This window comes from Coffea arabica, chromosome 11e, assembly GCF_036785885.1.
Source record: "Coffea arabica cultivar ET-39 chromosome 11e, Coffea Arabica ET-39 HiFi, whole genome shotgun sequence".
Taxonomy (NCBI): Eukaryota; Viridiplantae; Streptophyta; class Magnoliopsida; order Gentianales; family Rubiaceae; genus Coffea; species Coffea arabica.
In genome coordinates this window covers 52,992,867-53,064,955 of record NC_092331.1, presented here as the reverse complement: position 1 = coordinate 53,064,955, position 72,089 = coordinate 52,992,867, and the positions used below count along the sequence as shown (strand labels likewise).

The following is a 72,089-nucleotide window of genomic DNA, read 5'->3' as shown; positions in this document are numbered from 1 at the left end:
CACTAAACTCTATTAGAGAAAGAATGGCTGCTGCAACCTGTGAAATTTGTTATGCCAGGGATCATTCGACCGGTATGTGCCCCGAATATCAAGATAATCCGAGTGTCCCACTCAATAATTATGGAGATTTTTCACCATGGTCTCAAACGTGGTATAACCCTAATCCAAACGGGTATGATCGAGGATGGTGGGATAACTCCAGCTATAATTATACAACAGGGCCAATGAATTTTCAGCAGCCAATGAATTTTCAGCAGTATGAGTCTCAAGAACCGTCATCCATGTCAGGTATGTCTCTTGAAGAAATAGTTGAATTAATAGCTACTAACACATATCAAATTCAACAGGAGGTACATCAACTTCAACAGGAGGCACAAAGGATGAGTAAAGAGATGAAAGAAGCAAGGCTTGAATGGGCATTTAAAACGAGCAAATTGATTTCTCCAGTTTATGAAGAATTGCCCTCACCGACTATTATCGACCATGAGGAAGATGAGAGTGCAATTATTCTGACACATGACATGGTACTGCAAGAGTCTCAAGAAGAAGAATCTAAAGATGTAGTTGAAAAGAAAGTTGAAGAGCAAGAATTGAGACCCCAACATCAAATGGTTCAAATGAATGAATCCAGTGAACAATCTCCAAATGCGGTGACATCTTCTCCACTCCTTAATCAATATTTTCCTGACTCCTATTCTTCAATTCTTGTTATTGAAATTGATTTTATTATACCAAAAAATTTGAAATTTCATGACAGGAACAAGTCAAAAGTCACGATGGCAAAATATCTCAAACCAATAAGTGCTTGTGATGGAGGAGTGAATGAAGATTTAAGGTCATTACTTGGTTGTTTGGCGCCATCTACTAGTCCATGGAAGACTGTAGCTCGTGTGCTAAAAAATTACTGTACTTACGAGGGCTATCAAGATTCCATAGAGGATGAAGCACTGAAGCGAGCTACGCGATTTTATCCTCCATGAATAAACAGGACAATGTCTAGCCAAAGACATTAAAGAAAGGCGCTACTTGGGAGGCAACCCAAGACTATTTGTTTCAGTTTTTATACATTTTTGAAGTTTTAGTTAAGTGTTAGTGTCAATTAATAGGTTGATGGTTGGTGACAGGAAATTGGCAGTTAGACGTGCCCACGCCAGGTGGTCACGCCTGAGGGAAAGGAATTTTCGTTCATGATCTGCAGACTCTATAGCAGTTAAGCGTGCCCACGCCAGGTGGTCACGCTAAAGGATCTAAAATTTTCGACGGGTGGTCAAAATGACTAGGGGAAGTTAGGCGTGCCCCACGCCTAGACCAGAGGTTCCTTATTCTAAAAAAAAAAAAAAAAAAAAAAACCCATTTTAATTTCTTTTTCTTCTTTTCTTCTTTCTTTTCTTTCTTCTTTCTTCCTTCTTCCCCGCTGCCCCTGCTTTCCCCTTTTCTCTTGTTCCTTCAACCAGAGCCGCCGCCTGCCCGAGCTTCGCGACAGCCGCGCCACCAGCACGCCGCACTCCAGCTCTGCGCACATCGCCGCCGTTGCTGTCTGCCACGAGCGCCTCCACCGTCGCCTCCAGGCCTCCACCAACCCACGCCGCGCGCCGCTAGTCCTCTCTCTTCCATCGCACAAACCACGCCGCCCGTGAGCCAAGCCCAAGCCCAGCGCCACCACAGCCCCCTGCGCGTGGCACCAGATCTCACTCCCCTCCGGCCGCCGCCGACAGCGCGCAGCCCAACCCAGCCGCGCCTCGCACCACCAAGCTCCCCTAATCTCTCCTCCACTCTGCCTAAGCGCCGCTCCTCCCTCACGAGCTCTCAGCCGCGCCTCCCTCCAGCTCCAGCTTCACCTCGTGTGCCACCAGCTCTTCGCACGCCGCCTCCTTGCTCCGCACAGCTCGTCCAGCCCACGGCGCACCACCACCGCCACTCCAGCTTTCCTCCGGTTCTGTCCGCTGTCCTCCGCCGCCACTGCTGTCGGCTATCTCCACCAGCGGTCAACCTCCTACTTCCTCCCTCGCGCGCAGCTTTCGCCCACAACCAGACCACCTCACGGTCCACTTCGCTGAGGAGCCGCACTGCCGCTTTCCGACGCTCCTCCATTGCTACGTCATCACCTGTCAAAATTGACAGGTGGAGGTATTGTAATTTCTTCCCCGATTAGCATAAATTTCTGGAATTTGTGTTTGGGTTTCTGATGAATAGAAGAAGGTGTTGTTTTGGGCAATTTCTAGGGTAAAATTTTGGACGAAATTGGGTTTAACTGCTGCCATACGTGGGGATATTTTTCTGATATTTATTGAGTTGCTGCTATTTGATTTAAATCCTCCCTGCGTGTACACCAGTGGTACTGGTTGCATTGTTGCTTACAGTTTCTTGATCCTTAGTGCTTAAATTGTTTTTCGAATCCTGAACGGTGGTTGCTGGAATTGCCAATTTCTGTGGTCAATTGCTAATTTTAGCAGGTTGAATTGGGTATTTAACTGTCCAATTGGAGACAGTTGTCACGGTTTTGGGTCCATTTGTGTTTAAATTGTATAATTTGTGTCGAGTTGTGGGTAATTTGCTGCGGCTGTTGGTTAAATTAAGAGGTGCCTGTTACGCTTAAATTTATTCTGAATTTGACTACATTTGGACCACAGGGGCTCATTGATTGCATTTGTTATTAGTGTTGAGGTATTCGTATAACCTGTGGGTGATTGAATTGTGCCTATTGTTCATTGGGTTGGTTTTAAACAAAAAAAAAATTTGTTATTAATTTGAAATTCCTATTTCCATTATCTGTTGGCAATTGTAGTCCCTTGTGATTAGAGTGACATCTAGAGATCATGGTAAGGCCAAGATCCGCTTCTAGGTTTAGGACACCTAGACACTCGCAGCCTCCTCCTACCCCAGGGGCTAACGACTGGGTCCAACTCCGAATGCAAGTTGCATAACATGGTGCAGAATTTGGCAGCACTCCGCCCGACCCACTCCTGTTTTGACAATTTCAGGGAAGTACCGTTACCCTTCTCCTTCCTTTTGCTGTTAGTTTATCACATTGAGGGCAATGTGTGAATTAGGTGTGGGGGGGGTCAGTTTGGGGTGCTAGTATTTTTGTTTTTAGTTTCTAAAGGCTGTTCCTTTATTTTTAGTTTGATATTTATCTCCCTTTTCGTTTATTTTCTTTTCTTTTTTCTAGTGGTCAGCTCTTCTATGACTACCAAGTTTTGATGCTGGATTGTTGCCTCTAATTATGCTATTGCCAAGTTTTATTAATAAAAAGGTATCAAGTTGATGTGGTTGAGTTCAGGGACATCTCTCTGGTGAATATCAGTAATTGCTTGACTCTTCTAATTTTTGGTTAACTTTTCTAGGCATAGGGAATGATTGTTGGCATTTTTCATGTGAATTGGTCCAGTTATTAATTTTAATTCTCCATGTTTGGAAATTTGAGGCTGGCTGCTATTATTTTTTGTGTTATTTTTAGTTTTCGTGCTATATGGTTGTAAATAAGAGTTAACTGTACTCCGCTAGTTGTTACTACTGAGTAACCGGGGATCTTCACCTAAAGTGTCGATTCTCGCGTCAAAAGGTAGTAGTTACTATGAGTGCGTGGTCCTATAGCGATTGGAGCTGAGTAACCGGGCTCCTCCATCTATCAAATGTTGGAGTTCGCGTCAAAAGGCTCTAAGGGCTATAGACTAAGTCTTTTGTTACTCAAAAAAAAAAAAAAAAAAGAATGAAAATAAAGATTGTGTTAGTATGTGAATAAGTCAACTTTCCGGTTTGTGATCTTAATGTCGAGATTTTGGTTAGTAGTTGGGCCATTTGCTGATAAATGTGAGTAACCATTCCTTTTTCTTAGATTAGTTTGTTTTAAATTAGAGGAGTTTATAGTTCAGAAGCTAACTGGGGTGATGTTTCTTGAACCCTGATCACTGATGCTTGATAGATGTTTTCCTTGGTATCTTGGCAATAGGGTAGATGGAGCAATACCCATTTTCAAATTTTGGTGTTATTTGTCGTCCCATGCTTGAGGGCAAGCATGATTTAGGTGTGGGGAGAATTGATAGGGTGTTAATTGTTAGTAATTTTATTATTAATTTTCCCTTGTCCCTACCAAATATTGTTTTAAATTGTTAATATATACTTATATTTGGTATTTGGACCTATCTACAGGAAGTTGAACTGACAAATGCTAATAAGGAGATTTTACTGAGAAAAATTCTCCACACATTAGAGCCTCCAGCGGATTTACAAGTTGGGCCCACATGGTGCTGCAAGAGAACAAAAATTTCGGTTGCTGATGGGAGTCTTTGATGAGCAATAGAAAACAAAAGGAGAGAATTCGGCAGAGCTACTTTTGTAACTTGGGACTCTTGTTTTCGGTGGGGACCACGAGAGGAGAAAAGGCTTTTCTTCATTTGGCCTTTAAGAGAAGTAACGTACAGAGATGGGAAACAAGAAGCAATTCGGCAGGACCCACCTTGTGGACTTGGTTTCTCTCAATTCGGCAGAGTTCCCTTCTTGGACTTTGACTCTAAATTTCGGCGGGGACCACGGAGAAAAAGCATTAGGGATTAGTCATTTTGGCTTTAAAAAGGAAGAAACGTACAGGCGGCTGGAAGGAATAGTTTTAGCGTAGTTTTGTTTTGTTTTCTTTCTTGGCTCTTTTGATGGCCTGGACCTCAGTGAAATTACTTGAAGATTTTCTCATGAGGCGTGGCTAAGTTTGTCTAGTCAAGAACAACGAAGGATTTGGTTCTACTAAATTTGTGAGATCGAATTAGTTTTTATTTATTTCCATTATTCACTGGTATTTGTCTATCTTCTGCTTTATGTTCATATGGTTGTTTTATTATTCGATTATCCAGGGCCCGGATTCTAGATTAATTCAATAACCTGAAGCCAATTAGGGTAGTTAAATCCGTAATTGTTTAATTATTCTAAACTGGTGGCAACTGGCATGATTGGATTTGTGTCAGGGAGATAGACAGGCTAACTTAAAGAGACCCTCGTAGCGTGTTGATTGGTTAGAATTAGGCTCTTCTAATTATTCATGCAATTAGGGAATTAAACTTCTATGGTCGTACCTAGGGTTGTTTCCTGATTAGAGAAATAGTCAACGGTCGTACCTTGGCTATCGACAAATTGAGGAAGAGTTGGTTGTTTATCGCGTGTATGACAACTATAACTAATTTATCAGATAGTAACTGGAATAATCCTTGCATCTGTGATCGAATTAAGTGAACCATCTCCGAAGTTGTCTCTTGGCTAGAGTTCGTCCATTATTATTTTTATTGTGATAATTAGTTATTTGAGTTGTAGTTATTTTATTTTATTTTAATTTATTCCAAGTAATTTAGTTACTCTCATTTTCAAAATCCCCCCATACTTCGGACTCTAAAAGAAATAAATTATCCCCAGTCCCTGTGGATTCGACCCTGCTTATCACTATCTATAGAAATTATATTTTATTTAAGCAGGTATTTATTATTGCACAGGTTTGACACCCTGTCAATTTTTGGCGCCGTTGCCGGGGACTGGTGCCAGATTAATTTGTTTCTTTTTGAGTTCATCTTGTTTTTATTTTTATTTATTTTTTTTCTCTTATTTTTTTATTATATAGTTTATGGCTTCTAACACTCCGTATTTTGGTGATTTACTGGATTTTGTTTCCGAGGAAGGCAATGAGACTGATCTTTTTTCTAAGTTTGCATATTTAGAGGCACTAAACTCTATTAGAGAAAGAATGGCTGCTGCAACCTGTGAAATTTGTTATGCCAGGGATCATTCGACCGGTATGTGCCCCGAATATCAAGATAATCCGAGTGTCCCACTCAATAATTATGGAGATTTTTCACCATGGTCTCAAACGTGGTATAACCCTAATCCAAACGGGTATGATCGAGGATGGTGGGATAACTCCAGCTATAATTATACAACAGGGCCAATGAATTTTCAGCAGCCAATGAATTTTCAGCAGTATGAGTCTCAAGAACCGTCATCCATGTCAGGTATGTCTCTTGAAGAAATAGTTGAATTAATAGCTACTAACACATATCAAATTCAACAGGAGGTACATCAACTTCAACAGGAGGCACAAAGGATGAGTAAAGAGATGAAAGAAGCAAGGCTTGAATGGGCATTTAAAACGAGCAAATTGATTTCTCCAGTTTATGAAGAATTGCCCTCACCGACTATTATCGACCATGAGGAAGATGAGAGTGCAATTATTCTGACACATGACATGGTACTGCAAGAGTCTCAAGAAGAAGAATCTAAAGATGTAGTTGAAAAGAAAGTTGAAGAGCAAGAATTGAGACCCCAACATCAAATGGTTCAAATGAATGAATCCAGTGAACAATCTCCAAATGCGGTGACATCTTCTCCACTCCTTAATCAATATTTTCCTGACTCCTATTCTTCAATTCTTGTTATTGAAATTGATTTTATTATACCAAAAAATTTGAAATTTCATGACAGGAACAAGTCAAAAGTCACGATGGCAAAATATCTCAAACCAATAAGTGCTTGTGATGGAGGAGTGAATGAAGATTTAAGGTCATTACTTGGTTGTTTGGCGCCATCTACTAGTCCATGGAAGACTGTAGCTCGTGTGCTAAAAAATTACTGTACTTACGAGGGCTATCAAGATTCCATAGAGGATGAAGCACTGAAGCGAGCTACGCGATTTTATCCTCCATGAATAAACAGGACAATGTCTAGCCAAAGACATTAAAGAAAGGCGCTACTTGGGAGGCAACCCAAGACTATTTGTTTCAGTTTTTATACATTTTTGAAGTTTTAGTTAAGTGTTAGTGTCAATTAATAGGTTGATGGTTGGTGACAGGAAATTGGCAGTTAGACGTGCCCACGCCAGGTGGTCACGCCTGAGGGAAAGGAATTTTCGTTCATGATCTGCAGACTCTATAGCAGTTAAGCGTGCCCACGCCAGGTGGTCACGCTAAAGGATCTAAAATTTTCGACGGGTGGTCAAAATGACTAGGGGAAGTTAGGCGTGCCCCACGCCTAGACCAGAGGTTCCTTATTCTAAAAAAAAAAAAAAAAAAACCCATTTTAATTTCTTTTTCTTCTTTTCTTCTTTCTTTTCTTTCTTCTTTCTTCCTTCTTCCCCGCTGCCCCTGCTTTCCCCTTTTCTCTTGTTCCTTCAACCAGAGCCGCCGCCTGCCCGAGCTTCGCGACAGCCGCGCCACCAGCACGCCGCACTCCAGCTCTGCGCACATCGCCGCCGTTGCTGTCTGCCACGAGCGCCTCCACCGTCGCCTCCAGGCCTCCACCAACCCACGCCGCGCGCCGCTAGTCCTCTCTCTTCCATCGCACAAACCACGCCGCCCGTGAGCCAAGCCCAAGCCCAGCGCCACCACAGCCCCCTGCGCGTGGCACCAGATCTCACTCCCCTCCGGCCGCCGCCGACAGCGCGCAGCCCAACCCAGCCGCGCCTCGCACCACCAAGCTCCCCTAATCTCTCCTCCACTCTGCCTAAGCGCCGCTCCTCCCTCACGAGCTCTCAGCCGCGCCTCCCTCCAGCTCCAGCTTCACCTCGTGTGCCACCAGCTCTTCGCACGCCGCCTCCTTGCTCCGCACAGCTCGTCCAGCCCACGGCGCACCACCACCGCCACTCCAGCTTTCCTCCGGTTCTGTCCGCTGTCCTCCGCCGCCACTGCTGTCGGCTATCTCCACCAGCGGTCAACCTCCTACTTCCTCCCTCGCGCGCAGCTTTCGCCCACAACCAGACCACCTCACGGTCCACTTCGCTGAGGAGCCGCACTGCCGCTTTCCGACGCTCCTCCATTGCTACGTCATCACCTGTCAAAATTGACAGGTGGAGGTATTGTAATTTCTTCCCCGATTAGCATAAATTTCTGGAATTTGTGTTTGGGTTTCTGATGAATAGAAGAAGGTGTTGTTTTGGGCAATTTCTAGGGTAAAATTTTGGACGAAATTGGGTTTAACTGCTGCCATACGTGGGGATATTTTTCTGATATTTATTGAGTTGCTGCTATTTGATTTAAATCCTCCCTGCGTGTACACCAGTGGTACTGGTTGCATTGTTGCTTACAGTTTCTTGATCCTTAGTGCTTAAATTGTTTTTCGAATCCTGAACGGTGGTTGCTGGAATTGCCAATTTCTGTGGTCAATTGCTAATTTTAGCAGGTTGAATTGGGTATTTAACTGTCCAATTGGAGACAGTTGTCACGGTTTTGGGTCCATTTGTGTTTAAATTGTATAATTTGTGTCGAGTTGTGGGTAATTTGCTGCGGCTGTTGGTTAAATTAAGAGGTGCCTGTTACGCTTAAATTTATTCTGAATTTGACTACATTTGGACCACAGGGGCTCATTGATTGCATTTGTTATTAGTGTTGAGGTATTCGTATAACCTGTGGGTGATTGAATTGTGCCTATTGTTCATTGGGTTGGTTTTAAACAAAAAAAAAATTTGTTATTAATTTGAAATTCCTATTTCCATTATCTGTTGGCAATTGTAGTCCCTTGTGATTAGAGTGACATCTAGAGATCATGGTAAGGCCAAGATCCGCTTCTAGGTTTAGGACACCTAGACACTCGCAGCCTCCTCCTACCCCAGGGGCTAACGACTGGGTCCAACTCCGAATGCAAGTTGCATAACATGGTGCAGAATTTGGCAGCACTCCGCCCGACCCACTCCTGTTTTGACAATTTCAGGGAAGTACCGTTACCCTTCTCCTTCCTTTTGCTGTTAGTTTATCACATTGAGGGCAATGTGTGAATTAGGTGTGGGGGGGGTCAGTTTGGGGTGCTAGTATTTTTGTTTTTAGTTTCTAAAGGCTGTTCCTTTATTTTTAGTTTGATATTTATCTCCCTTTTCGTTTATTTTCTTTTCTTTTTTCTAGTGGTCAGCTCTTCTATGACTACCAAGTTTTGATGCTGGATTGTTGCCTCTAATTATGCTATTGCCAAGTTTTATTAATAAAAAGGTATCAAGTTGATGTCGTTGAGTTCAGGGACATCTCTCTGGTGAATATCAGTAATTGCTTGACTCTTCTAATTTTTGGTTAACTTTTCTAGGCATAGGGAATGATTGTTGGCATTTTTCATGTGAATTGGTCCAGTTATTAATTTTAATTCTCCATGTTTGGAAATTTGAGGCTGGCTGCTATTATTTTTTGTGTTATTTTTAGTTTTCGTGCTATATGGTTGTAAATAAGAGTTAACTGTACTCCGCTAGTTGTTACTACTGAGTAACCGGGGATCTTCACCTAAAGTGTCGATTCTCGCGTCAAAAGGTAGTAGTTACTATGAGTGCGTGGTCCTATAGCGATTGGAGCTGAGTAACCGGGCTCCTCCATCTATCAAATGTTGGAGTTCGCGTCAAAAGGCTCTAAGGGCTATAGACTAAGTCTTTTGTTACTCAAAAAAAAAAAAAGAATGAAAATAAAGATTGTGTTAGTATGTGAATAAGTCAACTTTCCGGTTTGTGATCTTAATGTCGAGATTTTGGTTAGTAGTTGGGCCATTTGCTGATAAATGTGAGTAACCATTCCTTTTTCTTAGATTAGTTTGTTTTAAATTAGAGGAGTTTATAGTTCAGAAGCTAACTGGGGTGATGTTTCTTGAACCCTGATCACTGATGCTTGATAGATGTTTTCCTTGGTATCTTGGCAATAGGGTAGATGGAGCAATACCCATTTTCAAATTTTGGTGTTATTTGTCGTCCCATGCTTGAGGGCAAGCATGATTTAGGTGTGGGGAGAATTGATAGGGTGTTAATTGTTAGTAATTTTATTATTAATTTTCCCTTGTCCCTACCAAATATTGTTTTAAATTGTTAATATATACTTATATTTGGTATTTGGACCTATCTACAGGAAGTTGAACTGACAAATGCTAATAAGGAGATTTTACTGAGAAAAATTCTCCACACATTAGAGCCTCCAGCGGATTTACAAGTTGGGCCCACATGGTGCTGCAAGAGAACAAAAATTTCGGTTGCTGATGGGAGTCTTTGATGAGCAATAGAAAACAAAAGGAGAGAATTCGGCAGAGCTACTTTTGTAACTTGGGACTCTTGTTTTCGGTGGGGACCACGAGAGGAGAAAAGGCTTTTCTTCATTTGGCCTTTAAGAGAAGTAACGTACAGAGATGGGAAACAAGAAGCAATTCGGCAGGACCCACCTTGTGGACTTGGTTTCTCTCAATTCGGCAGAGTTCCCTTCTTGGACTTTGACTCTAAATTTCGGCGGGGACCACGGAGAAAAAGCATTAGGGATTAGTCATTTTGGCTTTAAAAAGGAAGAAACGTACAGGCGGCTGGAAGGAATAGTTTTAGCGTAGTTTTGTTTTGTTTTCTTTCTTGGCTCTTTTGATGGCCTGGACCTCAGTGAAATTACTTGAAGATTTTCTCATGAGGCGTGGCTAAGTTTGTCTAGTCAAGAACAACGAAGGATTTGGTTCTACTAAATTTGTGAGATCGAATTAGTTTTTATTTATTTCCATTATTCACTGGTATTTGTCTATCTTCTGCTTTATGTTCATATGGTTGTTTTATTATTCGATTATCCAGGGCCCGGATTCTAGATTAATTCAATAACCTGAAGCCAATTAGGGTAGTTAAATCCGTAATTGTTTAATTATTCTAAACTGGTGGCAACTGGCATGATTGGATTTGTGTCAGGGAGATAGACAGGCTAACTTAAAGAGACCCTCGTAGCGTGTTGATTGGTTAGAATTAGGCTCTTCTAATTATTCATGCAATTAGGGAATTAAACTTCTATGGTCGTACCTAGGGTTGTTTCCTGATTAGAGAAATAGTCAACGGTCGTACCTTGGCTATCGACAAATTGAGGAAGAGTTGGTTGTTTATCGCGTGTATGACAACTATAACTAATTTATCAGATAGTAACTGGAATAATCCTTGCATCTGTGATCGAATTAAGTGAACCATCTCCGAAGTTGTCTCTTGGCTAGAGTTCGTCCATTATTATTTTTATTGTGATAATTAGTTATTTGAGTTGTAGTTATTTTATTTTATTTTAATTTATTCCAAGTAATTTAGTTACTCTCATTTTCAAAATCCCCCCATACTTCGGACTCTAAAAGAAATAAATTATCCCCAGTCCCTGTGGATTCGACCCTGCTTATCACTATCTATAGAAATTATATTTTATTTAAGCAGGTATTTATTATTGCACAGGTTTGACACCCTGTCAATTTTTGGCGCCGTTGCCGGGGACTGGTGCCAGATTAATTTGTTTCTTTTTGAGTTCATCTTGTTTTTATTTTTATTTATTTTTTTTCTCTTATTTTTTTATTATATAGTTTATGGCTTCTAACACTCCGTATTTTGGTGATTTACTGGATTTTGTTTCCGAGGAAGGCAATGAGACTGATCTTTTTTCTAAGTTTGCATATTTAGAGGCACTAAACTCTATTAGAGAAAGAATGGCTGCTGCAACCTGTGAAATTTGTTATGCCAGGGATCATTCGACCGGTATGTGCCCCGAATATCAAGATAATCCGAGTGTCCCACTCAATAATTATGGAGATTTTTCACCATGGTCTCAAACGTGGTATAACCCTAATCCAAACGGGTATGATCGAGGATGGTGGGATAACTCCAGCTATAATTATACAACAGGGCCAATGAATTTTCAGCAGCCAATGAATTTTCAGCAGTATGAGTCTCAAGAACCGTCATCCATGTCAGGTATGTCTCTTGAAGAAATAGTTGAATTAATAGCTACTAACACATATCAAATTCAACAGGAGGTACATCAACTTCAACAGGAGGCACAAAGGATGAGTAAAGAGATGAAAGAAGCAAGGCTTGAATGGGCATTTAAAACGAGCAAATTGATTTCTCCAGTTTATGAAGAATTGCCCTCACCGACTATTATCGACCATGAGGAAGATGAGAGTGCAATTATTCTGACACATGACATGGTACTGCAAGAGTCTCAAGAAGAAGAATCTAAAGATGTAGTTGAAAAGAAAGTTGAAGAGCAAGAATTGAGACCCCAACATCAAATGGTTCAAATGAATGAATCCAGTGAACAATCTCCAAATGCGGTGACATCTTCTCCACTCCTTAATCAATATTTTCCTGACTCCTATTCTTCAATTCTTGTTATTGAAATTGATTTTATTATACCAAAAAATTTGAAATTTCATGACAGGAACAAGTCAAAAGTCACGATGGCAAAATATCTCAAACCAATAAGTGCTTGTGATGGAGGAGTGAATGAAGATTTAAGGTCATTACTTGGTTGTTTGGCGCCATCTACTAGTCCATGGAAGACTGTAGCTCGTGTGCTAAAAAATTACTGTACTTACGAGGGCTATCAAGATTCCATAGAGGATGAAGCACTGAAGCGAGCTACGCGATTTTATCCTCCATGAATAAACAGGACAATGTCTAGCCAAAGACATTAAAGAAAGGCGCTACTTGGGAGGCAACCCAAGACTATTTGTTTCAGTTTTTATACATTTTTGAAGTTTTAGTTAAGTGTTAGTGTCAATTAATAGGTTGATGGTTGGTGACAGGAAATTGGCAGTTAGACGTGCCCACGCCAGGTGGTCACGCCTGAGGGAAAGGAATTTTCGTTCATGATCTGCAGACTCTATAGCAGTTAAGCGTGCCCACGCCAGGTGGTCACGCTAAAGGATCTAAAATTTTCGACGGGTGGTCAAAATGACTAGGGGAAGTTAGGCGTGCCCCACGCCTAGACCAGAGGTTCCTTATTCTAAAAAAAAAAAAAAAAAAACCCATTTTAATTTCTTTTTCTTCTTTTCTTCTTTCTTTTCTTTCTTCTTTCTTCCTTCTTCCCCGCTGCCCCTGCTTTCCCCTTTTCTCTTGTTCCTTCAACCAGAGCCGCCGCCTGCCCGAGCTTCGCGACAGCCGCGCCACCAGCACGCCGCACTCCAGCTCTGCGCACATCGCCGCCGTTGCTGTCTGCCACGAGCGCCTCCACCGTCGCCTCCAGGCCTCCACCAACCCACGCCGCGCGCCGCTAGTCCTCTCTCTTCCATCGCACAAACCACGCCGCCCGTGAGCCAAGCCCAAGCCCAGCGCCACCACAGCCCCCTGCGCGTGGCACCAGATCTCACTCCCCTCCGGCCGCCGCCGACAGCGCGCAGCCCAACCCAGCCGCGCCTCGCACCACCAAGCTCCCCTAATCTCTCCTCCACTCTGCCTAAGCGCCGCTCCTCCCTCACGAGCTCTCAGCCGCGCCTCCCTCCAGCTCCAGCTTCACCTCGTGTGCCACCAGCTCTTCGCACGCCGCCTCCTTGCTCCGCACAGCTCGTCCAGCCCACGGCGCACCACCACCGCCACTCCAGCTTTCCTCCGGTTCTGTCCGCTGTCCTCCGCCGCCACTGCTGTCGGCTATCTCCACCAGCGGTCAACCTCCTACTTCCTCACTCGCGCGCAGCTTTCGCCCACAACCAGACCACCTCACGGTCCACTTCGCTGAGGAGCCGCACTGCCGCTTTCCGACGCTCCTCCATTGCTACGTCATCACCTGTCAAAATTGACAGGTGGAGGTATTGTAATTTCTTCCCCGATTAGCATAAATTTCTGGAATTTGTGTTTGGGTTTCTGATGAATAGAAGAAGGTGTTGTTTTGGGCAATTTCTAGGGTAAAATTTTGGACGAAATTGGGTTTAACTGCTGCCATACGTGGGGATATTTTTCTGATATTTATTGAGTTGCTGCTATTTGATTTAAATCCTCCCTGCGTGTACACCAGTGGTACTGGTTGCATTGTTGCTTACAGTTTCTTGATCCTTAGTGCTTAAATTGTTTTTCGAATCCTGAACGGTGGTTGCTGGAATTGCCAATTTCTGTGGTCAATTGCTAATTTTAGCAGGTTGAATTGGGTATTTAACTGTCCAATTGGAGACAGTTGTCACGGTTTTGGGTCCATTTGTGTTTAAATTGTATAATTTGTGTCGAGTTGTGGGTAATTTGCTGCGGCTGTTGGTTAAATTAAGAGGTGCCTGTTACGCTTAAATTTATTCTGAATTTGACTACATTTGGACCACAGGGGCTCATTGATTGCATTTGTTATTAGTGTTGAGGTATTCGTATAACCTGTGGGTGATTGAATTGTGCCTATTGTTCATTGGGTTGGTTTTAAACAAAAAAAAAATTTGTTATTAATTTGAAATTCCTATTTCCATTATCTGTTGGCAATTGTAGTCCCTTGTGATTAGAGTGACATCTAGAGATCATGGTAAGGCCAAGATCCGCTTCTAGGTTTAGGACACCTAGACACTCGCAGCCTCCTCCTACCCCAGGGGCTAACGACTGGGTCCAACTCCGAATGCAAGTTGCATAACATGGTGCAGAATTTGGCAGCACTCCGCCCGACCCACTCCTGTTTTGACAATTTCAGGGAAGTACCGTTACCCTTCTCCTTCCTTTTGCTGTTAGTTTATCACATTGAGGGCAATGTGTGAATTAGGTGTGGGGGGGGTCAGTTTGGGGTGCTAGTATTTTTGTTTTTAGTTTCTAAAGGCTGTTCCTTTATTTTTAGTTTGATATTTATCTCCCTTTTCGTTTATTTTCTTTTCTTTTTTCTAGTGGTCAGCTCTTCTATGACTACCAAGTTTTGATGCTGGATTGTTGCCTCTAATTATGCTATTGCCAAGTTTTATTAATAAAAAGGTATCAAGTTGATGTGGTTGAGTTCAGGGACATCTCTCTGGTGAATATCAGTAATTGCTTGACTCTTCTAATTTTTGGTTAACTTTTCTAGGCATAGGGAATGATTGTTGGCATTTTTCATGTGAATTGGTCCAGTTATTAATTTTAATTCTCCATGTTTGGAAATTTGAGGCTGGCTGCTATTATTTTTTTGTGTTATTTTTAGTTTTCGTGCTATATGGTTGTAAATAAGAGTTGACTGTACTCCGCTAGTTGTTACTACTGAGTAACCGGGGATCTTCACCTAAAGTGTCGATTCTCGCGTCAAAAGGTAGTAGTTACTATGAGTGCGTGGTCCTATAGCGATTGGAGCTGAGTAACCGGGCTCCTCCATCTATCAAATGTTGGAGTTCGCGTCAAAAGGCTCTAAGGGCTATAGACTAAGTCTTTTGTTACTCAAAAAAAAAAAAAAAAAAAAAGAAAGAAAATAAAGATTGTGTTAGTATGTGAATAAGTCAGCTTTCCGGTTTGTGATCTTAATGTCGAGATTTTGGTTAGTAGTTGGGCCATTTGCTGATAAATGTGAGTAACCATTCCTTTTTCTTAGATTAGTTTGTTTTAAATTAGAGGAGTTTATAGTTCAGAAGCTAACTGGGGTGATGTTTCTTGAACCCTGATCACTGATGCTTGATAGATGTTTTCCTTGGTATCTTGGCAATAGGGTAGATGGAGCATTACCCATTTTCAAATTTTGGTGTTATTTGTCGTCCCATGCTTGAGGGCAAGCATGATTTAGGTGTGGGGAGAATTGATAGGGTGTTAATTGTTAGTAATTTTATTATTAATTTTCCCTTGTCCCTACCAAATATTGTTTTAAATTGTTAATATATACTTATATTTGGTATTTGGACCTATCTACAGGAAGTTGAACTGACAAATGCTAATAAGGAGATTTTACTGAGAAAAATTCTCCACACATTAGAGCCTCCAGCGGATTTACAAGTTGGGCCCACATGGTGCTGCAAGAGAACAAAAATTTCGGTTGCTGATGGGAGTCTTTGATGAGCAATAGAAAACAAAAGGAGAGAATTCGGCAGAGCTACTTTTGTAACTTGGGACTCTTGTTTTCGGTGGGGACCACGAGAGGAGAAAAGGCTTTTCTTCATTTGGCCTTTAAGAGAAGTAACGTACAGAGATGGGAAACAAGAAGCAATTCGGCAGGACCCACCTTGTGGACTTGGTTTCTCTCAATTCGGCAGAGTTCCCTTCTTGGACTTTGACTCTAAATTTCGGCGGGGACCACGGAGAAAAAGCATTAGGGATTAGTCATTTTGGCTTTAAAAAGGAAGAAACGTACAGGCGGCTGGAAGGAATAGTTTTAGCGTAGTTTTGTTTTGTTTTCTTTCTTGGCTCTTTTGATGGCCTGGACCTCAGTGAAATTACTTGAAGATTTTCTCATGAGGCGTGGCTAAGTTTGTCTAGTCAAGAACAACGAAGGATTTGGTTCTACTAAATTTGTGAGATCGAATTAGTTTTTATTTATTTCCATTATTCACTGGTATTTGTCTATCTTCTGCTTTATGTTCATATGGTTGTTTTATTATTCGATTATCCAGGGCCCGGATTCTAGATTAATTCAATAACCTGAAGCCAATTAGGGTAGTTAAATCCGTAATTGTTTAATTATTCTAAACTGGTGGCAACTGGCATGATTGGATTTGTGTCAGGGAGATAGACAGGCTAACTTAAAGAGACCCTCGTAGCGTGTTGATTGGTTAGAATTAGGCTCTTCTAATTATTCATGCAATTAGGGAATTAAACTTCTATGGTCGTACCTAGGGTTGTTTCCTGATTAGAGAAATAGTCAACGGTCGTACCTTGGCTATCGACAAATTGAGGAAGAGTTGGTTGTTTATCGCGTGTATGACAACTATAACTAATTTATCAGATAGTAACTAGAATAATCCTTGCATCTGTGATCGAATTAAGTGAACCATCTCCGAAGTTGTCTCTTGGCTAGAGTTCGTCCATTATTATTTTTATTGTGATAATTAGTTATTTGAGTTGTAGTTATTTTATTTTATTTTAATTTATTCCAAGTAATTTAGTTACTCTCATTTTCAAAATCCCCCCATACTTCGGACTCTAAAAGAAATAAATTATCCCCAGTCCCTGTGGATTCGACCCTGCTTATCACTATCTATAGAAATTATATTTTATTTAAGCAGGTATTTATTATTGCACAGGTTTGACACCCTGTCATTAAACACATACAAAATAAACACCTTTTCTTGATCACAAATGTGACAAATCCTTTCAATAATATAAAAAAAAAGAGAAATTTATCAAGTACATTTATCTCATATAACAAGAAAGAAATATTTTTCGTTAAATTCAAAAAATTTTGCCCTTGACATTAAGAAATTTATGGGGAAAAAAATTCTCTTGCAAATTGTATTTGAAAGTACGTTGATCATGAAGATTGATGATTATGTAATTTTGATTGAAGTAAAGTAACGTGGGCATGTGTCCATGTAACTAAAATTTTGATTAACCCTAGTATAAGAATTTGCCTTAACACACTTTTATGTACAATATCACTAAAAATACATATTAACACTAATTTTCTATCTTTCTAATCATCACTAATTGTACTAAAGAACAATACATTTTTTTCTACATTTAAAGGTGACTACTCATAAAGCACAACAAAACTTAATGTATTAAACTCTAGTTATCCGTTAAATACAAGGGAAATATTAACACACTTCACTATTTGTTAATCGCATTCCCATCTTTTACTTTATCATATAGTCTAATAAATAAACATCATATGTTAAAAATAATAATGGAAATGTCACTAACCAAAAAAAAAAAAAAAATAGAGGGCCGTTAACAATTCTCTAAATATAATACTAAAGCGGAAAGGACATTTTTGATTCAGCAATGATAGGCTGGCGATTGTCATTCTATTAGCCATTGTTCCAATCACCTACAGAAGTCTTGCCCGTTAAGTCCCTGTATGAGTCCTATCTTGGCCCAAGCCTTTTGCCTCCTACAAAAATTGGGTTCATACCACTTGGTGTAGTGGGAAGAAAACCTTTAACACCAAAAAAAAAAAAAAAAAAAAGCAATGGCAATTATTGGAGGGTTTTATTAGGCCTATAAATGAGAGTTTTTTTCCTTTTTTTTTTAGAAGATACTAAGCTTTTTCGAAGATAGTAAGCTATTGGCAGTTATTAAAAGTTTCATTAGGACTGTAAAAATAAAATAAAATTGAGTGTTTGTGTATGTGGTTTCCTTTTTTTTTTTTGGGTGGAGAGAGTGGTATAATCTTGCTATTTATTTGTGGGTCAAAAAGGAAACACAACTTGTCCACACCAATGACAAAAACCCTTTCTTCCCAAATCGCACCTCATATTCCAGGGCATATTGGGGCTCTTTTCAGTTTTCAGCTTTGTCTTCATTTCCGTAACCACTTTTTCTTTTTTTTCCCCCTCTTCAGTCAATATAGTGAACTTCAATCATCAATTAACCTTTTGCCTTCTTTTACCGAATCTTATTTTCTTCTAAGTCAATATGATGGTCCGATGAATTTCAATCATCACATCTTGGAAAAAATGTTTTTTGTCCTCCACTTTTAAAATGAATCAAATTAGTTTCTCATATATAAAAATGAAGCAAGTTAGTCCTAAAATGACAGCCTGATATAGATTTTAGGGGTGAAATTGAAACGGTCACTTTAATTTCTTCCAAATCTAACTATACTTGATACGCACACGTGATTAAGTCAATATAAAAATGAAATAAATTAAAATTTATAACATAATTAAACCCTTTTCTTTTAAAAAATTAAAACTTAAAACTTCGTTAGGAAATGATATTAGTCAACATAAAAAGGGAAAAATTAAAAATTTAGCTTAATGTCATTTTCTCAAAAAATTTTAATTTTTTTAGAGAAAATGGTTTGTAATTTTGTTATAATTTTAAATTTATTTTCTTTTTATGTTGATTAACTGTAAGATGCATATGGCTATATCAAGTTATTATTTTGAGACTAACTTGGTTCACTTTAAAATATGAGGGACTAATTTACTTCATTTTAAAAGTAAAAGATAAAATTAATTTTTCACAAAAATATGACAGACGAAACAGTTCATTTTCCGTAACTAGTAATAGACAAATAGATTAGATTGTAAATCGCGAGGGGCGAACTTTCGGTTTACTAAGCAAACTGGACCAGCCCAATAAAAGTTCAAATTTGCAGCCACACAGATGGTGGTCTCGAAATTATGGAGAAGATAATTTCAATGCATCAAATTTGTGAAGTGTGAGCTCATATAAAATTATCCAAAGCCACGATATTGTCTCATTTGAAACAATAGAAAGGATGGGCTTTGAAGGAAAGAAGGTGCGGAAGTGCAGCCGTAGATGAGGCCACAGCAGTCAAGATAGTCATGAGCAAAGCTGCAACAAGACAATGGAGACTAATAGATATACAGTTGAAGGACAGACAGCTTCTGAAGCAGATATCAACCCAAAAAGCTCATGATATCAGACTGGCCACCCTTGTGGAAGACATTAAAAATTTGAGCGAGGTCATTTACATGTGCTCTTTTTGTCCACCTGATGAAGACCATAGTCATTTGAGTTACAAGCTCAGTGGACGTGCATTAGGCATAAGCCAAGATGAAGAATTCATCATCCCGTAGTGGCATGTTACACATGCATAGTTTTGTGAGCCTTTGTTCAAAAGTGTATACTTCTTTATGATCAATGAAATATTTATATCGTTTCGTGAAAAAAAAAAAAAAAAACAATTACTAGTATCCAAACTCAAAGGCTTTTACGATTAATCCTGAAAAACCCAACTTCAACATTCTTTGTTATAATGTAAAATCGTGAAAGCTTCCAGGTAGTCACAGTTGTGCATACTTCAGTTTTATTTTTATTTGTTATATGAATTCTGTCACTACCAATGTGGACCCTAGACTCCATTATTTGCTCAAATAAAACTTCCAGGAGTTGTTTCTTTAATTTAAGTTGGTAATGAAAGAGTATTAACTAGTAAAGGAACGCTGTTGCTCACTTCTTAATCGATTCAAGACTTCGTGCAGAGAAGTTTCTCCGTCTCTCTTTTCCCCCCGCAGACCAGCAGCACACATAGCAGTTGGAGGTAATTAAAGAAGAAACTCAATCCGAACTATTAACTCTGGTTTCTTTCAGCTTGCTATGGCCACCATATGGTTCTGAAACTGCTCTAATCGTCAGCTAAATTTCCCTTGTTCTGATAGTATTTTTCTTACCCTCAGGATTTCAACGAGAAGTTTGAAAAAGCAATGGCATTTGTCAGAATAATGGGTACTTTTAATTCATCTCAGAGTCATCAAAGGCCTTGTCATTCTTTAACTTCCTCTGCTTGAACAGTCATTCTTTGTCTACTTAATGCTAACGCTTTTTTTTTTTGTCTTAACAGTTCTAATATGGGCTGATTTGTTGGCGACTTACGTGACGTGGACAATGCAGAAGTACTTAACAGATGTTTGGAAAGTTGGGTTTACTCATGCTGCAGGAATAATGAATGTATACACTGGCCTAACTAAATTGGTCCCTCTTATTCTTTTCTTATTTGGGGACTTTGGAGTGGATAACTACTGGATACTGCTTCTCTCAAGTATAGCCTTTTTCCTCTGTAAGTTCTCCTGTCGGCAAATTACTGGGACCATTTTTTTTTTTTTTGTCTACACAGTAGATATCAGATATCAGGGGCTTCGGCCCGACTAATTTTACTGCACCTGTGCACCCAGGATCTTTTACTAATCGAGATTATAATTTAGATGCTACAGGATTCTTGTCAATGTTTTGCATTAATTTTAAGGTTCAGTTGAACCAGTTTCTTTAAGTTCTTTTTTCAGTTCATTCTTGACAAGGGAAAATTAAGGGCCTGAACATGAAGAATTGTTTTGCTTAGTTTTATATCAAGAACGAAAAAATATTTAATTGTATTCTTAATACATGTGTAGGAGACTCGATCTGCTGCATGCAAAATCTACATCAAACCCGCCTAAAGCCTAGCAATCCTATATATGATTCATCCGTAATGTTACGTGTTAAAAATAAAATAGAATACAGATGCCATGACCATTAAATGACAAAGTAGCCAGCTTGAAATTCTGTTATCTTATATTGTGGACTGAGTCAAAATATGTTGTCAAATGGAAATACTCAGCAACTTTGCTCTAAGAAACAAGATGACGATAGCTTTTAAGAGTAGCTATAGCCTATTAGGAGAAGTCTGAAAGATATTGATCTTTTACATTCAATGGCTTCTAGCTAGATTGGCATCAAATGAAATATAATGTAACATTTCACACACAAAATATGCACCTATATGGATAGTTAGGCAATAAAATATTCAAATTAGACATGAAAAGGAAATCTAAAACTAATCACCACTTAACCTATAACTGAGGGAGGCTAGATCTCCAGCATGAACAAGTTCCAGTAGTTATCTACCGCTTTTATGTAACTCATTTTCCAGGGATTTTAAATAGTATGAGCACATTCAATACTGATCACTTTATATTTGTGATGTATTATCCCTGTAATTATATATGAAAGCATTTACTATATTTTCTCACAAATAATTTTGAAAAAAAAACTGGGGCTTATATGACTTTGGGTTTTTTTAACCTCAATAATTATTTTTTAAATGATTGGTCTTTGTAGTGTTTGTAGGAGTTAATTGGTACTTCAATGTACTTCTACTTTGTTAATTCTACAAAATGATAAAATAAAAAAGACAAGAGAATCTCCCTTGATCATTTTCCTATGTCATGTCCTGTGAATTGCTCATGCAACCAACCCCCAGCCCCAACACACACACACACCCCCAAAAAAAAATTTCCCTTGTTTTTTCTTTCCCCCATTGGGCTATTATTCACGTCCGGATGATTGCCCACCAAACATAATATTTCAAAATAAGGAATTGGGAATTGAATGTTGAATTCCTTTCTATTTTCCAAGGCAAGTTGAATGGGATGTTTATAAGGGCTATGGCTGTAACTATCAGAAACAAATGTTTTTGTGCGTACACACACATGCAGGTAGATTTAAACATCAAGCAAGAAAGTAATTAGTCAAGTGTTTGGATATTAATATGAAATGTTTCGTCTTTTCTTGGCAGTTTTCATATTAATGTAGGCATGCAAATATTTTATTTGAAGCAACAAGCTTGCAGTAGAGGAGTCCAGATTATTGCACGAGTTTCCTTTACTTTATGTGTGATACCTCAAGTTTGTCGCACATTGCAAGTCTGAAGTGTGTGATACTTCAAGGTTGTCAAATTTTATTTGCTTATATCGTTAATATATTTTTAAATTATTATTTTATCTTATATATATCACATCAAGTATATATCACATCAAGTATTATTTTATCTTATATATATCACTACAGTATATTTTTCATACTCGGTATATGACCTTAGGCTCACTGGGCTACTAATGACTTGAAATAACCATTTTTGGCATGTGAATTTCGCTCAAAAAGTTGTTAAGCTAGACCTTGGGCACAGAACATTACAGTTGGTATCAGAGCATATAGTATCAGTTATTATGTTAATCATTTTGCATTAATGCGTGTATGGTATCAGAGAGACATATGGAGTCATTTTCATAGGGAGACCTACATTACATTCATTTTGAGTTAATGCACGTATGGTATCACAGCAAATTACTACATATGGTATCAGTCTAGCGAAACCTAAGGACTCCTACATTATGTTAATCATTTTGAATTAATGCATGTATGGTCTCAAAGAAAATTACACCAGCACTTTAGACAAATAATGAATTAATGCATGCATGGTATCAAAAAAAATTACTACATATGGTATCAGTCTAGCGAAGACTTAAGGAGTCCTACATTATGTTATTCATTTTGAATTAAAAGAAAATTACTACAACATTTTAGACAAGTAATGAGCTAAGGAGTCTTCCATTACGTTAATCATTTGAATTAATGTATAGTATGCGAGAAAATTGCTACAGTATTAAGGAGTCTAGCGAAGACCCACGGTGTCTTACATTATGTAAGACAAATAAAGACAAATGCATGTGGGGTAGCAAAGAAAATTAACGCATGTACGGTATCAGAGAAAATTACTACAGCATTATAGAGTCTAGCGAAGACCTAAGGAGTCTTATATAATATACTCTAGTGAAAACATGAGTTTTGGCTCTATTTGATAATTCAATTCAGCACTTAAACTTAATATATTCAAATTTTAACATATTCAGATGCGTTTGATAATAAAAAAAAATTGAAAATCTGAATTAATTAAGTGACACTGAATTTTCTAAATAAAATTAATCTCAAAATTAAGTGATAATCTATTCACTTATCGTTTAATATGATATACACTCAAATATTTCAAATTAAGTATTTAACAATTCAACAACTTAATGAATTTAGATTTCAAATTTCAAATTTAAGATTTTAATTTTCAGACTTCAATTTATATTATGTTTGACAATATGAAAAGATGGAGACAAATGCGTGTATGGTGGTAGAGAAAATTAATGCGTGTATAGAATCAGAGAAAATTACTATAGCATTATAGAGTCTGGCTAAGAACTAAGGAGTCTTTCATTATGTTAGACAAACAAAGACAAATGCTTGTATGGTAGCAAAGAAAATTAATGCATGTACAGTAGCAAAGAAAATTACTAAAGCATTGTAGAGTCTAGCGAAGACCTGACGGAGACAAATGCATACATGGTAGCAGAGAAAATTAATGCATGTATGGTATCAGAGCAAAATACTACAGCATTATAGAGTCTAGTGAAGACCGAAGGAGTCTTACATTATGTTTGGCAGTATGAAAAGATAAAGACAAATGCATGTATGGTAATAGAGAAAATTACATGCATGTATGATATCAAAGAAAATTACTACAGCATATAAAGTCTAGCAAAGACCTAAGCACCAATGACGGAGCCAAGGGGGCTAAGGGGGGCCAAGTTTTGAAAATTTAATCCATAGTATGTAAATATATGTATAAGCTTCTTTCTCTTGAGAGTTCTTTTCTCTCTCTTGGGAGTTGCGCTTTTCTTCCTCTGAGTGGAAGTGTATGCCGGCAAGTTGCAAAAAGTGCAAAAAGTTACCAACAACAACAAGACTGGGCCTTTGAATTCACAACCGACCATCTACCAACAAAATGCTAGATTATATGCGCTTGGATAGATGACAAATCCTCACTTTTGGATGCATATGCTTCAATAACATCACCATTTATGGCGGTGATGGGGTTGTATGCTGAAAAATGGAAACAGAGCTCTCATCTGCACTGATGAAACAAATATTTAAAGGGTTTCCACTCGATCGTATCATTAGTTTGCCAGGTAAAGTTTTAGTGGCTTACTGCTCAGTCTAGTCTGCTTTGTTTTTCTTTCTCTGTTTGTGTTCTCTGTTCTTCCCTGGTAGTGTCGATTGGGGTTGTGCCTAACTTAGTACGTGGGTGCTAGTTTGCGTCTCTTTCTTTGTTGCTTGTTTTTGTTGTTGGGATAGTTCTAGTGTCAGTCTGCATTCATATTTTCAGATGTGTTTGGTATTTCCCTGGAATTTGGGTGGGGATGGCGGAGGAACTGGTGGATATAATGCACAAATTTGCACTTTCTGAGAGGGAGCTATGTGGTACAGCTATTGAGTTGGGGGATGCTGATACGGGTGTCCAGGAGTGCCAAATGAGCCTAGTAGGGAAAGTAGTAGGGGAAAAGATAATCAATTTCGTGGGGGTGAAAAACTTTGTCAGCCTGGCGTGGGGATATCCTAAGGGGTTATCTGTGATGGAGTTAGGTCCTAACTTATTTCAGTTTGTTATTCCTTGTGCAAATCATAGAGAAAGGATTCTGAATGGAGGCCCTTGGATAGTGGACAGTCAACTACTAGTACTTAGGAGCTGGTTTGATGGGATTGAAGATGGTGTGCTTTTAGTTTGGCCCCTTTGTGGCTATAGGTTTGGAATCTCCCAGTTCATTGGATTTCGAAAGAGGTAGGTGGAAAATTGGATCTATTTTCAAAGAGGTGAAAGAGGTTATCATACCCCAAGCAGGAGGAAAGGAAGGGAGACATTTGAAGTTATTGGTGGTAGCTGATATTTCCCAGCCATTATTGAGAGGATCAGTAGTTAAACTTAATGGAATGGGGAAATGGATCAGCTTTAAGTATGAACGATGCCCGGATTTTTGTTATGGTTGTGGTATCATTGGGCACAGTGAGAGAAATTGCAAAACATCTACCTCTTTAGGGAGAGGATTGTCTGATAATCAATACGGCCCTTGGTTAAGAGGGAATTGGAACAAAGGGAATTCCCAGGTTGAGCAGCCTAGAGGTAGAGGGAGATCTGATCAGGTGGTTTGGGGTTTTAAGAATGGGGAACTGGTGCGAAAAGGGGTTACTGAGGACCATCAGGATAAGGGTTCAGGTATGCAAGGGGTTAATGAACAAAGGATCATAAGACGAGAGGAGCAAATTCAGGCAATCAAAGGGCGTAAGGAGACTAGATCAGAGGGTCCGAGTGGTACAGAGTGGGATACCACATCTGCGGTGGTTCTAGATAATAAGGTTAGTGACATTAAGGCAGCAACGCATAGGGGGTCAGATGAACTCACTGCTAATGAGGAGGAGCATAGGGATCAGCAAACGAGTGAGGGTGTTATAGAAGAGGGAGATGTACGAATGGAAGAAATGATGCAAGGAGAAAACACAGTCGAGGAGAGGCAAAAAGAAGCTGTCCACAAAATAAGCAAGAGGATTAGAAGACAGCTCAAACCTCCTAGTAGGATTAGGAATCCGGTAGATGAACTTGATGGTACCTCTAGGAAAATGGAGACCAGAGGAAAGAGAAAGATTTACCAGGAAGATGCTGAGATGGAAGATGTTATACACGACATGTTGACATCTAAAAAGAATAAACTTGATTATTCGCTGGAAATCAGACTAGATGTTGTTGATGGAGGGAGGGGGACCAGCCTTAGTGGGTCCCCAAGTGTGTAATGAGGGTTTTGGTGTGGAATTGTCAAGGAGCAGGGAGACCCTTGACAATTCCCCAGTTGAGGGAGGTTTGCAACCTCCTCTCCCCTCATATGATTTTTTTGTGTGAAACTAAAAATAGGGAGCAGTTTATGGAGCGTGCTAGGAGTAGATTGCGTTTTGATCATAGTGTGGTAGTCGACTCTATGCATAGGTCAGGTGGTATGGCTCTTTTTTGGAAGCAAGAGGTGAATGTTATAGCTGTAAATAAGACTGCTTTCACCATTGAAGCTCACATAGTGGACCGTAGCAAGCAAATTGACTGGTGGCTGATTGGCATCTATGCTAGCTGTGATGCCGCAGTTAGGAAGAATCAGTGGCAAGTGCTGAATGCTAGGAAACGGCTGTGGGGACAAAGATGGATAGTTGCAGGAGACTTTAATGACATTGTGTCAAATGATGAGAAGTGGGGAGGTAGGAGAAGAGACGAGTGGTCGTTTAGAGACTTTAAGCAATTTATTGATGATAATGAGCTGGTTGATGTAGGTTTTGATGGGAATCCATGGACTTGGTGCAATAACTGGGAAAATGAAGGGGAAATTAAACAAAGGTTGGACAGAATGTTGTGTACTTCCACATGGTTCCAGAGTTTTGACAATACAAGGTGTAAGCATATAGACAACTATAGCTCTGATCATAGTATGCTTGTGGTAGATATTGAACCTGCAGAGAATAAAAGAAGGAAAAAGTTCATCTTTGACAAAAGGTGGATTAGGAGAGAAGGGATTGATCGGGAAATTAAGGAGGCATGGGGAGTGGATGTGGAAGGTTCCAAAATGTACAAAGTCACTAGGAAAATTTCTAATTGTAGAGTGGCTTTATTAAAATGGAAAAACAACTTCCAGAATAACTCTAGGAAAGTGTTAGATAGAATTAAGGCCAATATGGAGAGATTAAAACACTCACCTGATTTTACTAAAGGAGGTATGGATGAACTGAAACGTCAACTCAAGCAAGCGTATTCTAATGAGGAATTGTACTGGTCTCAAAAGTCAAGAGTGACTTGGTTGAAGGAGGGTGACAAAAATACACGGTTCTTCCATGCTAGTGTTAAAGGTTGAAGGTGTAGGAATAGGATGTCCAACATACAAAGAGATGATGGGACCTGGACACTGTCAGAAAATGAAATAGGAGAGGAAGTGACTAGCTACTACCAACAGCTTTTTAATAGTCAAGGGTCTAAGGGTCGTGATAATATTCTGAGGGGTATACCAAACTCAATCACTAATCATATGAATGCTAAATTGACTAGAGCTGTCTCTGAATCTGAGATTAAAACTGCACTCTTCTCCATGCATCCAAACAAAGCTCCTGGTCCTGATGGAATGACACCCTTGTTTTTCCAAAAATTCTGGAATCTTATTAAATCTGATGTCATTCCAGCAATCCAAAGCTGCTTCCATTCAAGTTTCATGCTTAAGTCCTTAAACCACACAGTTGTCTCTTTGATCCCTAAGATTGACATGCCTTTTAATCTCAAGCACTATAGACCCATAAGCCTGTGCAATGTCCTTTATAAAATCATTTCCAAAGTGCTTGCAAATAGACTCAAACCAATTCTGCATTGTTGCATTAGTAAGAATCAAGCAGCTTTTGTCCCAGGGAGACAAATTCTAGATAATGTCATAGTGTCCCATGAATACCTCCACTATATGAAAAACAAAAGACAAGGACCCGTTGGTTGTATGGTATTAAAACTTGACATGTCCAAAGCTTATGATAGGGTGGAGTGGAAATTCTTAAGTGTTATCATGCAGAAAATGGGTTTCTCTGAGACATGGCTTATTTGGATAAGGCAATGCTTATCAACGGTCTCGTATTCTTTCAATATTAATGGTGAGCAGAGAGGTTATGTCATTCCTATGAGAGGTATAAGGCAGTGGGATCCTCTTTCCCCTTATTTGTTTCTATTATGTTCAGAAGGTCTATCTAACCTACTGAGAAGGGCTGAAGAGATGAAGCTGATTACAGGGGTTAGGATTAGTAGACGGGGTCCTTCAATATCCCATCTATTTTTTGCTGATGATACGTTGGTTTTCTGCAAAGCAAGTCCGGATCAAGCTGAAGAGATCATGACAGTGTTAGCAACTTATGAACAAGGCTCCGGTCAGGTTGTAAATTATGACAAATCATCTGTGTTTTTTAGCAAGAATGTCCCTCAGGTGGTAAAAGATGAAGTGTGCAGAAAGTTGGGAAATATCCAAATGGTGAACCAAGAAAAATACCTTGGGTTACCATGGTCATAACGTGGTCAAAAGAGCAACTGTTTGGCTTCATTAGGAACAATTGCCAAAGACGAATGGGCAACTGGAAAAACAAAATGCTAAGTAATGCTGGGAAGGAGGTATTGCTCAAAGCCGTCACGCTATGTCATGTTTCAAACTCCCGGGCAGGCTATGTAAGGATATTAGTGCTATGATGGCTGGATTCTGGTGGGGAGAAGACAATGGAAGAAGAAAAATACATTGGTGCTCCTGGACAAAACTCACTAAGAACAAATGTAGTGGGGGACTGGGGTTCAGAGACTTGCAAAATTTCAATAAAGCTCTGCTGGGTAGACAAATTTGGAGGTTTGTCACATGTCTTAATCTACTCATAAGCAAGGTTCTGAAGGCTAAGTACTATCCAGACAAGTCATTATTTCTTTGCAAGATCAGTCAAACTGCTTCATGGTTTTGGAAAAACATAGCCAGTGTTAGGGAAGCTGTGGGAAGGGGCATCTGGAGGAAAATTGGGGATGGAAAGAGTACAAATATTTGGGAGGATAGGTGGATTCCAAATACCAAAGAAGGGAAACCATATGCTCTAAAGTCCCAAAGTTGTTGTCTACAAAGAGTGGAGGAAATGATAGTAAACTTCAGGTGGAACCGACACCTGGTTTTTAGAATTTTCAGCAGCAAAGATGCGGAGGAAATCCTAAAGATTCCAATAAGCTTGGCAGGAAGAGCTGACTGCAGCTATTGGGTTGCAGGTAACAATGGATTTTACTCGGTCAAATCAGCATACAACCTGTTCAGCAAAGGGGAACATATTCAGCAACAGGACAACCGAGAGCAAGGGGAAACAAGTATACATGGCCAGGGGGAAAAAGATTGGAAGAAGATGTGGAACTTGAACATCAAAGGCAAACTGAAGCACTTTTTGTGGAAACGCCTAAACAGATTGTTACCAGTGAATGAGATACTATATTACAGAACTAGAATGGGGGAACCTATTTGCCAAGTATGTGGAGATGGTGAGGAGACAATAGAACATCTGTTCTTCTTTTGTACTCAGGCTCTGCAGGTATGGGGGTTGGCACCAATACAGTGGGATGGCATTGCTGACCACAGAGGGAACTTCAACAAATGGTGGAGTGGATTCATGGAGGCAACAAGTAGGAAAGAAGGAGCTCAGCACCAGGCTCTTACTGTGAACATTCTTTGGCAAGTTTGGAAAGCCAGGAATGAGAAGATTTTTAACAATAGATGTCGTCACCCTTTTGAAATTGTACAGAAAGCTCACTTCGAATGGATCGAATACATTGAAGTGCTCCGTGGACAACAGCAAATGAGCAATCCAGAAACAACGGCAAGGATGGAAGAGCAGCAGAACGGTAGTGCGGACAGTAACATGATGCTCGTTACAGTGGACATCAGTCATCCAAACGAAGGGAAGCCATTAGGTATAGGCATAGTGGCTCAACAAGGAACTAATGTGCATGCAGCATGGGCCTTGACGGACAGAAGTTCAGGAGACACATTGCTGGACTACGCTACAGCAATCAAGTTAGCGTTGGTCAAGGTAAGACAATTGCCTTGGGCAGAGGTAAATTTGCTGGTTCCTTCCCTTCAGATGCTGCGACTTTTGAGAATAAACAAGACTAGTGATATCAGACTTTTTGCTCATCTAGAGGATATCCACATGTTGAAAGCTTTGTTTATGAATTGCTCATTTAGCTTGGCTGGCAATCAGTGTAATGGTTTAGGTAGAAGAATTAGCATGTATGCTACTACTTTAGTGCAAGATGAGGAATATCTAAGTCCTCAGTGTCGAATGACACAATTGTAAAGCTCCGCATGGGCCGTTGCTCAAGTTGTATAGCTTGCTTTGATTTCAATACAAGTTTTAACGTTTTCGTAAATATATATATATATATATATATATATATATATATATATATATATATATATGTATAAGACAAAGTTGCGAGTTAATCTTTCCTACACCGTCAGTGTAAACCTATTTTACACTGACGGCTCACCATATTGCGCCACCTCATTAATGAAAATTGGCAACCTGTTATAACCTGTAACCATTACCTATTATCAAATAAAAATAGGTTATTCACCTCTTTTTCTGCCTCTTCCTTCTCTTTCTATTGTATTCTCGATTTGCAACCAAATTCCTCCGCTGATCAACTCAAAATTGGGATCACAGGTTAGACTTCTTTAATCTCTCTCTCTCTTTTTTATATGTATGATGTCTTTTATAAACCCACTTTTACTTAATTTTTACAAAGTGTAAACCCTAATTCAATATTTGTTCAAGAATCGATTTTGTAGTATAAAAGAAAGATGAAATAAATATGTCAAAAAATAAGAAAAATTAACTAAGTTCCTCTTTATATTGCAAAATTATAGTGTAGGTCGATTCCAGCCATGCTAGTGGAAATTCTTATTAAATCTGTTTTGAATATAAATATAACAATATAATGACATTCTAGATAAATATAACAATATAATGACATTCTAGTTAAAACTAACATTCTGGTCAAGTCACTTAAAGTGGACAAATATTCTGGTCAAATATTTGAAGTGGACAAGTGAACATGTATCAATGAAAAGATAAATACATCAAACTATCACTCTACTTAAGTAATCTGAACTTGGACAAGCAAACTTGATAACAAACTATCATTCTAGTAAAGTAATCTAAACATCTAAACAGTACACGTGAATGAATGAAAAGATAATTCATCAAACTACCAGGCTCTAAACAAGAGCATTTATTGCTCTTAACAGTCCACTCAATTCTTTACTTTGGGACACGTACTTCTATTGTGCCCCTTCTCTTTGCAACAAGAGCATTTATTAATTTTACGAGACTTTTCTAAACCACCCTTCATCCGTAAGGTGCGAGGACGCCCTTTTGATGCAACTGTCACGGGATTGAATAGAGTTATACTCTTCTGAGATGTTTGACCTTGAGTGGGATCATGAATTTCAGAATGTGAGTCAACTTGAGAAATAGATAAACTACTGTCTTGCTCATTTTCGTAGGGCAAATCATCAAGTTTGTCAGATAATGCTTGCAACCCTTGAAGTGCAACTCTGCAATATTGAGTATGGTGTCAAATCAGGTTAAAAATTTCAATGTCATTTTAAAAAAAAAAGTAGAGGTACTATACAAACCTGTGGTGTTTTGCAGATCTTGAAGCTTTCTCTGAAATGCCAAGTGAACGAACCATTATATCATTAAACCACATGCTTGAATTTCTTAGCGGCTCAGCTTGGTGAAGTTTTTCAGAAAAATCCCCCTCATCTCGTCCACAAATAGCACTCATTGTCCAACGATCCAACAAATAATGCATTGGAAGTGAATGAATTTGTTTCTTTATAAACACCATCAGCGCATGTTTACAAAGAATCCCCACAAATTCAAACTTGTGACAAGAGCACTCAACTTTTTGTTCAACAATATTTAGAATTACAATATATGAGGGAAATTCCTTTTGACACTCATGTACCCTATATTTGTAAACTCCATCTTTCATAGTTATTTTCTCAGAAACATATTTCTGGGATTCCAGTAATTCATCTTGAAACATTCTGAAAATTTTTCGTGTATACACTTTGGCTGCTTCAACTTCCATAGGGTACAGAGTTTTCAAAATTGGTTTCGTATTCTTTGTCTTAAAATTTTTTTCTTTTTCTTTATCATACCTTGCCTCAATAGCCCTATCATATTGAGTCACAAATTTACTCATAGCTGTGCTAGAATTCAGATAGTCTTTGAAAAACTTATTCATACTCTCACTTCTTTGGGTAGTTGACATACCTGGACAAAACAGTAGCAATTACACAAAAGTAAATAATTATATAATAAAAAAAATTAATTATCACTATCCTAAGATTTAAAGTCTAAGTCAAATTTTATTTTTTTAACCAAGAAAGAATAAGGTACATACCTGCGCAAAAACTAGCACGCACAAAAGCAGGAACCCATCTTTCACGAATTGAATATACCTTTTGTATCCATGTATTATTTTGCAACTTGTACTTCTCAATTAACTCAGTCCAAGCCATTTCAAACTCTTCTGGAGTGATAGTGTCATGAATGCATTTTGAGAAATGATACTTGAAATCATTGTTTTGGTGATAAATATGGCTAAGTGTCTCTGGAAATTTTTTCTCAATATGCCACATACAAAAATGATGTGTACTATGAGGTAAAACTCTAGCAACAGCATTTGTTATCGCAGTGTCTTGGTCTGTAATGACAGTTTTAGGAGGGCACCCAAGCATTGCTTCTAACCAAGTTTGCAACAACCAAACAAACGATTCTTCGGTTTCATCCCAAAGCAGAGCACCTCCAAACAAAATTGACTGGTAATGATGATTAACTCCAGTTAATGGAACAAAAGGCATCTTATATTTATTTGTCAGGTATGTAGGGTCAAATGTAACCACATCACCAAAGTGTTTATATAATGACCTTGACTTAGCATCAGCCCAAAAACAATTAGCAAGGCGACCCTCTATATCTACTTGAATGGCATAAAAGAAACCAGGATTCTCAGATTGTCGCTTCTGAAAATATTGCAGCATTAACTGTGCATCTCCTTTTTCTAGTTCCTTGTGTCTTTTTGTACTCAAATAGTTACAAACATCATGATCAGTGACATTCAAGTTTCCAATTCCCCCAACTTGAGTTGCTAAAACAGAGACAATCTTGCTTGGGCGAACACCAGATTGGTCTAGCATATCAATCAAATTCTTTTGGGCCACACTTTTTTTCCTTTTTGAACGTAAAAATTTTTTGCTATAAGGAGAGGCAAGTACATGATTATGTTCTAAAACAAGTCTAGCAATAATCCACTTACCCTCTTCCTTTTGGGATACATACACCAATGCTTTGCATCCTTGTCTTGTTTTATCCCGTGGCATATCAGCTTTAGAATCTTTTTTGGAGCGAAATCCTTCTTTGGAACAAACAAATTCTTGTCCAATTATCGATTTATCGCTCCTTGATTTCGTGATACGATTTCTTCGCACACTAAAACCTTTATTGTGTGCATAGTTAGAGTAACACTTAAAGGCATCATCCAATGATTCAAATTCCATTCCAACATATAAGTTCACCTCTTTTCTAGGTTCAATCTGTTCACTAGTAGAATCTTCAGGCATAGATCCATGTGCAGCGTCATGGTCAAATTGATCTTGTTCCATAGGACATTCAATACCAAGTTCACGTTCCATACGACATTCAGTACCCATTGTTTTTCCGAAAGATGCAACCACAATACCAAACTAGAGACACAAGTTTCACACAATTGTCAATAAACATGACAATTAAAACTACCACTCTTGAAATATTCAAAATAGATTTTGCAATATAAAGAGGAACTTAGTTAATTTTTCTTATTTTTTGACATATTTATTTCATCTTTCTTTTATACTACAAAATCGATTCTTGAACAAATATTGAATTAGGGTTTACACTTTGTAAAAATTAAGTAAAAGTGGGTTTATAAAAGACATCATACATATAAAAAAGAGAGAGAGAGATTAAAGAAGTCTAACCTGTGATCCCAATTTTGAGTTGATCAGCGGAGGAATTTGGTTGCAAATCGAGAATACAATAGAAAGAGAAGGAAGAGGCAGAAAAAGAGGTGAATAACCTATTTTTATTTGATAATAGGTAATGGTTACAGGTTATAACAGGTTGCCAATTTTCATTAATGAGGTGGCGCAATATGGTGAGCCGTCAGTGTAAAATAGGTTTACACTGACGGTGTAGGAAAGATTAACTCTATATTTAAATAGATGAAAATTATTTTGAACATAACATACTAAAATAATTTTATTCGAAAAAATTTTCGCTCCCCAAGAAAAAAATCCTGGCTCCATCACTGCTCTGAAGTTTTACATTTTGTAGAGTCTAGCGAAAACCTAAGGAGTCTTACATTATGTTTGATAGTATGAAAAGACCGAGACAAATGCATATACGGTAGGAGAGCAAATTAATGCATGCACGGTGTTAGCGAAAATTACCGCAAATTTATAGAGTCTAAAGGAGACCTAAGGAATCTTACATTCTGTAGAGTCTAACAAAAACTTGAGTCGTTTGGCAACCAAGATTTTTGCCAAATTTGTTTGCTATAAGTTTTTTAAAAACTTTAGCTACAGTAACCTTAAAAAACTTTTCAAAATTCTTAAACTATACGCTTCAAAATATTTTAAAAAAACACACTTTAAAAATTTTTTTAAAAATTTCTACAGTAAGTTACAGTAAAATTTTAGACAAACATCTAAAAAACTCACTTGTCAAACGGGGTCTAGTTTGGCAATACAAAAGGACAGACAAATGCATGTAAGCAGTAGCGAAAATTAGTGCATGTATGGTGTCAGAGAAATTTACTACAGCATTACAGAGCATTACAGAGTCTAGTGAATAACGATGGAGTCTTACATCATGCGGAGTCTAGCAAGGAGTTAAAGGGTCTTAAATTATGGCCTCGTTTGGAAGGTGAGTTTTTTGAGTGTTTGTATAAAACTTTGGGCCTGTTTGGAAGCTAGTTTTTTAGACAAGTTTTTTACCTGCAAGTTTTTTAACAACTTTTGCTACAGGAACCCCAAAAAACTTTCTTAAAGTTTTTTACCTACACACTACAAAATATCAAAAATACAAAAAAAAAAAAAAAATTCAACACACAAAAAAAATTCCCTTCCCTTTTTTTCTTCTTCCACCCCCATCCCAACCCACCACCACCGTTTCGTCCCTGGCTTCTTGATGGCTATGGAGATGCGCCTGGTCTTCTTTTTTTTCCCCCCCTTTTTTCCCTCTCCCCCTCTTCCTCCCCTGCCATCCTCCCCTCGTCTTTTTTTTTTTTGTCTCTGCGTCTACCCCATTCCTCCCCCACCTCTCTGTCAAAAAAAAAGAAAGAAAAGAAAGATGGTGAGAAGCGGGAAGGGGAACAGGGGAGACGGGAGGTGGCTGGGCAGAGGAGGAAGGGGCAAAGATGGTGGCGAGGGGAGGGGGTGGCGAGGCAGAGGGGGAAGGAGGGGCAGAGGAGGAAGGGGGGAAGGGGGTGGCAGGGCGGGGGGAGAGGGTGGCAAGGCAGAGGGGAAAGGCGGGGCAGAGGGGGAAGAGGGGAGGGGAGTGGCGGGGCTGAGGGAGAAGGCGGGGGGTAACGGGGGTTGGCAGGGTAGAGGGGGAAGAGGGGAGGGGGTGGCTAGGCTGAGGGAGAAGGTGGGGGTAACGGGGGTTGGCGGGGCAGAGGGGGAAGGGGGGAGGGGCTGGCGGGGCTGAGGGAGAAGGCGGGGAAAGGGGGTGGCGGGGAAAGGGAGGAGAGGGGTGGCGGGAGGTGGCGGAGGTAACGGGGAAGGGGAATGGGGAAGGAAGAAGAAGAAGAAAAAGAAGAAGAAGAAGAAGAAGAAGAAGAAGAAGAAAGAAAAGAAAAAGGAAAGAAAGAAAAAGAAAAAGAAAAGGAAAATGAAAGAGAAAATGAAAGAAAAAAAGAAAAGGAAAAAAAATTTCACCTTACAAAAACTTCTACAAAATTTTTCTACTTACAAAATCTTCTACAAAATTTTTTCAAAAACTTCTACAGTGCATTACAGTAAAGTTTTAGACAAACTCCCAAAAAACTCAAGTTCCAAACAGGTCCTTTACTGTAAATCACTGTAGAAGTTGTAGAAAAACTCTATGAGATGAAAAACTTTTTTCCCTTTTCCTTTTCTTTCTTTCTTTTTCTTTTTTCTTTTTCTTTCTTTATTTCTCTTTTCTTTTCCTTCCTCCCTTCCTGCTTCTTCTCCCTTCCCCTTTCCCCTCCCCTGTTCCCTCTCCCGCAACTATTGCCAATGAAGCAGCAACTTTCTGCAACTTTTTTTTTTTGCTTTTTTTTTCTCCCCCTCTCCTGCCCACCACTCCTCCCTCTCCCTCCCCCGCCACCCCTTTTCTCTCCTCTCCCCGGAACCCTCCTCTACCTCCCCCGCCACCCATTTCCTCCCCTCTCCCCCGCCACCTCTCTTCTCCCTCCCCCGCCATCCCTCTCCTCCCCTCTCCCCATCCCCTTTCCCTCGCCTGCCTCTACAAAAGAAGACCAGCAATGGGAAATTTTTTTTTATTTTGCAATTTTCCTTCTCCCCCTCTACTCCCTTTCCCCCGCTACCCTCACTCTCCCTCGGTGCGAGCTGGTCTCGCGACCAGATCGGCCAGAGGGGAAAGGGAAGGGTGGTGGGGGAGGAGTGGGGAAGAGGGAGAGGGAGAAAAAAAAAAGAGAAAGGATCAAAATAGGGCAAAAGGGAAGGATGGCAGGGGAGGAAGAGGGGGGAGAGGGAGAAAGGAAAAAAAAAAAAGATCGGCACCGAGAGAGGTGATCGGCGTCGAAACTGGCTGCGGAGGTGGTGGCCGGCGACGGAGGTGGTGGTGGGTTGGGGTAAGGGAGGAAGAAAAAGAAAAGGGGAAGGGAATTTTGGATTTTTTGTATTTTGGATATTTTAAAGTGTATAGGTTAAAAACTTTGATAAGTTTTTAAGGTTTCTGTAGCAAAAGTTGTTAAAAAACTAGTATCATACAAACTTGACAAAAAACCAAGGTTCCAAACTGGCCCTTGTTTGGAAGTAAAAAAAGACAAAGGCAAATGCATGTATGACAGCAAAGAATATTAATGCGTGTCTGGTATCAAGGAAAATTACTACATCATTATAAATGCATGCATGGTAGCAGAGAAAATTAATGCGTGTACGGTAGCAGGGAAAATTACCAATGTTTTGAAAATCGGACCGAGCCGGTCGGTTGAACCGCGAATCGGCCATGGCACTGGTTCAATTCTATACTATAGTTGACTTTGTCAGAAAACCGGTTAAAACCGATTAAACCCGTCAGAACCAGTGGTTTCCTGTTTTTTAACTTTCCTCTTAATATTTTTTAAAGTTTTGCTAAATGCAGCTACTAAGAATCAAACTCATGACCTTTGTGATGAAAAACCAATGTAGTAACCATTGTACTATCACATCCTATGAATTTTTTATGATAACTCATTGATATAAAATAAACATCTATCTTTCTTTTCTCTGTTTTCTCTACAAAATCTCATTCTCTTATGACTCTTTCTTTCTAATCTTCAACTCTCTCTCTCTCTCCCCTCTTTTCTTTTGTCACTTCCTTTTTAATCAAACCTCTTTAGTTTTAATTTATTGATGTTTTCTTCCATCTTTTAATTTTATTTTTGTCCATTAATTTCAAAAAAAAATTTAAAAAAGAATTATTTTTCTTAAACCCTAAAGACTAATTATTAAATGTCACAACCACTCACTTTTATCTCATTTTTTGTTTCTTATTAAGTTTGCATTTTAATTTAGACTTTTTTGACTTCCTTTAAACTCCAAACTTCTTTTTGTTTTAATTGCAATTTCTAAATCCCAAATACGTAAATTAAAATTTAAACTCACAATATCTAAATTCCCATAAACGTGGATTTTGTATAATTTCAAAATATTGTGGTATATTTTGGATTGAATTTAAGATTATTTTGTGGTAAATATAATTGAAATTGAGATAAAATTTATTTGTTCCAACTTATAATTTAAAAAAATTATTTTTGAATATCCAAGTCATTCAAAAAATATTAAACTATTTATCATATAAAGTTTTAAATGAGTCCATTGCATGTCTTATTTTGTACATAATATTTACATAAATTATTTTTAAAAAAATTATTGAACCAGAATTAAATCGATCCGATCGGTTGAATCTTAACCCTAACACCTCATCGATTCAACTAGCTGTCTGAGCTTTAAAACATTGAACAGCACGACTGCATTATAGAGTCTAGCGAAGACCCAAGGAGTGAAGTGAAGACTTAATAAAAGACAAATAGCGAAGACCCGAGGAGTCTAGCGAAGACTTAATAAAAGACAAATGCGCGCATGGTCTAGTGAAGACCCATGGGGTCTAGCGAAGACTTGAGAAAAGACAAATGCATGTATAGTAGCTAAGAAAATTACATATGCATGTATGGTAGCAGACAAAATTGCTATAGCACTATAGAAAGACTAGCCTAGCTGAGGAAATCTAAATCTAGGCTCTGTTTGATAAATGAGTTTTTTTGAATACGTATCTAAAATTTTATTATAAATTATTGTAAAAAAAAATTTTAAAATATGAAAATTTTTGAATATTTTTAAATATATAATTTAAAATTTTTAAATTATTGTAATTAAAATTATTAGAAAATTTGTTGAAGATAAATTTGGCCAAAAATGTGTTTGCCAAACGATAGCTCATTACAGCATTATAGAAAGACTCAGAAAAGACAAATGCATGTAGGGTAGGGTAGCTAAGAAAACTAGTGCAGCATTATAGAAAGACTCTGGCGAAGACCCTGTAAATTCCAGGATTCCTTGGAAGCTTTGGGCGTTACTTTTTCTCTAGTTTCTGTCTGCAACTTTCTTTGTAGACAGCACATTGTCCACACCGGAAGAATTTTTGCTGTACTCTCAATCATGCATTGCTTTTATTGTATTTTCTATCTCCCACTTTCTTCATCTGACAAATTACAGGGATTATTTGTGTTGGGATCCGGGCACTGAACAGTCAATTCTTGAGAAATCACGAAATATAACCATTTAATACAAACAACCGAGTGGTTAACAACCAAAGAACCACTGAGCTGAGCTCGGTTACCCTCTAAGTCCCTCTTTGGACTATAAGTGGGGATCTAAACCCCACCTGTAGTAAAAAAAAAAGAAAAATTTAGAGGTGGTGCTACAGTATTCTCTTGATTTAATCAGATCTGCATATCTATTAGTCCCTACACACAAGCTTCCTTAGATTCCCCCTCTCCTATAAATTAGGATAAAATATGTTATATAATTGGTTTCGTTGTCGAAAAAAATAATAATACAAACAACCAAGGAATGAAATATGAGTGACACATAAGATTTAATAAGGTTCGACTCAATTACTAAATCCACATCCATGGACTGAAAACCCACAAGTCGTTCAATGCTTTTAATGTTGAAACTTGAAACCTAGTACTTCCCAGTTAATTACTCACCAAAGACTTGGTAGTAAAATAAAGAATTTAAAAGTTGAACATGAGGCTAAGGCAGTGTATTTAATAACCAAATAAATATATCAATATCCCCACACATACATAAACTAAAGGATACTCATGCACGACATTCGCCTAAACGTTAGTGTATTTAAGATTTTTTGTTTTCCTGTTTCTTTCATAGGTACAAGAGATCCCTCAACATCTATGACAGGATAATTTTCTTCTCAGAGTTGGGAATGAACAGGGAGTAACATTTCAAGAATAACTTGAGAATAAAATACATATTGCAAAACTTGTGACAAAGGCATATACTTTATGAATTTATTGGTTTCCATTTTCTGGTCTATGGGTTTAAGATGCAAGGCTATTTTTATATATCGAGTGAAGAAGAATTGGGAGAGACAAAAAAATAATAGTAATATGGAAGGAGTAACTTGAATTAATTGAATGCAACATTAACAGCAACTTCATATATCCAGCCCAGTGATGAATTTGTGAGCCACAGTAGATCGGGCTTAGTCTGCATTGGCTTATTTCTGCAACCACACAGGTGAATCCGATCAGCCGGACACGGATTTTGAAGAACCGGAGGTGATTTGACTGTTTTTGGTGTTCCTAGTGGTTCAATAATTTTTTACTAAAAACGAAATGTCTTTCAAAACATGAACCATGGAGTATTGGACCTCGCTTGCACCAATAAAAAAAAAAAAAAAAAAAAAAACTTTACTACTAACCTAAATTATCTTGTATGCCAAATTACCACTTTCGTTTCATTGTAAAAAAAGGAAAAAAAAAAAAAAAAACTTTACTACTAAGCTAAACTATCATGTATGCCACATTACCATTTTTATTTCAATGTTGATTTACTGAATATATTTAATAGGGTAAATTACAGATAATTCCCTGTGGCTTGTATAACATGCACCAACAATTACAACGATTGAATCAAACGCACTCTAAAAGTGCATGTAATTGAATCGTAACATTCACTTAATCCCTTATAATTTGTATGAATATCCATTTTACCCTTGTTGTTTTTGTATTTACCTACATAATTCTCCTATAATTTTACATAAAGTAGTTTGGCAGTTGTTCAATTTACTACTCAGAGGGTAGTACTAGTATTTAATGAACATTGTTCAGTTTACATGAAACCAAGGGATGAGGTTAGATGAATATTTTGAAATGTTAAGAGAGTCTAATGTATCAATCTATGAATTTACAGGGGATGATGTGTAAATTACCCTATTTCATATGTGTTCATTTTTGTTCTTTTGTTTCCTTTAGTTTCCTAGATATCTAATCCAGATATTGGCATAAATGCCGCAAAATACATATGCATCGTATCTCGAAAACTATGTGGAATTAAACATCAGTTGTTAATAATGACATATATATTAATATATTATTGGAACTTCTATGCTTAAAAGTACAATTGCTCCATTACTCACTGGTTCGACCAGTCCGCAGTCGCCCGAGAATTGAACTCCTAACGCGCAGACGCAGCCCCTTGACATAGTTGATGATCCTGGCCTCGTTTAATCAATGGCTCTTTTATTGAATATTGAGAGTGTTTGAACATAGTGTTACTTAAAATATTATTTAAAATAATTATTATAACACTTTTTATAATAAAATGTATGTAAAGTAAAAATATAATTAATCAGATAAAATGGTGATTAAAAATATATTTATAATGCAAGTACAAACATTATTTCACATAATACCTTCTTGATTCAAGCGTGAACGACGTAAGAACAAGACTTTGATTGTCCATTCTCTGGTGGTTACTGTAACTTCACGCGTGATATAAATCAAAATGAGTCTTGAATTCGACCAAGAAATTATTGGTACGACAGAGTGAGGCACAAATTATTGGTGTGTTGGGATAGCATTTATTTATCTAAAAATTATTTGCTTACGTTATAAACACATCATTCAACATACTTTTTATTTTTTTAATTATCATTTTATTTCACATACATTACATCATAAAAAGCGTTACAATAATTATTTCAAATAATCTACTATACAAAACATTTCAGACAAAGTCATATGCGAAAGCAAACATTCTTGTATCATCTATATATTTATATTTGGTTTCCCTAAAAAAAGTTATATTTATTTCTTGATAAAGAATTAATATTATAGAACAACGACTTTGGGCCGGTACCTGAGTCAACTTCTGGTGAAGTTGGTACCTAGTACTCCCTCCGTCCCAAAATTTGGGACGCTTTTTGGGAAACACACTTTTTATGTACAGTAACATTATGGGGATACACTTATCTGACTCTTCCAATCGTACCCTTTGCTGTTTGTGGAGTAAAACAACAAACTGTTGAGGACCACTTGCCATTAAGTCACTTTGACTAAAAGGCAAAGACAATCAGAAGGGTATAACTTCCGATGATGTGTTATGGCTGGGTCCATCAGAATTGATTAGTGCAATCTTGACTTTTCAATAGAAGGGTATAACTGGAAAATAATTTTAAAAGTGGTTTGACTTTTTCAAAGTGGCTCAAATTTTGGGACAAGCAAAAAGTGGAAATATGACATTAACAATGGGACGGAGGGAGTATTATTTAAGTCCCGTTGGAGACTGATCATGCTTAGTCTACACAACAATAACCGAACTCCATCAACCAACCTTAGTAGATATAGATCAGGAGGGAAGAGGGGGTGAGGGGAGAAAAATGTCAGAAGCTGCTGTGAGTTTTGTCTTAGAAAACTTTAAGCAAATACTGCTCTATAATGTCCATTTAATAGCTGATGTGAGGGAGAATGTTGAGGAATTATGCAAAGAACTTAAGGTCTTGAATGGCTTTCTTAAGGACTACACTGAAATGGACAGCAGCATCGAGTCCCTGAAGGTGTTGCGGAGAGAGATCCAAAGGGTGGTAACCGAAGCTGAAGATGTGGTTGAAAAATACATCGTCCAATCCTCGCAGCAAAGTGCCAAGAAAGGGATTGACAAAATACTCAAAGCTGGCAAATACGGGAGCAAGCTTCACGAACTGGGGAAAGAAATTGAAGCAGTCAGTCGAAAAGTGAAGGCCCTATATGAGGAGAACCGGGTGGGAGCTCGCTTGGAGGCGGCACACATCCAGGAAATGGCCAAAGAACGTGCCAAGAAAAAGCAGGTAAACTAAAGCTATCACCTATCTCTCCTTCCGATTATGGCTTTGCTGCCGTTTACATGTTTGGATCGATATTTTCTTGAACAACAAAAAGAAACAAGGGAAAAGAACAATATTGGTGCGAGTTAGGAATTGAATTTTGATCTGTTTGTCGTGTTATTGTTGATGATTCCTGCACTATTAATAACATTATTGGATTTGGATGTATGGTGCATGCCAGAAAATATCAGGGGTGAAACTACCTTTGATCCAGCAGTCAAAAGAAAGTAAGATGTTAATTTTAGGCATCGAATTTTGAAAAAAAAAAAAAAACTCTTTGTTTTTTTAACTCCGAATAATGTGTTGAAAGTCAATGTTCACACACGTAGCCGCACATATTCTGATAATGATACATATACAAACATATACAAACAGTGCAAACATATACAAACAGTGTGTGTATATGTGTGTGTACATATACAAACATGCATATATATATATACATACATACTATATATATGTGTTTATATATATTTATATTTATATTTATTTATTTATTTATGTACCCTTATTGGCTAAAGTAAGGTGTTCATTTTAGGCATTGAATTTTGGAAAAAAAAAAAAACTCTTTGTTTTTTTAGCTCCGAATAATGTGTTGAAAGTCAATGTTTACGCATGTAGCCACACATATTCTGATAATGATACTTGACAGTGTGTGTATATACATACATGCATACATACATATATAACATACATATAAATATATGTGTGTGTGTATAAGTGTACCCTTATTGGCTAAAGTAAGATGCTCATTTTAGGTATTGAATTTTGAAAAAAAAAATCTCTCTATTTGTTTAACTCCGAATAATGTGTTAAAAGTCAATGTTTGTGCATGTAGTCACACATATTCTGATAATGATACTTGACAGTGTGTGTGTATATATACACATTTACACATATACACATTCACTACCTATATAAATTATAAATATATATATAACATTCATAACACATACATATATATATGTTATATATACAGATATTATATATATATATATATAACTAATAATCACAAGTATAACGATGCTTTAAGGATTTGGTCTAGTGGTGATTTTTTCAATATAACCATATCTGCTATACTTTTTATTTTCTAGTTATATAATTTTTTTAATCTCTTGTATTTTGTTTTTTACCATGTCAGTAGTTATAAGAACTTTTTTAAAAATTGAGTTAAAATGAGATTTTTTTTGTTGAAAGATACATGCCAGCATTAATAGAGTTGAAATAGAAAGTGTGACTAAAGATCCATCATGAATTGTTGCACCTACATATTTTAGTTATTAAAAATTTTATTTTGCTATATCCTATTATTTGCTTTCACTTGCCACGTGAATATTATAATATGTCTCGATCTCCTATATAACAAGGTCGCCATAGGGGAACTCTTAGCATATTGTTTTGTCGAATTTATACGTAACAACAAATTTTTATCTATCAATCCTTTTTAAATGGTATGGATTTTAGATGCGCAAAATTTACCTTTAACACTAATGTTCTTCTAAAACACTCCTAAAAGTAATCATCCAAACGGAACCTCAAGCGAAATTGGTTGAAAAAACAAGGACGCATACAACAAATCAAGGTCCCCCACTTATATAGAAGACAGAAGATGCTGTGTTTAGTTTTAGTAATCTCCCATTATTGATGATACTTTCGTGCTACAAATTTTCAAGTTAAACCGAGTAGATATAGCTCTTTGATTAAATACATAATCTACGTTCGCATTAATGCATGTTGTATATTGGCACAAGGGTTTCAACACAGATATCTAGTTATCAGGATAGATTGCAGCTAAAAATCTTCTCTGAAAGATACGAGCAAACTAGTGAAAAAAATTATGAGAACGTGCTCATACAAAATTCTTATATCACAATTATGTTGACCAATTATTTTTCTAGTTATTCTGTCTTTAAATTCTCCATTTTTTAGATTTTTTTTTTGTGGATACGATAGCTCCCTACACTATGGAGAGGGAGAGGGGGAGGGGAAGGGCCTGAAAAGATCCTGGGGTAACCCGGAGGGGAGTGAACCACTACCGGACCTGATGGTTGCACTACGCATCCGTCTGGATTTTTTAAACAATGCCATATTTAATTGTGGCAAATTGGTGGGAAGCAAGGTTTGAACCTTTGCCACCCACCCCACCAAGCCTTAATGCATTAGTGGTTGCCACCATTTTCTAGTCATATACCAAGTTATGAATATTATGGCAAATACTTTAACTTGTGTCCCAACAGGCTCCAACAGTGGAGGAAGATAACGTGGTTGGATTTGACGCTGCAACTGAGAAGGTGATCCAGCTTCTCACTGGCGGGTCAAAGGAACTGGAGGTAATATCAATTGTTGGAATGCTTGGGCTTGGGAAGACAACACTTGCTAAAAAGGTCTTAAATGACCCGAAAATTGAATATGATTTCTTTGCTCGGACATTTATCTATGTTTCTCAAAAATTTGAGAAGAGGGAGGTGCTCCTTAATATTCTGGGTTCTATTGGCCAACTCACTGAAGAAGTGAATAAGATGCCAGAACCAGAATTAGCAAGACATCTTCGCAAACAACTAGAGAGCATAAAGTACTTGATAGTTATGGATGATGTCTGGGAGGACAAGGATTGGGATGTGCTCAAAGTAGCTTTTCCAAACAACAAGAAGGGAAGCAGAGTCTTGATCACTACTCGATTCAATCATGTGGCTACCCATGCAAATCCTACGAGCGACCCTTATCGATTGGATTTCCTAACTCCCGAAGCGGGCCATGAGTTGCTCCGAAGTAAGGTTTTTGGCGAGAACAAGTGCCCAGAGCCACTACAGAAGTATGAGTTGAAGATAGTAGACAAATGTGGAGGACTTCCCCTGGCAATAGTGGTGATTGCTGGGATCCTCATAAAAAAGGGACGGATCCCTAATTGGTGGTCGCGAGTTGCTGACAGCGTCAATGACTATATTTCCAGGGATGAAGAGCACATTAAGGACGTAATAATGCTGAGTTACAACCATTTGCCTTACCACTTGAAACCTTGTTTTCTCTACTTTGGTGTCTTCAGAGAGGACTTTGACATCCCAGTCTGGAAGTTACTGCGGTTGTGGATCGCTGAAGGATTTGTGGCTCAGCAAAGAGATTTAAACTTGGAGGATATTGCAGAGGAATATCTGGAGGAACTTGTTGACAGGAATCTAGTTATGGTGGGACAGAGGAGGTCAAATGGCCAAATCAAAACTTGTCGTGTCCATGACACTTTGCGTGACTTCTGCAAGGAGGAAGGCAAGGAGGAAAACATCTTCCATGAAATTAAGAAGGATGACCGGGAAATCTTATCATCCAAGAGCCCAACCTTGGATGATTGTCGTCGTTTGTGCATCAATGCTAATGTCATGGATTATATGTCTAAAAAACCTTCTGACGCTCCTGTTCGCTCTTTCTTGACTTCGGCCAAGGAAGAAACTGCATTGGATGCTAAACATGTCTCCCTTATCCCAAGAGCATTCAAATTGCTTAGAGTGTTGGAAGCAAAGTCACTGAGATTTGCTGTGTTTCCCCCTGATCTGTGCCAACTAGTTCTCTTGAAGTACATTTCCATGTCTTGCAAACTTGACATCCTTCCGCCTGCAATGTCTACACTGTGGAGCTTGCAAACTCTTATAGTAGACACAACTGCACGTACTCTTCAAATCAAATCAGACATATGGAAGATGCCACAACTGAGGCATTTGCATACAAACGCATCCACTTCTTTGCCCTGCCCCACAACACCTAGATGCGAAACCTTGGTAAATGCAAATCTTCAAACCTTGTCTTCCATCTCACCCCAGAGTTGTACAAAAGAATTGTTTGAAAGGACTCCCAAGCTCAAGAAATTGGCCATTTGTGGGAAATTGGCCGTACTTTTTCAGGCCAATGGCCAATCCAATTTATTTGAAACCCTCTGTGCATTAGATTTCCTTGAAAACTTGAAGCTATTGAACGAAGATGTGTCCTCCCCATTGAAAAGGCTTCCTCAAGAACACAATTTCCCGAGCAAGCTGACAAGGTTGACTCTGTCAAAGACTTTGCTGCCTTGGAATCAAATGTCCATCTTGGGAAAGCTGGAGAATCTTGAGGTTCTCAAGTTAAAGGACAATGCGTTTAAGGGTGATAGGTGGCGAACAGAGAGTGGGGGATTTCAGAGCCTCCAATTCCTGCACATTGGAAGCACAGATTTGTTGAGCTGGGATGTTGCAGCCGCGGATCACCTGCCTGTACTGAAAAGTCTTGTTCTTAAGCACTGCTCTTATCTTAGTCGACTTCCACCCAGCCTAGCACATATTTCCACCCTCCAACTGATTGACCTCAGTTGCACCAAGCTTAGCGTGGCCTCCTCTGCAAAAGACATTGAGAACCTGAAACTGAAACAAGCCCAGCAAAAAGGCAACAAAAGCAATAGGTTTAAGCTCTTGGTGTATCCCCCGGATCATTTGTGACTGCCACATCTTCCAGTGCTTCTTTGACAGGTTAGTAAAGTTCTTTCGCATGTCTTCTTCTCCTATCTTTTTTTCTTGATCATCTTGTGCGCTACGACGGTGCCATTACCCTCCTTTTTGTCTCGTCTTTTCAGAAAGTTTATGTGCTTTTTGGCTGAAGAAGAGAATTTAATTTAAGAAGCAACCCTGTAGACGTCTTTTCTTAACATTGTATTGCATTCATAATAACTTCCAGCTGCAGCTTGAAAATTATACAAGTTTCTTGTGTGTTTTCCATGTACTGGGAAGTTAGCCATTTATAACTTTCCCTCTTTTTTTTTTTTGGTTGTACTTTTACTTCAATAATCTACTACTTTTATTCTGTACCCCAATAAAAATGAAAGCTGAATCTGTTGAAGTTTTTTCTTTTTTCTTTTTGGCTGCTTCTGCTAAACTCGAGTTTCCTTTTTGTGATATATTGTCCCCGTTAAATGACAATATTTTCTAGTTTCTCACAAATAATTTTGTAAAGGGCAAATTATATTTTACCCCCTGTGGTTTAGCCTTTTTTTACATAACCCCCATATGGTTTCAAAAGTTATATATAACATCCTCACAATTTGGATTAAAGTGTCAAAGTGATGAAAATAGTCACTCGTAACGGAACTTCTAAAAATGTCGAAATTACCCTTATAAATACATGACACATTAACCCCGTATGATTTTTATATTTTACTATATAACCCCCTGATGGTTTAATACTTTACCATATAACCCCCTTATGATTTTCAAAATATATACATAACCCCCCTTGATTAATAAATAATTTTCAACTTTACATAAGGGCATTTTTGACATTTTAGGTGACTCCGTTACAAATGGTCATTCCTGTTACTTTGACACTTTAATCCAAATCATAAGGGGGTTATGTATAGTTTTGAAACCACAGGAGGGTTATGTAAAAGAACGTTAAACCACAGGGGGGTAAAGTGGAATTTGCCCTTTTGTAAAAGTATCAAAAAGTGGCCAATTGCTACTATATTATCATGATCCTGGAGGCATGGGATTCAGGTGACTTCGGGTTTTATTTTATTATTGTTTTTAGCAAAACCCCTTAAATTTTATTAATAATTGAAAGAAAGGAGGGGTTCTTTCACCTCAATATTTACCTTTTAATTTTGAAGGGTCATAACCATTAGTATCAGAGTCATCCATTCCTCTCAATTGCTCCCCTAACAAAAAGAATTGAGAGTTGAACTCTTTTTTTTTTTTTTCTTTTAAGGCAAATTGAATAATGAATGTGATGTTGATTAGGGCATAGGGTGTAACTATTGCAAACAAACATGTGTACGTACACACGCATACATATCCAAGTAATTTTTTGTGTCAAGCAATAAAGTACCTTACGCCACCATACCCAACCAAGCAGTCAAATGAACATGAATGGTTAGATTAACTAAACAAATAAATCTTTCAATCTTTCAATTGCTTTCTGAATAGGGTATACAAGAAGAAATTAAATTTGCAAATTCTACTAATTACCAAAATTTTAAAACAATAACGTGGACATTGACCAATTTTGAAAATTAATTCATTTTGAAGTAGAAATTTGTTTTGTCTAACTCTGTTGATGTACAACTGGGGACTTAACTAGCGGAACAAAGGAAATCAGGGGCTATGAAATTTCTAGAGAGAGAGATGGATTGGCAGTTGGAGGTTGCAAAGAGCAGGGGCAGAAAAGGAGGTTTAGGGCGTCGGCAGAACGGTCAGTACATGGAGGAAGAGTTGATGGGGCTAAGGAGGTTAAGGCTACCACCGTGCAGAGAGACAACTAGACTGGGGAGAAAGAGGACAGATAGGAAAGTGGCGATATAATTGAAAGCAGGGAAGGAAAGGCAGAAGAAGAAGGAGAGAAACCTATAACTAAAAGAATGAGTTACTGATCCAGTGGGTAACCTACAGCCCACTTTGTCTTAAGTGCAAATATGTGGCTGTCAAGACTTCATTTAGGCTTTTTCCTTTTTTTTTATTTTTACAATAATAAGAGAGGAGTGAAATTTAAAAGGGGAGGAAGGGGTAAGGAGATTTGAACCCTGGTCTTCTAACATCAAGTAATAAAGTAAATAATTAAGTAACTGAGTTTTGATATGAAATATTTTGTCTCTTGTTTACATTGTTCGTATCAATGAGGACATGCAACTATTTTATTCGGAGCAACGAGCTTGTACCTAGGTGAGTCCAGATTCGTGCATGACTTTGCGTTCAGTTTATATTTGCAAACTTGCTTCATAAAATTATGTTTGGTAGCTAAGATCCCAATAAGAAAAGGACAAATGCACGTTTGGTAGCAGGCGAGATTACTACAGCACTATAGAACGAATCTATCGAAGACCTGAGTCAATTGCAGCATTTGTTGGATGCTTTTGGCCTAATTTTTGCTCTAGTTTCTGTTTGCAACTTTTTTTTTTTTTTTTTTTTGTAGATAGCATTTTTCATAATGTTCTTGTCAATATGAACATGACTATTGCTCCAATTTTGGCACCTAAACCAAAAACGAATTTGACCAGGATTAGCGCCAGATTTGCCTAATTTTTCCTTTTTCTCTTTCTTCTGTTTTTGGTTGACAAGCAAAAGAGATCCATTAATGTCTATGAACATATCGAAATTCTCATTCAGTTTTTGCTTTGCCTTTAAGGATGTTAATTTTGTCCTTTTGAACTCGTTGCCACGACCTTAAATGTTGGAGGGTAAATAACATATAACCTCTCCTATGATTTTATCTATTACCACATGACTCCTCTAATATTTCAAAATATCCATTTCGTTCCCCTATAATTTTATGTAAAGTGAAATTTGGTGGAAAATAGCAATGTAACATTGTTAGTTAAAATATCAATAGTGCCATCACTTAAATGTTAAATTAATTGACTATTTAACTATCTTGTATAAACATATGAAGAAATTACTTGGATAAATACAAAAATCACAAGAGAGTAAAGTGGATATTTATACAAATTGTAGGAGAGAAACAAGTATATTAAGATTTTATCACACATACTTCTAAAATGCGTTTACTATGAATGCCGTAACTGATTATGTATTTAGTACATTTTCCACTCTACACAAAATCACAAGAGGGTTATGTGACTATTTTAAAACCTTAGGGGAATCATCCGGGCGTTTTGTAAAACTACAGAGGGTAATAAGTAATTTAACTAATGTTTAATGATTATTTATTAGATTTTCCATGTATCTAAGTTGCAATGCCATTTTGGTTTATAGAGTCAATGAAGAATTGCAAGACCAAAAGAAGCAACGGAATAGGGATCATATGAGTCGAGTCACTCGCGAGTTGATCGCAAGCAATTCATGTCAAAGCTTGACTCGAACTCGAGTTTAAAGATACTCAACTCGTTAACTCGCGAACTGATTTGATTTTTTATTTTAATTGTGAAATTACATATATATTCCTAATATTTTATCATTTTTAAGAAAAACTTCTATTTTATTCATTTTTAAAAAGTAAAATAATTATTTTTTATTTTTTTAAGTTCAAACTCGAGTTCGACTCGGCTCGAATTTGAGATCGAACGCAAGTTCGAAATTTACATTGAGAGTTTGTCGAGTTCGAACTAATGTTTTGAAACTTGGACTGTTAATTGAATCAATTTGTCGAGTTCGAACCGACCGATCCAGTCCAGTTTTCAAAACAATGGTTCGAACTCAAGTTCGAAGCTGAAAAACAGGGTCTACCTATGGTAATATTTATTACTTCTGAAGAAAAATTACATGTTTGGTTTCATTAAGCCTTGTTGCTGAATTTATTGTTTCCACTTCTTTACTCTAATTGCGATAGAAATGCTGTCTAATTTGGTAAGTTTGTTTTTGGAAGGTATGTCTTTTTAAGGTTGTGGTCCTGTTAAACTATGCTAAAACTATTTTTAACTTGGGATTAGATTTTGTTAGTCATGTACGCATTCTTCTCAGAAAAAATGATGTTACTTTGATGCACCTTTTCAAGATATCATAATACTCTTGCACGACTGCAAGAGAAGGCTTTTCAAGACTTTATTGTTTCCATGTCTTTACTTAGACAATTCTTTATTTGCATCTCTTGGCTGCCAATTGATTACTTCTCTCGGTATTAGTATTTTTTTAAACTTAATTTATGTATTTTGTAGAATTTTCATTGTGATGGATACATCCGAAAATCTGATTTCATCCGAACAAGGAGACAATTCACCAACTCCACAATCAATTAATGTTGTTGAGCCAATCGATTTAGAAGTTCAAGATGAAGATGAATATGAAATTGAAGGAGGTAAAAGAAAATTAAAATAAAAAGTTTGGGATCATTTTGATAGGGAGAAAGGTGATAATGGTATTCATTTTGGTGTGTGCAACTGTTGTAAAAAAAAGTACAAAACTGGTAGTAGTTATGGGACAAGTAGCTTGCATGATCATCTTAGAAGGAGTACTAAAAAGCCTAAATAAGATATTAGGCAAATGTTACTTTGAAGTGATAGTAAAAAAGCTGATGGCAAACAAGAATTGTACAATCATGTCTTTGATATTGTTGATCACATAGGCTTCTGAAGATTTGTTAATAGTTTGCAACCATGTTTCAAGATGGTTACAAGAAATACAATCAAAGGGGATATCATGAAGATCTATGAATTGCAAAAATTAAAAAATAGTAATTTCTTGGAAAAACTCAAAAGCAAGGTTGCAATTACAACTGACATATGGACTTCCAATAACACCAAGAAAGGTTTCATGGCCATCACTGCACATTATATTGATGATTCGTGGATCTTACAGAGTCAAATGTTGAGGTAAGTTTTTCAAAATTTCAAAACTTAACTTATGCTAATTGATGTTATACATGATAAAATTATTTTATTTCTTTTAGTTAGGTTTATTTATTTTCCTGCTCCACATACCTGGTAGGTGTCAAACCACCAAGATTTATTAACTATCTATTATCTACTCCCCAAAAGTTAATGAGTATAGTGTTGAGTAAGGTCGTCTCCCTACTCACAGGGAAATCCAATGGATATTAGGGGGAAAGTTGTAGAATTTCTTTGAAATTATAATTAAAATAACATAAAATAAAATAATGCAATAATATATATTAAAAATAAATTAATTATCAAAATCGAGTCAAGGAAATAATCTTGGCAACTGTTCACACAATTGATCACTAATACCAAAAATAACTCATATGTTCACAAATAAATTGGTTATAGCAATTCAACAACTGCTGAACTACCAATCGCTCCTTAATTTCTTGGTAGTTAAGGGACGCTCATTAACTACGTCCCTTGTAAAGTAGATAATCCTAGAGATGCTAATAGGATTTAATCTATTCACAACCTTAAATATTAGAAAGACCCAATTCTAGTTAACAAACACACATGTTGGTTCATTTAAACTAGATTAATTATTCCCACAACACAAATTAAACTACTTTGAAGTAATGAAATTGTATCATCTGCCACTAATATTAAACTATCAAGGATTACGAACTTGACGTCTTAATTGGCATTAAATCATCATTCAAACAATTGAATAGTTAGCCAAATTATTCAATTAAACCCAAATGATAGTAACCAGTGAAATACAAGAAATAATTAAATACTCATGAACATATAAAATTAAGTACAGGGAAAATTAAAAAGATCTCACAATTGATCATGACACCGTGCCTTGATTACTTCTCAACTAGACATAAATTTAACTCCGCTCCATGAAGAAAATGCAGCCAAAGATAAAACAATCATTAGCTCTTGAAATTTCCTGACTTCACGGATGCACCCACATTCTTTCTTAACAAATTTTCTGAAATTTTCTCTTTTAAACTTTTTTTAATCACGAACCCCTAAATTCAGCACCAAAGTCAAATTATAAGAAAAATCAGCAAAATAGTACAATAATTTGGCAAATTATGAAAGTATTTTCATAAATAAAGCACCTATTAAATTCACTATCAATACCAAAGAAGTATTGAGTGATATACTTATTATTTCATTGATGGATTGGAATGTTGATCGTAAACTATCCACTATTACTCTAGACAATTGTTCCACCAATGATGACATGATCAATTGTTTGATGGATAATTTTAATTTGAATGATTTGTTGATGGATGGTTTGGTGCTTCAAATGCATTATGCTGCTCATATTCTAAATTTGATTGTGAAAGATGGGTTAGAAATGATAATGAGTGCTATTGAAAAAATTCGTGATAGTGTTGTGTATTGGACTGCTTCTGCTGCAAGAATTGAATATTTTGAAGAAACTGCTCATCTATTATGCATTTCTTGTACTAAAAAGTTATGCTTAGGTTGTAAAATTCGTTGAAATTTGACTTTTCTGATGTTGCAAATAGTTTCAATTTATAAAGATGTATTTCCACGGGTTAAAGTGTGTGAAAATACTACAGCAGTTTACTGATGAGGATTGGGTAGCTTGTAATGAAGTTTGTGAGAAGTTAAAATTGTTCTATCAAGTAACTGAAATGTTCTCTGGTACTCAATATCCTACATCCAATGAATTTTTTGCAAAAGTTTATGACATCAAGGTATCATTGGCTCAATGGATGAAATGTTCAAATTGTTTAATTAGAGTCATGGCAGAAAAGATGATGGCTAAATATCAAAAGTATTGGGAAGACTTGCAATGTGATACTTGGTATTGCTGTAGTTTTGGATCCAAGGTATAAAATGAAATTGGTCTAGTATTATTTTCTTATCATTTATGGTGATGAATCTTGTATGAAAGTTGAAGAAATCCACCAAAATTGCTATTCGTTGTTTCTTGATTATCAATCTCAATTTAGTTTGGGTGAAATTACATTAATTTCATCTAGTGAGCATGCATTTGGGCATTGTGATAGGAATGAAGTTGAAAAAGATCTCTTTGATGATTTTGATAAATTTGTTGCTTCCAATGCTGGAAATTTAACTTCTAAGTAGGAATTGGATTTTTATTTGGAAGAAAACGTATCACCAAGGGTTCCGACTTTTGACATACTTGGTTGGAGGAAAACACATGGAGTTAAGTATCCTAATTTCCAAAAAATGGCAAAGGATATTCTAGCCATTCCAATCTCGTGTGGCATCCGAATCTGCATTTAGTACTTGTGGAAGAATAATTAGTTCTCACCGATGTTGACTTTATCATAATACCTTGGAAGCCTTGATGTGTATTCGTACTTGGTTATGGATTGGAGTAAATGTAAATCAAAATTTTGATTTCTAATTTAAAATAGTACAACCTTTCTAGTATTTTTTATTTATTAAATGTGTGACTATTTCTTTATATTGGTCTAGCTACTTGTTCTACATCGGAAAGGGGATCATGTGCTACATTACTTGATGAAGAAGAAGATGTTGATTGTGTTACAGAATAAGTAAATGGTAACTTTCTCTCTTTTCTTTTTTCTTTTGTCTATTATTTTTGACTGTTTCATAGTCATGTCTTTATTTCTCAATAAAATAGTCATATGTCATCTTTGTTTTGGTGTCATATTTACAAGATGTCAAATGTGGGGGCTGTTTTAACGTGTGAGTTACCACATCATTGGGCTAATACTAGTGTTATTTTTTTTATTGGTTGGCCTTTTTATAGCTTCATTCCTCTACTTGATTTTGTTGCATTTGATGTGTTCTATTTTTGTGCTTATGTAGAATAACTGTGTTCAGCCAATATTCCAAAATAGTAGTGGTCTGTGGTAACTGCTAGATTATGTTGTCCAAGCCCCACCAATGGACGTGCCGGTTTTACTAAGTTTTGTTCTCTTTCAAGAAAGGTGATTGGTTCCTTTTTTCTATTGTTCAAGGAAGTATCCAAGCAATTGCTATTAGAAATGTTTGTTGGCTTTGTTGGATGTTCTGACTTCTGAAAGGTGTTTGGTAAATGGGTATGAGAGTGTGTGTGAGGCTATACATATATATATATATATATATATATATTGTTTGGTAGACCACTATGGAAATGAAAGTGTTAGATTTTCTTCTTCATCATTTCTTACTTATAGCTTGAATTTCAAATAAATTAGCTCTTAAATAGAATGAATATCATTCCACTCCTTAACAAGACGAGTAAGGGAAAATAACCAAGATGTATTATCATAATGAGCTCTGCAATTCCAATCTCAATTTTGATTCCAGAATTTGAATCAAACACTTCCTAAATGGTAAAAGAAGAGAAGACTTGTTCAAGTGTTTTAATTATCCTCTTAACTGTCTCACCTCGTGAGGTGCCTTTATTCGTGTAAGCGTCTATTATGTGGAAAGAAAAAAGTTGCACCAAAAAACTTCTCACCCGGTACCAAGTCAAGAATTGACGCGTTATTCATTTATTTCTGCTATTTCCTTTCAAGAAAGACCACAAACTGAGAAGCGAAGCTATTAAAGTTTGCATTTTCCAATTGACTAAAAGGCATTGGACCATAATACTCGTGGTATTATGAATCCAGTCCGCGCTTAACCAATTAATGTGGTGGAGCATAGAAGATGATAGAATCATCGTGGATGGCCTGCTTCCGTTCATTGGTTAATGGTCAGAATCGTAAATGGCTCCATGTTACTAGAATTTCCCCAACTGGACTTTAATTATCTTCTACCCCACAAATGCATAGAATAACTGTGTTCAGCCAATATTCCAAAATAGTAGTGGTCTGTGGTAACTGCCAGATTATGTTGTCCAAGCCCCACCAATGGACGTGCGGTTTTACTAAGTTTTGTTCTCTTTCAAGAAAGGTGATTGGTTCCTTTTTTCTATTGTTCAAGGAAGTATCCAAGCAATTGCTATTAGAAATGTTTGTTGGCTTTGTTGGATGTTCTGACTTTTGAGCTTGTTGAATCATGAACGTGAGAAAGTGAGAAGGCCAACATTCAATTGTGTTTGCATTTTTAATATTTTAATGGCTTGTGAATAGATTTTAGTATTGTGCTGGCTTTTGGTATTAGCTCTGGGATTAGGTTTATTTCATTCGACAAAAGTCAATTGCTTTGAGTCGGAAAAAAAAATAGATTTTAGTATTGTAATAGGTAGCAGTAATAGTTGACGACTTGATTCACTTGAAGTAGTAGTAGTATTTTGTTGACAAATTCTAGAATTCTGGTTGATTCAAATTCCTGGAAGAGCAACTGCAAAGTCAAGTGTGCCCCGCGGGGGAAGTAAGACAGGTGGTTTGAAGCGGGTGCCCCGTTGCCATCTTGACTCTCTCTCTCACTCTCATATCCTCCCAAATCAGCCATTGTTATACTTTACTCCTCTAAATCTTAAGCACAGCCACCCGTTTTTACGACACTCAATATACCAACAGGAAATTGAGGAAGCAATTTCACTTTGCAACCCCTAATTCGTATTTGATTTTCTTTTCATAACCTAAATTTTAAATTTGAACATTTTGTACCTTAAACTTTGAGCTCCATTTTATTTAAGTCCAATTTTTAGTACCATAAGACAAATTAACAAAAAGGAACATGCACATAACGCCTGGGTGTAGCAATTTCATATTCGTACCAGGAATTATTCACTCTGCATCCCTAAATCATATCCAATTTTCAGTTTGTACCCTAACTTTCATTTTTTGACAAATTGTATTCTAACTCTCAAATTGGTCCTATTTGAGTCCAATCGTAAATACCACGAGCAAAATCCACAGAAGTATGGAGCCTGCAGACAAAGTGCAAGTGCAGCGATAATTTGGTCTTATGTCATGTGTTTTAGCATTATTTTTAAAAAAAAAAAAAAAAAAAACCTCTAGTTGCCTGATAAAGAAAAAGAGAGCCGACAAAAAAAAGGGAAAATCTATTATTTCAGTTGAAATCTTTTGAGCATGAACATATCCAAACTTAACCTTAGAAGAAAATTCTTGAGATATGCCAAACACCAGGTTAGTGAAGTGTATTAGTCATTTGTATTTGGAAGATAAATGCCAGTGTTTGGATTGTCAATTATTTCACTTTATTTACACCTTATTTACACACACTGATTTGCTTGCATTATCAACATATTTTCCAATCACCTTTTTATCTCACATACATCATATCAAAAAAGTACTACAGTACTTTTTCACAAAATTATCTCAAATAATTTACAATCCAGACATAGATAAGTGGATTCATCTGGTTCCAACATTTGCTAGTGGATTCACCCCGAGCTATGCCCTCAATATATGGAATTTGTGCACAAACTTTATGGGGAAGAAGGATGATGAAATAGCTAACATACACTTAAAGAACAAGAACCTTCAGTTGAAGCATTACAACATGCTGATGTTATTTATGATCCACTATGTATTTATTTTTTATTCAATTTTGTTTGACAAAGACAAGGAACGACTAATATGGAGATCTCTAAGAATAGAATACAGAGATGTCTTTACTTTTATTAGTTTTGCATATGATGCTAATGATTGGACTCTAGTGAGAATGATTTGAGAGTATAGCTTGCAATGTGTCCTAAATTGAAGTTCAGAATACAAAGGATGAATCATATATAAGTTAGGGGTGCAAAGTGTAATAAGTCCTTTTTACAAATGTGCAATTGCTAGATACATGTGTTACATGCGTGCTAATTACTTCTATTAGTTTTGTTTACGGTGTTAATATTAGACTTAGAATGGGATTGACTCGAGAATTTAGGATCATGTTAAAAAAAAAAATTTAGGATGCAAAGTAAGAATCAGGTATAAGTGAAGGGATGTAAAGTGAAATCAGTCCAAAAATGAGTGTTACAATTAAATTTGTAACTTTAAAATAAAATTTTCCAATGGTCTTACTACTATTCTTCTCCTGTTAATTACCAAAAAATCTAACCCTTAATTAACGCGTGATGTAAGTAAAAACTAACTTTTAATTGTTCATTTTTTTCTTTTAAAAGAGTATTATTTCACATGCAATACACGTGAAAACGAGTCTTGAAATGTTAAGGAATAATTTCAAAAACCTCCCACGAGATTTCTCATAATATCATCACTTAGCTCTCCTGAGGTTTTTAAAATCTCACTTATCGATCTCCCTTGATTGATATTTCTTGTAATATTTTTATCCCTTTGGAGAAATACAAGAAAGATAAAACTTTTGTTCCAATACTACCCTTATGTTATTCTATTTATGAAATTTATAACAATAATAAAAAATAAAATAAGGTTAAATTTTTATAAGGTGCAAATTTCTTGACGTAAACTATTTATTTTAGTTGTATTGGAACAAAAGCAAAATTTACACCTTGAAAAATTCATGTGGATGAAGAGATTATTTTAGTTTTTAATACAATTTAAACTACACCATGGATTGAAACATATTTTCCCAAAAAATATCTTAACTTCTTTAATTGTAACTATGCACTAAATTTTTTAAGGTGTTAATTACTCACCAAAATTCTCCTAAATGGTTGATCTTGATTAGATTTAATTTATCCACATCCTTTACTATTCCACCACGACTCCAATGTAAAGAAATATTAACCATTATTAGCTAGCAATTGTTTTTTTTTTAATTTACATTTTTTGGTTTTAAAATTTTATTTTGTTTTGATTTTTTGATTAAATAGTTATTAAGAATGAGGGTAATGTTATCAATATGTAACCTTTGATAGGAATATTTAGTCTTGTCAAGTGACAAGGGAGATAAGTGAGATTTTAAAACTTTATGAGAGCTGAATGATATTATGACAATCCTCAGGAGAGGCTTCTGAAATTATCCCAAATGTTAACGCAAGAAAACGACTTTTGGTTCCTAATAGAGAAAAAAAACCATTATAGAGTAACGTCTTTGGCCGCTCCCGCGTGAATGGTCCAGTGATTCTTGAGGTCACAAGTTCGAGTCTCCGCTACGCTGGATTCCTTCGCGCACTTAACGTGTTCGGGCCGGGTTGGGACCTACTGCTTAATCTCCAGAACAACTAGTAACTTCATCAAATCTTGGTGGATCAGAAAGAAAAAAAGAAGGCAAAAAGAGAGGATCTAGAGGGCCGGCCGGGGAGAAAGATCATGTCAGAAGCAGCTGTGAGTTTTGTCCTAGAAAACCTGAAGCAAATAGCGGTTTGTAACGCCCATTTAATAGCTGATGTGAGGGAGAATTTTGAGAAATTGTTCGATCAGCTCAAGATTCTCAAAGGCTTCGTCAAAGACTACACAGAAATGAACAGCAACACCGAGGCCCTGAAGGCGCTGAGGAGGGAGCTCAAAAGCGTGGTCGGTGAAACCGAGGATGTCATCGACGAGTACATCGTTCATGCCTCGACGCAGAAGGCTAGAGGAAAAGTTGACTATGGGAGCAAGCTTCGAGACCTGGGGAAGGAAATAGAGCAAGTCAGTAGAAGAGTGAAGCTTACTCTGGAGAGCCAGATAGTGCCTCGTTTGGAAGCTGCACAAATCCAGGACGTAGCCAATGGACGTGCAAAGAAAAAGCAGGTAAAAAATGAAACTATGACCTTTTGATTTTCTCAGTTATTGCTATTTACTGCATTTTTAGGTATTTTCTTAGTCAATAAAAAAATTTTATTTTTTGAAAAAAAAAATACTTGTATAACCAGGTTATTGATTCTTTATCTATATGGAATTTTGACATGTCACAACCAATTTTGATTTGTCCCTTAAAATGTGAGATTTTAAGGATGTGATCATGTCTAATTAGTTGAAAATAATTGATAGAATCATCACTAGGATCGACCACTTTTAGAAAGATAAAAGATTTTATTACTCTGCAATGTTCGAGGCACTTTCGATACATGTATGACCTTTATAATTTGTTGAATATACTGATTTTTAACAAAAAAAAAAACAATGAATTATCTTAATAGTACTCCAGTAAGGGTTAGTTACTCCATAAATTTTATGGTCTTGTTCTTTTATGCAGTGTTCTTTTATGGTCTTGTTCTTTTATGCAGTGCAGTGTTACTCCATATCTTCGTTTTATTCTTTTGAACAATTTTTCCGAGCAAACCTTCCCAGTATAGAAAAATCATACATTAATGTCCCCAAAACTTTTTAAGTTCCACTGCTCCCTTATTGGAAATTTTTTTTTAAAAAAATTACATGGATGTCGAATTTACTACGTTGTCTCTGTGTTTTTCTTTTACATCCTATTTAAACCAGATTTATCTATTTATTTTTTATACTTCTCCAGCAAACAACTAGTCAATCTCCATTTTTTTTCTTCTTTTTGTTAATCCCTATATACTTAGCAACCACTTTTTCTAAATATATCCCCAAACATTACGGACTGTAAAGACACTTAGGGCAACATCCTTCAACTTGACATAGGGGAGGTCACACATTTTGTTAAAATCTGAAGTTAAAAAAGATTAAAAAAAAGTAACATTTTTGCTTTAGTAACAATTGGACTAAAGTTGGTGGTTTCATTTGGATAATCATGATTGGCTACAGTCAACAAGTTATAAAATAATAAGAAACATGTTCAAAGTTATAAAATAACAAGAATTTTACGTACTTTCCCATCATAGAAGCATAATTTTGTTTTTAAAGAACTTTAAACATGCTCCCCAATCATCTTTTATCTTACATATACTCTTTCTAATAAATAGATATAATAAAATTTCTTTTAAAAGTACTCCAAAAACAGCCATTTGCATGCCTAAAAATATGGGCAACCCGCTTAATCCAACCTAGGGGTGTCAATGGGTCAGGTTCGAGCTAGAATTGAAAATTTCGGGCTGAATCCGTTTTTATGTAGTTGATTCACATCCGACCCGTATACCCGACCAATCTTGATCTTAGAGTCTCAGAATCAGGTCTGATAGGTCTAGGTCAGGTTCGAGTTTGAGTCTGGGTCTAAAAGGTCCAAATTTAAATATTCCAAAATTAAATCCAAAACCATTCACAAATCCAATATCCAAATTTAAACAAATCAAATTACAAAGCCAAATCACAAATAACTCGCAATAGTCAATCCAAAACTAACCACAAATCAATCTACAAAGTCATTACTAAATTGTTAATTTGGTAAAAGAATGTATTTAGAAATATTTATATTTTATAACTATTAATATATTATTCGGATCCAAATCGAATACGGGTCGAAATCTTATATTCCGTATTCGACCCGTTTTTGTTAGAGTAAATAGGTCCGGATTTGGGTTCAAGTATCGAAATTATTTTTCAACCCGGACCCGATAAAAAGTAAACAAATCCGGATGCAGGTTCGGGCATCGAAATTATTTTTCAACCCAAACCCGAAAAAAATTTATCGGGTTTGGATCCAAACCCAACCCGTTGGTACCCCTAACCCAATCTATAAACAAAGAAAAATCAAGTTGAAGGTATACCCCCCACGAGAAATTCCAAAGATTATGATGAAATCCAACAAAAAGCACCCCGATTTCATCATAATCTTGGCAATTTCTCTAATCCCCACACCTTTATGGTAGTATAGATGTCAATATTGATTTTCAAGATAAAACAGAACTCGTATAGCGCTTAGGTTTAAGTATCAAGGTGGCTTTTCGATCAAAACCACGTTCGTAGTCCAACAATTTTTCTGGATAGATCGAAACTATTGACAGCAAATGAAAAAAAGTTATTCGAGTGGGAGAACTTTCACATAATTTCAAATCTGTTACAGCATGCATAAATTACCTTCAAATAAAGGATGCAGTATCTTGGCAGGAAAAAAAAAATGAAATTTTACTCTCTTTCCTGTCATTATTCTGCCACTTGTCTTGATCATTCCTTATCGTGCTATGTAGTTTTGACATGCTTAACATCTAATAGGCCCCAATAGTTGAGGAAGACAATGTGATTGGATTTGATGATGCAACAAAAGCAGTGATGGAACTTCTCAAAGCAGGATCAGAGGACCTCGAGGTAATATCAATAGTGGGTATGCATGGGCTGGGGAAGACGACACTAGCCAAAAAGGTCTTACATGACCCAAAAATTGAGTATGATTTCTTCGCCCGGGCATTTATCTACGTTTCTCAGCAATTTGAGAGAACTGAGGTGTTCCTCAATATTCTGGGGTCTATTGGCCAACTCACTGAGGAAGCGAAAAATATGCCAGAAGAAAAATTAGCAGAACACGTTCGCGAACAATTGAAGACCAGAATGTACTTGATAGTTATGGATGATGTGTGGAAGATAGAGGACTGGGATAAACTCAAAGTAGCTTTTCCGAACAATAAGAAGCGCAGCAGAGTCTTGATTACTACTAGAAACACCTCCGTGGCTATTTATGCAAATCCAGCAGTTGAGCCATATCATTTGGACTTTCTAACTTTTGATGCCAGTCGAGAGTTGCTACGGAGGAAGGTTTTTGGTGAGAACAAGTGCCCCGAAGAAGTGGAACAATATGAACTGCATATAGTAAAGAAATGTGATGGACTGCCCCTGTCAATAGTGGTGATTGCAGGTATTCTCATTAAACACCGGCAGATTGTTCGTTGGTGGAGTCGAGTTGCTGACAGTGTCAATGACTACATTTCCAGGGATGAAAAGCATATTAGGGATGTTATAATACTGAGCTACAACCATTTGCCTTACCATTTGAAACCTTGTTTTCTCTATCTTGGTGTCTTCAGGGAGGATTTTGAGATCCCTGCGTGGAAGTTGTTGCGATTGTGGATCGCTGAAGGGTTTGTGCCTCAGCAAAGAGATTTAAACTTGGAGGATATTGCAGAGGAATATCTGGAGGAACTTGTTGACAGGAATCTAGTTATGGTGGGACAGAGGAGGTCAAATGGCCAAATCAAAACTTGTCGTGTCCATGACACTTTGCGTGACTTCTGCAAGGAGGAAGGCAAGGAGGAAAACATCTTCCATGAAATTAAGAAGGATGACCGGGAAATCTTATCATCCAAGAGCCCAACCTTGGATGATTGTCGTCGTTTGTGCATCAATGCTAATGTCATGGATTATATGTCTAAAAAACCTTCTGATGCTCCTGTTCGCTCTTTCTTGACTTCGGCCAAGGAAGAAACTGCATTGGATGCTAAATATGTCTCCCTTATCCCAAGAGCATTCAAATTGCTTAGAGTGTTGGAAGCAAAGTCACTGAGATTTGCTGTGTTTCCCCCTGATCTGTGTCAACTAGTTCTCTTGAAGTACATTTCCATGTCTTGCAAACTTGACATCCTTCCGCCTGCAATGTCTACACTGTGGAGCTTGCAAACTCTTATAGTAGACACAACTGCACGTACTCTTCAAATCAAATCAGACATATGGAAGATGCCACAACTGAGGCATTTGCATACTAACACATCCACTTCTTTGCCCTGCCCCACAACACCTAGATGTGAAACCTTGGTAAATGCAAATCTTCAAACCTTGTCTTCCATCTCACCCCAGAGTTGCACAAAAGAATTGTTTGAAAGGACTCCCAAGCTCAAGAAACTGGCCATTTGTGGGAAATTGGCCGTACTTTTTCAGGCCAATGGCCGATCCAACTTATTTGAAAGCCTCTGTGCATTAGATTTCCTTGAAAACTTGAAGTTATTGAACGAATATGTGTCCTCCCCATTGAAAAGACTTCCACAAGAAACCAATTTCCCCCGCAAGTTGACAAAGTTGACTTTGTCAAAGACTTTGTTGCCTTGGAATCAAATGTCCACCTTAGGAAAGCTGGCGAATCTCGAGGTTCTCAAGTTAAAAATCAATGCGTTTAAGGGTGATAGGTGGCGAACAGAGAGTGGGGGATTTCAGAGCCTCCGATTCCTGCACATTGGAAGCACAGGTTTGTCGAGCTGGGATGTTGCAGCCGCGGATCATCTACCCGTACTGAAAAGTCTTGTTCTTAAGCACTGCCCTGATCTTCGTCGACTTCCACCCAGCCTAGGACATATTTCCACCCTTCAACTGATTGACCTCAGTTGCACCAATCCTAGCGTGGCCTCCTCTGCAAAAGACATTGAGAACCTGAAACTGAAACAAGCCCAGCAAAAAGGCAGCAAAAGCAATAGATTTATGCTCTTGGTGTATCCCCCGGATCATTTGTTACTGCCACCGCATAAACCACTTCTTCCAGTGCTTCTTTTACAGGTTAGTAAAGTTCTTGGCATATCTTCTTCTCCTATCTTGTTTTCTTGATCATCTTATATGCTCTAACGGTGCCATTACCCACCTTTTATCCATCTTTTCAAAAAGTTTATTTGCTTTTTGGCTGAAGGAGAGGATTTAATTTAAGGAGCAAGCCTTTGGACGTCTTTTCTTAACATTGTATTTCATTCATAACTTCCAGCTGCAGCTTGAAAATTATATCAGCTTCTTGTGTGTTTCCCATGTACTGGGAAGTTACCCTTTTATAACTTTCCCTCTTTTTCTTTTTTTTTTTTTTGGGTTGTACTTTTACTTCAATAAACTACTACTTTTATTATGTTCCCCAATAAAAATGAAAACTGAATCTGCTCAAGTTTTTTTTTTTTTTGACTGCTTCTGCTAAACTCAAGTTTCCTTTTCGTGATATATTGTCCCCCGTTAAATGCCAATATTTTCTAGTTTCTCACAAATAATTTTGGAAAAGTACTATAAGTAGCCAATTGCTGCTATATTATTATGATCCTGGAGGCAGGGGATTCAAGACTTTGGGTTTTATTGTATTATTTTGTTTTTGGCAAAACCCCTTAAATTTTATTAATAAGGGTTAAAAACAAAAAAGCCCCTTGTGCTATACCTAATATACAGAAAAGCCCCCCGTGGTTTTAAACATATAAAACGACACCTCATATTTTGAACTAAATTGTAAACTATTAGAATTTGTTAAACTTAACGGAAAATTTAATGGAATTCGGTAAATTTAACGGTAAATTTAACGGAATTCAGTAAATTTAACAACCTAGTCCGTCACTTTCGTTAAGTTTAACGAATTCTGTTAGTTTACAATTTAGTTTAAAATATGAGGTGTCGTTTTGTATGTTTTGAAACTGCGGAAAACTTTTCTGTATATTAGGTATACCACACGAGACTTTTTTTATTTTTAACCCTGTTAATAATTGAAAGAAAGGAGGGGTTCTTTCACCTCAATAGTTACCTCTTAATTTTGAAGGTTCATAACCATTAGTATCAGAGTCATCCATTCCTCCCAACTGCAGTCATGTGGCGCAGCTAGTGATGCCAGAGGCTCAATGTTTAATATTACAAACAAATATATGTACGTACACACGGATACATATCCAAGTAATTTTATGTGTCAAGCAATGAAGTACTTTGCTCCACCATGCCCAACCAAGCAATCATATGAACATGAATGGTTAGATTAATTAAACAAATAAATCTTTTGATTTTTCAATTGCTTTCTGAATAGGGTATACAAGAAGAAATTAAATTTGCAAATTCTACTAATTACCAAAATTTTAAAACAATAACGTGGACATTGACCAATTTTGAAAATTAATTCATTTTGAAGTAGAAATTTGTTTTGTCTAACTCTGTTGATGTACAACTGGGGACTTAACTAGCGGAACAAAGGAAATCAGGGGCTATGAAATTTCTAGAGAGAGAGATGGATTGGTGGCTGGATAGATGGAAAGGCAGAAGAAGAAGAACTGAAGAAGGAGAGAAACCCATAACTGAAATACTGAGTTACTGATCAAGTGGGTAACCCACACCCCACTTTGTCTTAAGTGCAAATATGTGGCTATCCTGTGTCCGTAACTTTCAAGGCTATTATCTAGGCTTTTTCGTTTTTCTTTTTTACTACAATAAGAAAGGCGTGAAATTTAAAAAGCGAGAAAAGAAAAAGAGGATTTGGACCTTACCCCTCTAACATCTACTAATAAAGTAAATAAAGTAATTGAGTTTTAATATGAAATATATTGTCACTTGTTTACATTGTTCGTATCAATGTGGACATGCAACTGTTTTATTTGGAGCAATAAGCTAGTACCTAGGTGAGTCCAGATTCGTGCATGACTTTTCCTTCAGTTTATATTCGAAAACTTGCTTTATTAAAAATTATGTTTGGTAGCTGAGATCCAAATAAGACAAAGACAAATGCATGTTTGGTAGCAGATAAGATTACAACAGCACTTTAGAACAAATTTATCGAAGACCTGAGTCAATTGCAGCATTTGTTGGATGCTTTTGGCCTAATTTTTGCTCTAGTTTCTATCTGCAACTTTTTTTTGTAGATACATTTTTCATAAGGGATAATTTCAGAAACCTCCCCTGAGGTTTCTGACAGTCTCAAGGACCTCCCCTGAAGTTCCGAAAATCCCTTATACCTCCCCTAAAATTAAGTAGATAGTTTCAGGTCCAACCCAATTGAGGTGGACAATGAATATAAAATGTGTTTCAGGAGAGAGAAAATAATCAAATTCCATCTCTGCCCTCAAGATTGTCATTAGTGAGGATGTTTATGTTGAAAATTTCAATGGAATCTAGTTCCTTTGAAATTGCGGGGGGTGTATGTGAAACTGATGGAAAAAGGTAAGGCTGTATTGCAAGAAATTGTCTTCTAGTTCATGCCAACGGCTCTCAAAGTAGTTCTTTGTAACGGTAATAAGAAACAGTAGTGTTGCTTTGGAGCTCTATATAATTGCCTACTGAAGTTGCAAGAGAAACCAGTGAATGTTGTTGGGTTGTGACTGAGGTTTCTTCACTGCTAAAATTCGTTGTTGAATAAAACACCAGCTCTTTATGCCTTTCGTCCATTATACTCACAGAATACCCAAGGTGCCTTAAATAGAAATTTATTTATCGGATAAAATAAATTTAAACCCATTGAATGCCGAAATTAAAATAAAATAAAATAAATTTATTGAATTAAAATAAAAAAATTTTCCAGTTCTAATGAATTTAGAGCCTTAACTGCTAAAATTTGTAGACGCTTTCATTGCAAATTGTAAATCATTTTATAATTTGCAGTTAAATCATTTATATTGAGTACATGGCATTACAGCTGAAGCAAAAGGAAAAATCATGCCAAAATATGGAAGCATCATACGAAACAATGATGGGAAACTGAGGTACATGACCTTGCATTTGTTAAATGCAAGGTACATGACCTCGCATTGAAGGAAAATGGGTACTCTGTAAGTATAATGGACGAAAGCCATAAAGAGCTGGTCTTTTATTCAACAATGGGTTTAAATTTATTTTATCCGATAAATAAAGGGATATTTCCAAAGGGATATTTCCGTATATAAAGGGAATTCAAATTGGGGCTTTAAGTTGGTAGAAATGATCAAGAAGTATTCCCCAAGATTCCGATCCAGAGTATGTTCCCATCCAACAATTAATTAAATAACTATCAAGAACGAAATAATCTTTTAGTTTGATTTTGGTTAAAATTCCCTTTTATGAAAAAGTAGAATAGGAACGGAATAAAAAGGAATAATTCTTTTTTCCTCTATTAACTATCCTTTTTATTCCTCTATAAAATAAAAGAAATTTTTTGGATTCTTTTTTTATTGAATATTAAATATCCCTTTTAGTTTGATGCAATTTTTGGCGCCTTTTCTCTTAGCCCAAATTAGCAATTCATTTTATTATCAAATTCCAGTTAAGTTACTTAATCCTTTCTATTACTCATTTCACTAATTAATTCATGTTATTATCAGAATATATTACTTCAACAGCAGGGATATTTGTGTCAATTCAACGTTTTTCAAGTCATTTTGGGACCCAACAATCTGACAGGGGAGGTATAAGGGATTTTCGGAACTTCAGGGGAGGTCCTTGAGACTGTCAGAAACCTCAGGGGAGGTTTCTGAAATTATCCCTTTTCATAATGTTCTTGTCAATATGAACATGACTATTGCTCTAGTTTTGGCACCTAAACCGAAAACGAATTTGGTCATGACAAGCGTCAGGTTTGTCTAATTTTTCCTTTTTCTTTTTCTTCTGTTTTCGGTTGGCAAGCAAAAGAGATCCATTAATGTCTCTGAACATATAGAATTCTCATTCAGTTTATGCTTTGCCTTCAATGATGTTTCGTTTTTTTGAACTCGTTGCCACGACTTAGGTTAAATTACATATAAACCTCTTGTGATTTTATCTATTATCACATGACACCTCCACCATTTCAAAATGTCCACTTCATTCCCCTATAGTTTTATATAAAGTGAAAACATCGTGAAAAATAGCAATGTAACGTCATTAGTTGAAATACCAATAGTATCCGTACTTAAATGCTAAATCAATCGACAATTTAACTATTTTGTATAAAAGTATGGAAAAATTACGTGGATAAATACATAAATCATAAGAAGGTAAAGTGAATATTTATACAAATCAAAAGGGAGTTACAAGGATATTAAGATTTTATCACACGTACTTTTAAAGCACGTTTAGTATAAATGCCATAACTGATTATGTTTGGACAGTGAAATTATCCCAAATAATATTTCGCTTGCATCATAAACACATTTTTCAACCCACCTTTTTATCTCACATACATTACATCATAAAAAGTATTACAGTAATTATTCCAAATAATATCTCAAATAATACTCTATCCAAACAAATACATTTTCTATTTCACATAAAATCACAAGGGGGTTATATGGTTATTTTCAAACCTTAAGGAGATCATCTGGCATTCTGTAAAACTACATGAGGTAATAAGTAATTTACCTAATGTTTAATGATTATTATTAGATTTTCCATGTATCTAAGTTGCAATGCCATTTTGGTCTATAGAGTCAATGAAGAATTGCAAAACCAAAAGATACTATGGTATAGCATATGAGTCGAGTCAGTGAGCAGTTCGAGTTTCACATGTGAGCCGATAGTGAGCAGTTCGAGTCAAAACTCAATTCGAACTCGATCAACACCGAATTCGAGTTCAAAGATATTCAACTCATTAGCTTGTAAATCAGTTTGATTTTATATATTTTTTATATTTTTTATTTTAATTGTGAAATTACATATATAATCCTAATATTTTATTATTTTTTAAGAAAACTACTATTTTATTCATTTTAAAAAGTAAAATAATTATTTTTATTTTTTTTAAGTTCAACCTTGAGTTCGACTCGACTTGAATTTGAAATTGAACTCGAACTCGAACTTTACATTGAGAGTTTGTTGAGCTCGAATTCGAATTCGAATTTAATAAAATTAAGTCGAGACTCGGTTCAATTAAGGCAAAACTCAATTTGGCTAGACTCTTTTGCAATCCTACTATGAAGGGAAATTTTTGAAAGAGTTGTGGTATAAATGCGATGACACTATCGTTGCATAGGATCAATCGACTGCAACATTGAAAAACTATCACATACATCAAGATTAAGGCCAGTTTAACAACTTCTGTCTCCAAAATCATCAGCAACTTCAAATTTTCGACTGTTATTCCTAAATTATCCTATATTCTCAACCATACACACGTTTTCTGTAACTTATTAATTATAGTTAGCTAACGGGTAACTACCTAAGAACAAGCCCTTAATTCATTGAGCAGTAAACTTTGCTCTACTTTCTATCATCGCTTTTTGTTGTAAAGTCTCTCACTTTGCTTTATCCGACAAACACAACTATGTGGGATATTTCTTTGACGATGACTTTGGCCTGTAATCCTTAGATTTACAGTCGTTAAGTTAGCCTATTTTCTTAACTACATGCGTTTTTGACGGGTTAATTATAATTTCTTTACGTGTGAGGATATGCATAACACCTTGGACTACCTAAGAACTAGCACTTAATTCTTCGGGCAAGAAATTTTGCTCTACTTTCGTGCATGACTTTGCTGTAATTTCTGTCTCCCATTTGCTCTACCCAACGATTGCAGGTCTATTTGGTTCTTTGAACATGACTTTGGCCGAGTACCTTATCAGTCAATTCCAGGAGTCGTTGGATGCTTTTGATGTTAAAACCGAGTACCTCCTAGTTGATTGTTCAGCGAGCAAAATATGGTAAATGAAATAAAGAATAAAAAGTTCTATGTGGGGCTAAGATTGTAATTGACAGAAAATGCTATTTTATGTTGCTGCATTTTCAAATCGTTTAATGATTTAAACTCTTGAAACCATATGAGCATTATCAACTCAAAATGCATGGCGTAAGAACTCCAAAAAAAAAAAAAAAAAAAAAAAAAAACGGTATAACTCCTCGTAACTGTACGACACAAATGTACAAGAGTCTATATATAATTTGAGTTTTAATAATTGGCATAATTTGCCACTCTTACTAACATTTGTCTCATCAACGTCAACATCCTACTTAAAAATTCGTGCATGACTTTTCCTTTACTTTATGCTTGCCTTTTGCTTTATAGCATTAGTTAAGTAGCTGAGATTTTGTTTTTCTTTTTTTTTTTACAAAGATAATAATTATATAATCTATTGTATCATTTGATTAAATTTAAAAAAAATTTAAATTTTTTTCGTTGCATGTAGAATTTGAACTTTCACCAACATTTTTTAATTTTTTGGTGGCCGAGCCAAGCTCAGTGGTTTGGTTGCTGAGATTCGAAAAAAGAAAAAACAAAGGTGGGTTTGGTAGTCGACCAAGAAATTACTGTTGTAGAACGAATTTGGCGGCGAGGACTGAGTCAACTACCTGTGTCCTTGGATGCTGCAATTTTCTCTTTTGTTTTTATTTGAAAGACAAAAGAGATCCATCAACGTTTATGAAAGTATGATTACCTTCTTGTAATTGAGAATGAATTGGGAACACTACTATTCCGAGAATAAATTGGGATTAAAGGACATTTGCAAATTGAGTAATAAACATTTCCTGCCTATGGATTCAAGTTGCAAGACTATTTTTGATGTATTGAGTGAGGAAGATTTCAAAGTCTAAGAGATAGTTGTAACATGGGACGGGTAATTTCATAGAGTTGTGACCAAAATGGTATGACAATTTTACTCTGTATTGGATGAGAACTTATGTTCAATTACCAAGAGATAGCATGAATTAAATAAATGCAACATTCGAGACATAGCTATTATTGTTGTTGATGTTAATTTACCCCAACGAAAAAAGGAATGCTTAGAGTGTTTCTGAATACGTTATTATTTGGAAAAAAAAAAAGAAAGTTTTATTAGCAACATATATATATATATATTATTAATATTTTTATTTTTTAATTATCCTTTTAGGATGGCTTAGACTGTTTTTGGAGTGTTTTTCAAAAACTAATTTTTCAAATACAATAAAAGTTACAACAAAGTACTCTAAAAGATAATCTAAAAATTAGTTTAAATTTTTTTAAAATTTTACCAAATATCTCATAATAAAGTGTCAATAAAAAATATTTCAAAATATTTTCTAAAAATATTTCAAAATATACTCTAAAAACTCTGTTACAACAAAGTTTATCAAAAACACCCCCAAAAACAGCTAATCCAAACGGATTTAAAAAAAAAAGAAAGTTTTATTAGCAACATAAATATATTTTTTTTTATCTTTCAAAAATCATATCATAAAAAGTTCTACACTAAGGGTCCGTTTGTTTCGGGTGAAAATGTTTTCCAGGAAAATATTTTCCTAATTTCCCGTGTTTGGTTGCACAAAAGTTACTGAAAACATTTTCCTATGTAAAATATTTTCACTCATCTTATGGAAAACAACTTCCCTTCCAAACTTACTGAAGTTGTTTTCCGAAATGCATGCATCCCGCCTGTAGTATGTTCCAAACTTACTAAAAATATCTTGTAATATGTTCTTTTTTTTTTTAGTGTAAACAGGAGGACTCGAATCCAAGACCTCTTCCTTACACTCCCTCCCCCGTACCACCCAACCCAACCCTCCCCCTAGTATATTCAAAAAAAAAAAAAAAAAACCTCATCCTGCTCATCCTATGCTAGTAATTAATTATGTATAATAGGAACATTTTTTTCTAGATAAACTTTCAGCAGTAAGAGTGCAAGATATATGTCACAATAAGCATTGCATGTGATTGATATTTGACACTAAATGGCCAGCAATTTGTTCATTGCTTAAGGAGATATTTTTTATTCATATATACATTTCTCCAAGATTTTTTAAAATTAAACAATGAGATAAATTTTCTTATTTTGCATGGGAAGAAGTATGTAGTTATAATGTGTAGAAAGTAAAGATAGAGATAAAAGTGAAAATATTTCAAAAGTTAAACAAATACCAGAAAAATGAAGTAAGAAAATATTTTTAATAAGCTAACCAAACACCTGAAAATGATGAAAGGGAAATGATTTTCATGGAAAATTACTTCCACGGAAAATATTTTCGCAAGGAAAACATTTTACTTCCAACCAAACAGACCCTAATTCTTCTAAAAATTTTTCTAAATAATCTTGTATCCACAGACTCATAGTTGTTAACCTTAGCCCAACCTATCAACAAGCGAACCGATCAACCTCCTGAACTAATCAACCAGATGAACCGGGCACTAGATCAGGCCGATCTCTTATCAAACCAAAACATTAACCTTCTCGTTGTAGACCTCACTTACATCACCAACAAAATCTTACCACAAAGCAAAACTATCGTTTCATATTTTATGGCACATTGCCATCTATTTTATTATTGATTTATTGAATATGTTTAATGTGAGATTATGTTCTTTACAAAATCATGTGATCATGTTCTTTCTTTTGTTTTAAATTGCCCA

General features: G+C 36.7%; 4 protein-coding genes across 5 annotated transcripts; 3 read left to right on the top strand and 1 right to left on the bottom strand.

The window, feature by feature from the left end:
• The first annotated feature begins 25,674 nt into the window (after window positions 1–25,674).
• LOC140021376 (uncharacterized) lies at window positions 25,675–26,772 on the top strand. The gene has a single exon (XM_072072136.1). It carries the CDS (start codon window positions 25,675–25,677, stop codon window positions 26,770–26,772), a length of 1,098 nt encoding a protein of 365 aa, XP_071928237.1.
• A 3,750-nt stretch (window positions 26,773–30,522) lies between these two features.
• Window positions 30,523–33,717, bottom strand: LOC113718490 (protein FAR1-RELATED SEQUENCE 5-like). The gene is made up of 4 exons (XM_027243392.2): window positions 33,496–33,717; window positions 31,881–33,222; window positions 31,105–31,750; window positions 30,523–31,023 (listed from the first exon to the last, which is right to left on the bottom strand). Exons 2-4 carry the CDS (start codon window positions 33,187–33,189, stop codon window positions 30,720–30,722), a joined length of 2,259 nt encoding a protein of 752 aa, XP_027099193.2. The 5' UTR covers window positions 33,190–33,222; window positions 33,496–33,717; the 3' UTR covers window positions 30,523–30,719.
• A 7,875-nt stretch (window positions 33,718–41,592) lies between these two features.
• Window positions 41,593–47,008, top strand: LOC113718833 (putative late blight resistance protein homolog R1A-10). The gene is made up of 2 exons (XM_027243753.2): window positions 41,593–42,115; window positions 44,389–47,008. Exons 1-2 carry the CDS (start codon window positions 41,669–41,671, stop codon window positions 46,606–46,608), a joined length of 2,667 nt encoding a protein of 888 aa, XP_027099554.1. The 5' UTR covers window positions 41,593–41,668; the 3' UTR covers window positions 46,609–47,008.
• Window positions 47,009–58,387: 11,379 nt separating this feature from the next.
• On the top strand, window positions 58,388–63,968 carry LOC113718873 (putative late blight resistance protein homolog R1A-10). 2 transcript variants are annotated; one of them, XM_072073073.1, is made up of 3 exons: window positions 58,388–59,017; window positions 61,337–63,598; window positions 63,726–63,968. In XM_072073073.1, the coding sequence occupies exons 1-3, from the start codon at window positions 58,595–58,597 to the stop codon at window positions 63,735–63,737; spliced, it is 2,697 nt and encodes an 898-aa protein (XP_071929174.1). In that variant the 5' UTR covers window positions 58,388–58,594; the 3' UTR covers window positions 63,738–63,968. The 2 variants fall into 2 exon arrangements, with proteins under 2 accessions (XP_071929174.1, XP_027099599.2); XM_027243798.2 differs by having other exon boundaries at window positions 61,337–63,968.
• The last annotated feature ends 8,121 nt before the right edge of the window (window positions 63,969–72,089 follow it).

What these genes read in the sequence shown, in the direction of transcription:
- LOC113718490 (XM_027243392.2), bottom strand. Translation starts at nt 33,189, where the DNA reads ATGGGTACTGAATGTCGTATGGAACGTGAACTTGGTATTGAATGTCCT. An exon ending in GCGTGCTAGTTTTTGCGCAG is followed by an intron (nt 31,751 to 31,880) that starts GTATGTACCTTA and finishes TGTTTTGTCCAG; the next exon opens with GTATGTCAACTACCCAAAGA. An exon ending in AGATCTGCAAAACACCACAG is followed by an intron (nt 31,024 to 31,104) that starts GTTTGTATAGTA and finishes TCAATATTGCAG; the next exon opens with AGTTGCACTTCAAGGGTTGC.
- LOC113718873 (XM_027243798.2), top strand. Translation starts at nt 58,595, where the DNA reads ATGTCAGAAGCAGCTGTGAGTTTTGTCCTAGAAAACCTGAAGCAAATA. An exon ending in GACGTGCAAAGAAAAAGCAG is followed by an intron (nt 59,018 to 61,336) that starts GTAAAAAATGAA and finishes AACATCTAATAG; the next exon opens with GCCCCAATAGTTGAGGAAGA.
- LOC140021376 (XM_072072136.1), top strand. Translation starts at nt 25,675, where the DNA reads ATGAGGGTTTTGGTGTGGAATTGTCAAGGAGCAGGGAGACCCTTGACA.
- LOC113718833 (XM_027243753.2), top strand. Translation starts at nt 41,669, where the DNA reads ATGTCAGAAGCTGCTGTGAGTTTTGTCTTAGAAAACTTTAAGCAAATA. An exon ending in AACGTGCCAAGAAAAAGCAG is followed by an intron (nt 42,116 to 44,388) that starts GTAAACTAAAGC and finishes GTGTCCCAACAG; the next exon opens with GCTCCAACAGTGGAGGAAGA.